The sequence below is a fragment of the Oryza glaberrima genome, chromosome 10 (genome assembly GCF_000147395.1).
Source record: "Oryza glaberrima chromosome 10, OglaRS2, whole genome shotgun sequence".
NCBI classification, from domain to species: domain Eukaryota; kingdom Viridiplantae; phylum Streptophyta; class Magnoliopsida; order Poales; family Poaceae; genus Oryza; species Oryza glaberrima.
Window position 1 is genome coordinate 13,895,563 of NC_068335.1, and position 71,939 is coordinate 13,967,501.

At 40.8% G+C, this 71,939-nt stretch overlaps 4 protein-coding genes and 1 pseudogene across 5 annotated transcripts; 3 read left to right on the forward strand and 2 right to left on the reverse strand.

Moving 5' to 3' along the window:
• Positions 1-21,952: 21,952 nt before the first annotated feature.
• On the reverse strand, positions 21,953-25,635 carry LOC127753026 (F-box/kelch-repeat protein At1g55270-like). Its single transcript, XM_052278479.1, has 2 exons — positions 25,470-25,635; positions 21,953-23,822 (listed from the first exon to the last, which is right to left on the reverse strand). Exons 1-2 carry the CDS (start codon positions 25,545-25,547, stop codon positions 22,572-22,574), a joined length of 1,329 nt encoding a protein of 442 aa, XP_052134439.1. The 5' UTR covers positions 25,548-25,635; the 3' UTR covers positions 21,953-22,571.
• Positions 25,636-32,039: 6,404 nt separating this feature from the next.
• Positions 32,040-47,103, forward strand: LOC127753312 (uncharacterized). The gene is made up of 5 exons (XM_052278797.1): positions 32,040-32,228; positions 33,670-33,680; positions 33,929-33,994; positions 46,712-46,828; positions 46,894-47,103. Exons 1-5 carry the CDS (start codon positions 32,040-32,042, stop codon positions 46,973-46,975), a joined length of 465 nt encoding a protein of 154 aa, XP_052134757.1. The 3' UTR covers positions 46,976-47,103.
• Positions 47,104-49,867: 2,764 nt separating this feature from the next.
• Positions 49,868-54,972, forward strand: LOC127753308 (serine/threonine-protein phosphatase PP2A-4 catalytic subunit). Of its 2 annotated transcripts, XM_052278793.1 has the most exons (11): positions 49,868-50,134; positions 50,587-50,643; positions 51,689-51,772; positions 51,870-51,941; positions 52,184-52,255; positions 52,459-52,499; positions 52,670-52,736; positions 53,462-53,653; positions 53,743-53,832; positions 54,171-54,278; positions 54,518-54,972. In XM_052278793.1, the coding sequence occupies exons 1-11, from the start codon at positions 50,039-50,041 to the stop codon at positions 54,581-54,583; spliced, it is 945 nt and encodes a 314-aa protein (XP_052134753.1). In that variant the 5' UTR covers positions 49,868-50,038; the 3' UTR covers positions 54,584-54,972. The 2 variants fall into 2 exon arrangements, with proteins under 2 accessions (XP_052134753.1, XP_052134754.1); XM_052278794.1 differs by lacking the exons at positions 49,868-50,134; positions 50,587-50,643 and adding an exon at positions 50,658-50,693.
• A 366-nt stretch (positions 54,973-55,338) lies between these two features.
• On the reverse strand, positions 55,339-58,001 carry LOC127753310 (histone-lysine N-methyltransferase ATXR4). The gene is made up of 8 exons (XM_052278795.1): positions 57,772-58,001; positions 57,569-57,664; positions 57,162-57,217; positions 56,860-56,986; positions 56,678-56,747; positions 56,350-56,529; positions 55,886-55,957; positions 55,339-55,751 (listed from the first exon to the last, which is right to left on the reverse strand). The coding sequence occupies exons 1-8, from the start codon at positions 57,946-57,948 to the stop codon at positions 55,633-55,635; spliced, it is 897 nt and encodes a 298-aa protein (XP_052134755.1). The 5' UTR covers positions 57,949-58,001; the 3' UTR covers positions 55,339-55,632.
• Positions 58,002-66,207: 8,206 nt separating this feature from the next.
• Positions 66,208-71,939, forward strand: part of LOC127785860 (cysteine-rich receptor-like protein kinase 10) — a 6,865-nt pseudogene continuing 1,133 nt past the window's right edge.

Below are 71,939 nucleotides of genomic sequence, written 5' to 3' on the forward strand. Positions count from 1 at the left end.
GAAATTTTAGCTAATCCTTTATTTGTCCCTAAATTTTACTTACTTCCTTGTATACCCTAAAATTTGATTTTCATCCCTTCCATACCCTTCCTGTCAGTTGACTGTCTAATTTCTATAAAAATAACTATTTTACCCTTTGGATGAACATAGAAATTTATAAATCACATTATTAAAAATATAAAAGTTTGTCGCATGAGGCTATTATAGTTATGAGTTTTTTGTGTGATGCATTATTTATCACAAAAATTATTTTTAGATAATAAAAAATGTATTTATTTTTTAAAAAAGTCATAAAAATGAGGAGCATTCATACAAAGATAGGACCACCAATGCTCACAATAATTTTCTTTATGAATATTCCCGATCAAAAAAATCCATTGTCCTATTAAAATTTCAAATAAATATTTAATTTATTACATTTTTTATTTTCAAAATTTATGTCAAAATTTTATGCACTAATTATTTAGTCTCATTAGTTTCATAAAATGCGCATACTGTGTACTCAAACGAAATTTTCAATCGTTTTTCAAGTTTATATTTAAACCTAAAGCATCGAGGGCAAAAAAAGACATTTGCAACTGTCGGTGATATGGGCCCGGGGGTACCGACGCTGAGGGGAAGAAAAGTTCTTTCCCCCAGCCACGTGACCGAGCGGCCCGGAAGACCCCTAATATCAAATAATTAGAAGGGGTGAGGCTTCGAACCCAGGTCATCTAGCCTACCACCTTGTGGAGCTAGCCGGAAAACCCCTGGGCGTTTCTCACGAGCAAACCTATTAGCACATGATTAATAAACTATTAACTTAAAAAACATGAAAAATATATTAATGTGATTTTAAGAGCAATTTTCCTATAAATTTTTTTGGCAAAAAATGCACCGTTTAGTGATTCAGGAAAAGCGTGCATGTGAAAAACGAGAGAGTAGAAACATAGACCACTTACAAAACTAATTGCATAAATGAGAGCTCATTCACGAGACAAATTTTTTAAACCTAATTAATCAATAATTAGCACATGTTTATTGTAGCATCACATAGGCTAATCATGGATTACTTAGGCTCAATAGATTCGCCTCACGAATTAGTCCAGGGTTATGGAATGGCTTTTATCATTAGCCTACGCTTAATACTTCTAATTAGTGTCTAAATATCTAATGTGATAGGGACTAAAGTTTTAGCACCTGATCCAAACAGGGACTAAAACTTGATTCATTTGAAGCCTGCACATGTAAGGCTCAAAGGCCAGGCTTTTTTTAAGATTGGCTATTTTTAGAATAATAGTCAAACGTATCAATAAAAAGTTAACGTTATCATATATTAAAAAGCAGAGAGAGTAGTAATGAATTAATCTCAGTATTATTTGTAAGCTAGGATTTAGAGAAAACGATGTCTCAAGTGATACGTTATGATTTAATTTACAGAATTGAATGGATAAGATGACAACGCTTTTCTATTAAACGCTAGCGGTGCCGTGTGTTCTATGTGGTGGCGCTGCCGCGCCAGTGTCATTTTTTTAACGCAAAACTCTTCCCACATAATAAACTTCAGCCAACTTTCGTTGGTCCGACAGTATAGAGTGGGTAACATATGTACATTTTCAAATACCGTAAAAAAAACTATAATCAGACACAATAATAAATTGTAACTATCTCTTTATTCCTTATTGATCGCTCTTTCTAGATCTTGGATACATATGTTAAGAACCTTTTTACAGTATTTGGCGAGGCATCATTTTTTTTTGTGTCGCTAGTGTTGTTCTATGCTACATCTACACTAGATTCTGGTACCTCCTCAATGACCGTAAAATACACAATTGAAGGGTTTTTTTCCCCTCCATTTAGTCAAAAGCTTCATGTTTTTTCCCCAGTTTTGTGTGAACATATAACTTCCAAGCTTGGTGGTTGTGTTACTTTCTGGCACTCTTTGATATGTTCAATTTCTGATATTTGAGCAACTTCTTATGTCCTTGGAGAATATTATAACAAAGGGCTCTACTGCCATTTTCTCCCTTTCCCCCAATGAGGCTTGTCTGGTAGGTGAGGTATCTACGTTCCCTCTAGATTGAAACGAAACCAATGCAAAATTTGCTACAAGACACTAAAAGAAAATATGGTTTTTGTTGATAGCCATAGGCACCACAAAAATATGAATTTGTCTAGATACTCAAAAGTGTAGTATTTTGCTGCAGTACACTGGACGGATTAAAATACAATATCCACCCAATTGATTAGAAACAAACCATGTAAGATATCAATTCTGCCACCATCTTCTTCTTCCTTCTCCTAGTCATCTTCCTGCAACACAGGCACCGGGGTGGAGCTGCCACGGGCCTCTGCCTCACTCCGCAGACCGGACAGGACACCACGGTCTACCTCCTTGTGCCTCGACGTCCTCATCCCAGATGGGAAGGAGGCTGCCATCACTGCCATTCCCCTAGCTAGCCCCGTGCGGCGGCAATCCAGACCATGCTCTGGCGCTGTGCTCGCCTGCGGATCATGGGACGACGAGAGGCTGTGCTCGCCAGTGGACCATGGGGACGAGAGGATGTAGCAAGTTTCGGTTCTAATTTGCCTAACCATTGTCAGATAAGCGGCAGGCTTCTATTCCTGATACCTTCCAATCGCAGTACAATATGCATGCATGTCAGCAAAGGAGAAGTAGCATAGCACCCAACAACAAACCCATGGTTGCGAGCGTATGTATTTATAAGAGAAAATTAATTATGGCCCTATGGATGATCTTGCATGATTGGGGGAGAGGTAGTATTCTACACAACATATATATAGGCATGATTAGGGAAGCTTAAAATTCTGGGAAACAGCTGGTTGGTATAGGGATCTTTTGAGAATGTAAAAAAGCTGGATTTTTCAGTGTCTACCTAAATTCTATAACTACAGCTTCTTAGAATCTAAACAAAAAGCTTAACTGTTTGAGGAGCTTCTAATTTTGGGAGAAACTGCTGTTGTCAGAAGCTCTCCCAAACAGGTGCTACGTATTTCTATCAGTCGGTGAACTCTATGCCATCTTTTTCCTAAAATCAATTTAAACGTAGCTGTAACCTTCAGCCTTACCATGTCAATGAAGGTTCTTGATTCATTCCAAGCCTGCAATAAGGCTCAAAGGCCAAGCTTCTTTTTTTTTTACAAATAATGGTCAAACGTATCTAATATTAAAAAACAGAGAGAGTAGTAATAGAATATTCTCAGTATTATTTGTAAGCCAGGATTTAGAGAAAACGATGTCTCAAGTGATACGTTATGATTAAGCACAAAATTGAATGGGTAAAATTGAATGGGTAAGAGGGTAAGGTCGAGAGAGAATCACGAGACTTGAAAAATTGTTCTCTTCTTCCTCATGCTCCTCCTTGTCCAGCTGGCCCTCGATTCAGCTCGGGTCCCTAAAGTGTTGTTTTTTTAGAAAAAAATAATACAAATATTATTGGTGCTGGTCTTTTAAAAAAGGCGCTTACAGTGGGTTGTAGATGCCAGTTTTAAATTATAAATCCATATGAGAAGTCAAAAGGACGAGGGAGGCCTTATATATGCCGGTTTTAGGTGAACCGGCATATATGAGGGTGTCCCCTATTAATGTTTCTGTAGTTGTGTAATTAGCTAGCCTTATCTTGGTTAAGAAGTGGTATGCCACCTTTTTTAGACGAGCTAACCAGAGAGGATTGTCGCAGGTCATGATTGAGGGAATCGAAAGACACATGATCTATGAGATCTGGATTGTTATTATTGTGCATACCAAGAATCAGGGAAAATGATGAAAATTTGATAGTTTAACAGGAATCATATTTAGTATTGCATTTCCTTGTGGCGAAGTCACCAAATTTGCCGGTAAGGATAGTAACCTACATTTGCTCTTTTTTCACTTTTATTTCTTCTGTTGTATGTAATCTCTATTTGTTGACACTCTACTAGCAAGTCTTTGTCAGTTATATGTTTTTAATATACAAATAACCTATATGCTTGTTCTGTCTTCATGCTTGAAGTTGGCATGATAAATTAAAGGGCCCATCTGGAAATCATGGACATATTTCTCTATTAAATACTACTCCATCCGTTTCACAATGTAAGACTTTCTAGGATTACCCACATACATATAGATATTAATGAATCTAAACACATATAAATGTCTAGATTCATTAGCATCTAAATGAATATGGACAATGCTAGAAAGTCTTACATTGTGAAACGGAGGGAGTACATAATACCAAAGCACATTAGAGACTTGGTATTTCCATTAGAGCAAATAATCGCTGCTAATATGCCACCTTGTCGCCTTTTTTATTAGAGCAAACAATTCATTGTTCAAGCTATATATGGAATCCAGTGGAACTCTCAGTTGATGTTCTGGAGTGACAGATGTTTTTATGATTCTATGACTGATACATTTGGCTGCGTACATCCGTGTTGGATGTAGAAGCCGAATTTTAATCCATTGACAAAAAAAAAGTGAGTGTGATACATTATGATACACTGATCCCTGTGATGAATATGCAAGCACTGCACGAATTAAATAAAACTAGGAAGGTAGCCCGCGCGGTAAAATAGGATACGCTTGACTAACTTGTAAGGTGGAATATCTACCAGATGACACCTGTCACGCTTGAAAAGTTTAATTTCTTCATAAATTTTCTCCATCTACATTGCTTAGATAATTTTTACAATATTTTTGTAAGATTTGAACTATATAATATTTAATTCATTACTACAAGCAATTGTCAATAATTCTTCATTTTCTGGAAAGAACGTGTCAATAAATACATAGGAGATATACATATTGTACACCTCGCTTCCCTATTATATATGTGATCTATAGCGTTTTCTAAAAAAAAATATCTAGCCAATATGAGTCCTAAATTTAAAGTTAATAGTAGCATTGCATAACTTTTTAACCACAACTACGTACTTCTACGCACTGCTACCTTAATGTGTCTTGTATATGCAATAATACATTGAGAAACTCGTAATGCTATGGTGTAGGATGGATGGAAGGCCATTAACATCTAAGCACTTAAAGATGGTTATGGCAATCGAACATTGTACAATGGTTGTCCAGTTTTTGAAAAGTAATAACTATTTGTTTTACAAATTTATTATATTTTGTCCAATTGATTTAATTCAATCCCTATTGACATTTTTCTACTTATGAATACAGACATTTTAGGTTAAAAATACAGACATTATGGATCATGTATTTTTGGTTTGATTATTTAAAAGAGCAACAATTAAATTAAAAATTAGATTTATAGCTTAAGAATACGATCTTTGCAATTATTATTAATAGTTTGTGTTTTAGTTTGATAGCTTAAAATTAGAAGGGGGCGAGTAGTGGAGAGTGGAGAGTGTGAGCCAAGGGGGAAGGGGGCGTTCAGTGTTGTGTGAATGCATGTTCTGGGAAGGGCGATGCATTGGGGACTTTATTTTTCTAAATAATTTAACTAAAACCAATGATCATATGTTTTGCTTTTTTCTTATAGTTTCTAAGATTTTTCTAATTTTGAAGACGTGACACATAGCGGCTTAAGATTTTTTCTAAAGGAAGACCTAATGGTTGAAAATAATGAATCCACTGACTTAAGTGAAAACCCATTGTCAAATGTTTTTTTCCCTTGGAATTTTTTTTGTTCTAATTTTTAGTACTTGACACATGGCGAGTTAAGAGCGCTGCAAAGGATTTAGAGTGATTTGTGTAAATAGATATAATAGTTGCGGAAACTATCCAAACCAAAAAGTAAGTTACAATAATAATAATCCTAAGTATACGAAAGATAAAGAATCTATGTTTTCTAGTTCCTATGATGCACGGGATGCATGCTGTCATTTTATTTATGTTGTTTCATTAATGTTGTTATTATTTGGTTGGCATACAAAGGACAGGGGTCTATGTTCAAATGATATATTTTAATTTTTTATAAAGTAAAAAATATGATTAATATGGATCTTAAATTATTTATTTGATTATAAATAAAGCAATAGTTCAAACAAACTAAAGGATTAATAATTATGATTTTTTAGCTTTCTCGTTATTGATTGTTTTTATGTTTACAAGTTGTTAGTTAGAGAAAGGAAGAGGAAGAAGTTGAATCGGAGAGAGTACATGCACATATAATAGCAGTGGAGAGGATCCATATGGTTGGGTTGGGTGAAGGGAGTTTGTTTTTTAACATAGATAAATGGTTTTGAGTTCTTAAGATGGTATAAAATAATAGGTCCATCGCATTAAGTAAATTTGGTGAAACAATATTACCATTATCTTTTGTTTGTGCTTTATAAGTTTAATATGTCTCAGTTAAGAGCTTTATTGATTTATTAAGATCTATCGGCTTCTACTTAAAAAAAGATCTATCCGCTTCTACTTGTTTTTTTTTTCAATATATTCGTAGTATTTGTTAAAAAATATGAGCATATAAAAGTATAGAAATGGGTTTATTTTGCATAGCATGCTTGGTGACCTTCAAGGAATAAAAAGAGAGAAGGTACGTGATGAAAGTATTTTTCCAATGAAAAATTGTTTCTTTTAATCTTGTGTAGACACAATCGTTTATGGTGTTAATCAGTACTGCTTAATTTTTTATGATATAGATACAATGTTCTCTTTTGAAATGAGCGAGGCTGATCACTAAAAAGTTATAGCTAAACAGATATATGACTGCGACAGACATCTTTGCTAATCCAAAGAATATATTTATTTTTTCCAAAATTATTTGAAGTAATTAATTCGTTAGAGTGCACTTATAGTCACTTTGGTAGGGTGTATGGCATAGATCATCTACTATAAGAAAATATATGATAAAAGTTGAATGAATAGGATTGTTGATTTGTTACCATATCTATTTGGCAAAGAAAATATATATATGACCATAATTCCCGTGATGGATTAATGGGTTGTATTATGGCAAGATCGTAGTTTGGAAATTCCAATCAAATTATTCTAAAAAGTTATAAAAAAAATGAGAATCTTAATCTCACATTGACTAAAATTAAATCAAATCTAATTGAAAAAACACAATGTTGTTCCACTCTCCCTGCATGTGGATTTGAATTAGTGTTATTTGTCAAGCTATATTTGAGACCATGTTGATCCTTTCTATCATGTGAAACTATTTAAAAAAAGATTATAATGACATTAATTATTATATATTGGCTAAGTTATTTAAAAATAATTATGACGTGAAATATTATATGTCGGCCCCATGTATTTAGCACTATAATATAACTATTATATGTGATCAATAGTTTATTTAATTAAAGGAATACAACAGATTATAAGTTAGATATATATTTCAAAAATAATTTTAAAAATGGATATTTAAAGACGATTGATTTGATATATTATATTAATCTAGTTTAACCGCATATATTTGTGAAGTAATAAATTTTATTTTATAGTATAAAAAATATTTTTATAGAGACCATCTATTATTTAATGGTTGTATCCATGCAGGGTGTATTTTTTTTTTGGGCTCTATAGCTGTACGTACGAATTTTGATTTATTTTTCTTTAAGCGAACAGGGTTTATATCCAATCGAAATATGTCAATTTTTCTCTAAAAAAATATCTGGTATATACTTGACAATGAGGTGAAGCAGAACCTTTTAAATAGATCTAATCTAATGTTTAAAATAACGGAGCTACCAAATTAAGTTAAAATCGACGGTTAGATTAGAAAGTGCCATGTATAGAAAATCTTATTTTTAGAGACTGTCTATTATAGGTTCTGTCAACATACGGTGTAGTATTTTTGTTTTCGCTCTACAGCTGTACGTACATATGTTGATTTGTTTTCCTTAAGCGAACAGGGTTTATATTCGATCGAAATACATGCCAATTTTTCTCGTAAAAATATCTTGTATATATCTGATAATAATCTGAAGCGGGACCTTTTAAATAGATCTAATCTAATGGTTTAAAATAACGGACCCATCAATTTAAGTGAAAACCGACGGTTAGATTGAAAGTGCCACGTGTCGGTTTAGGAGCGTTTGTAGGAGCGCCACGTGGCAGTTTAGGAGCATTTGTAGGAAGTTTAATGGACTTTTAGTATATAATAGATAGATAGATGTTGAATTTACACAGGAGGAGAAAATCTGAGGCAAGTTTTCAATCTCATATCTATTCTGCATGGGTAGGCAGGGTAGCAGAAGAGTAAGAGAACGAAATAGTGATGTATGCTACAAATTAAGGTTTATGCAGATGATAGTCTACAAACTGCCGTGCATATGCTTACCCCTTCCTTAGCATTTTCAGCAAGGCTTCGAATTTGACCATGAGATACAGATATGAATCGGTAGAATCATTATAAGCATGATTACTGATTCTTAAAAAGATGTTGACAAATCCAGATTCCCAATTCCTCGCAGGCCTAATTTAATTTTCCCCCATGGCACAGGGCCAGCAAGGTCGATCAATCACTTTGGAAGCCATACTATTGTAGAAGTTCTCAATGAGATATTTGCAAGCAATGTGGCAGAACTCTCTGTGCAGATAGTGAAGGTAGCTCTGCCATGTACACAGGAGTGAGGTGATGAACCAGCACCCTGTGTTTTTAACAACTAGATAAGGTGTTTGGCTTCTATTGTAGAGCTGCATGGAATATATATATTTAGTAGAAGTAAACATGCAGTACATTTTCAGTACATAAGCATTTTTTTCTTCACATGGCTTTCTATCAGGAACTATAGCTCCTTGCCCAAAAAAAAAGTAGTAAAAGAAAGGGAACCACATGACCATACCTGCCAATGCATATGGCCTTTCAGTGTGCAAGCAGGTAAATTATATATACAAAAGTTTACATGTTCGGTTCAGATTCAAATTCGGATTTTTGATTTGAATTAAAAGTATACATGTATAAAGTCCGTATATATAAACTTTTACTTGAAGAGTGTCTCACGATCGACCAAACATATTAGGGCTGGGCTTTATGTATCCGCGCGCAAACAGTCGCTTATTAGACCCGAACGGAGGAGCATCGGTGCGGTGTGGTGGAAGCTACGTGCTACCTTTTGTCTGTGTGGTGTTTCTGAGTTGTGGACGGCGATCTGCAGTCAAGGTTATAGGGTCCCAGGAGAAAGCCTAGTCCGATGATTCACCGGACCAACAGCGGCTACACCTTCGGGCGTAGTAACCTCCTTGGGGCATTGTTAAGGGTTACCCTCTCCCCTTCTTGATGAGCTTCTCTAGGTGAAAACCACATCTTTTTAGATGGGCGATGGCGGCATCCTAGATGTCATGACCATCTTGGTCTGTGGTGGTGCCGTAGGCGTGGCATCGTTTTCATCTCGTCTCTGTGGTGGTGCCGTAGGCGTGGCATCGTTTTCATCTCGTCTCTGTGGTGGTGCCGTAGGCCTAGCGGCGTTCGGCCACGCTTAGCTGGGGTCGTTTGGTGCTAGGCTTCACCCTCAGTGGTTTGTTCTTGGGTGTAGTGCGTGGTGTGTGGTCATGCACCTTGGTGCATTGTGGTGTTTTTTTCTTGTAACTTTTACTTTTTCTTAATGCATTCGGATGGTCTCCTTTGACCTTCCCGGTGAAAAAAAGACCCAACCTTCAGCAATTACCCTTAGAAGTAAATTTGGGACTCTGCCAGATTGAATTTACACCAAGTACCCTTGTTTGATATATACATCACTCTACATCTTGTTGATGTTCTAGGGTAGCAATTATTGTACTAGTTCGATAATGATATCTTGAGCAGATAACCTCATAATTTGCTCGTAAACAAAGCTTCTCCAGCATACCGTTTTTAAGCTGAATTGTACACTAACCTTTCAGGGACATGATTTTGCATGGTGTTATATGGCATTGTATAGCTTATCCCATTCATCGAGTAAAGCATAGTTTGTGCACTGTAGAGAATTATGGGACACCACACAATCCAACCAGGGGCCGATTGTATTTATATAGCCAATACAATAGAGATTACAACAAACTTTTAAATAAGAGATATATACAGATACAATAGATATCTAGGCTATACAGATCTAAACTAATTCTAATACCTGCCCGTAGTCGAAGCGGGAGTGTCACGAACGCAAAGACTGGACCTAAACTTAGTGAATAACTGAACTAGGCAAGCCTTTGATCATGATATCAGCAAACTGATGGGACGACGGAATGTGTAAAACCCGAACTTGTTCCAAAGCAACCTTCTCTCAAACAAAATTAATGTCAATCTCAATATGCTTCGTTCGACGATGATTAACTGGATTAGCGGTCATATAGATAGTGTTAACATTGTCGCACTAAACGACGGTAGCCGAAGCAAGAGGAATATGTAGTTCGAGAAGAAGTTGTCGAAGCCATCAACACTTGGCAACAGCATGTGCTACTGCACGATATTCTGCATCGGCACTAGATCGAGAGACAGAGCATGGGACGCCACACAACCCAATATGGGGGGAGGGGGGGCGATTTTATTTATATAGCTAATACAATAGCACGCGGTGCCCTAAATTCCAGTTCCTTCGGTTGTTCATCAAAGCTAGCAGTAACCAAGAATGGAATGATGGGCAAATTTTGTGACCCAAAAGTAGCGAAAACCCAACAGCCAGTAACAGCACGCGGAGTGTCTCCACTTGAGATTAAACTCGGCGAAAAATGTGATGGTTAATTAATCATATAGTGCTCATGTTCTTCAACAAAGACATGTAAATGATCCCAAGGTCGAAATAGGACAAAACCGGTCCTTGTGCAAGCGCCACATAAAATGGCTAGCGTATTCTCAACAACTAAGAAACATACATGTCGATCAGAAGTGACATCCAAATGACTCCCAACCCTACTCTACACTACTTGAATTAGTTAGCTCGCCAAACTTATTGTGCTAACTTAATTAGCAACGTTGGTGTGGGGTGGTTTGTGAAAAAAAAATGTGTCTCTTTCGTCACATTCTTTGGAGATTGAGATCGGAGAGCCTACAACGAATGAGTGCATGAGTACAACAAGGTTCTTGAGTGCATAGGATATGTTACATGTTTTATTAATGGATATGAAGCCAATGTTGTGACTGTTACTTGCTGAGATTATTATTTTTTAGATAATACATGCTGAGATTATTATCTCACTCTTGCACCACACTCTTCTCGCAGGATCTTGTATTTGGATTTGGGGCTTGCTCATCTCAAACATGGCAGATTCAAGCACACAAGGAGCACTTCTAGGGAACCCATCTTTAGTTCCGGTTCGCAGCCCCCTTTAATCCTGGGTATGCAACCGGAACGCTAATCCGGGACTAAAGATGTCTAACTTTTTTCTTATTTTTTTCTTTTTTTAGCCAAACTTACCAATATCACAAATTCACGAATCGAATGAACATACTCAAATTGGCATAACAAATTCACAGATCGAATAAACATCACAAATCAAATTGACATCACAGATTGTCAACACAAATTCACATAAACCTCTAAACAATCATAGATCAGATTGCCACCACCCACCACCGAATTGCGTCCACTCCTCGCTGCCGACTGAGGGCACCGCCCACCGCCTGCTGCCTCCCGCTACATGCTACATGCCTCTGCTTGCCGCTGCCCACCAACGCTGCTCCGCCCGCCACCGCCTGCCGCCCACCGTGGCGGCTCCACTCACTACTCCGCCCGTTGCCTGCCTCCACCCGCTGCAGCCTGCCGCCGCCCGCCGCCCACTGACGACTCCACCAACGCTGCTTCGCCCGTCGTCCCCTCACCGATGGAGAGGGTCGGGAAGGGAGGAGGGGATCAAGGAGAGGGGAGGGGAGGAGGAGGGCGAAGCGGAGAGGCGTGCGGCTGCCCTTTTTTTTCAATCTTTGGTCTCGGTTGGTATAAACAACCGGGACTAGCTAAAGTGTTAGATCTTACCAACCGGGACTAAAGATAGTTGGGGCCTGATACGGCCTGACGACATTTTGAACCGAGACTAAAAGTGATCATTAGTCCCGGTTGGTAACAGAAAGTGTTATGGTACTTTTGAACCGGGGCTAAAGATCTTCTTTAGTCCCAGTTCCTATTCGCACCGGGACTAATGTGATTTTTTTGCAATCCCAGCAAAGATCACTTCTCCAGTAGCGGAGTCACATCTGGATTTTCTTTTGTTTCTGACATTCAGGAGAACTTCCCCTGTTCTGTTAGCTTAATTAGCAAGTAAGAAATGTTAGGAGCTTCATCACTTAGTGAAATGATATCCACCGATGCATATTCTCCCTGCCTAGGAAGGTTTCTCCTCAGTTTCCAGTTTGTGCATAAACATGATGACTAGCTTCAAGTTTCAAGAGTACTGAATTGGTGCTTTCTAGTAATCGAATGAACACACGTGTTTAGGCAACGAACGTCTTCTACTGCAAATTTCGTTATGAAATCTAATGACCTTTCAATGGAGAAATTGTTTCACTGGTCTGATTGTGTCCAGAATTTAGTATGTAATCTATTAATATGTATTCTTTTTCATGAGACCCTAACGCCCTAGATGGAATTAGTAATTTTTTTACTGATATGATAATTTTTATTTAATCCATTGCAAAGTGAAAAACATCATATGGTAATGTTTTTTACTCACGGTGAAACGAGGGGAGGATAACGGCTAGAGTGCGGAGAAAAAGATAAAACGAGGAACAAAGGAAGTTATGGAGTGCGGGTGAAAAGATAAAAGAAAAACAACGGGGGTAGGGTGGATGGGATGGAGGCCGGTGGGGGTGGGTATGTGAATGGTGTGTTTTACTTAGCAAGCACTCCAAATGTGCTATAACGCAGATGTTGACTTACCCAAAAGGAGAAAATAAATTTGAGGCAAGTTTTTAATATCACATCTATTTTGCATGCAGTAAGCATGGGTAGCAAAGTGAGAGAACAAAATAGTGTAGTAACTAATGAAATACTACAAAAGGTTTATTCACATGATAGTATTGACTGCATTCTGTAGTCTATACTTACCTTTTTTGTATTTTTTGCAAGGATATGAATACGATCATGGAACATAGGCATGAATCGTTAGAATCATAATAAGCATAATTACTTATGCTCTTTATAATGTTAACAAATCCAAATTCCCAATTCCTCGCAAGCCTAATTTGCTCACATGGCACGGAACAGCAAGGTCGATCGATCAATCACTATGGCAGCCATACTGTTGCACAAGTTCTCAATGAGATATTTACAAGCAATGTAGCAGAACTTTGTGCAGATAGTGAAGGATATGCAATGCATGGCAGTGCATATATATTTAACAGAATAAGCATGCAGTAAATATTCAGTACACAAGCATTTTTATCTTCACATGGCTTCTAACAGGAATAATAACTCCTCACCCAAATAAAGTAGTAAGAAAAAGAACCACAAGTCCATAAACTGCCGATGCAGCAATGTAATCGACCCAAGACCACAGCACAATTGGCCATATGGAGGTTCAGTCTTCAAGCAGTCAATTGAAGCAATTACATTGTGATCCTTGTTTTTTGTTGCATGTTATGGAAGAGAAAAAATATCTACCCATGTGTTTGCATCAGTGGCTCAGTCATAACTCAGAAAATGCTCAAGTATTTTTTGTTTATTGTTTTGTGCTATACGATTTAAAATCTGCAATACCTAAATACCACTTCCTCCATATTTTAATGTATGACACCGTTGACTTTTTATCAACGTCTGACCATTCGTCTTATTTATTTTTTATGCAAATATAAAAATATCTATGTCATGCTTAAAGAATATTTGATGATAAATTAAGTCACAATAAAATAAATGATAACTACATTTTTTTAATAAGATAAATGGTCAAACGTATCTTAAAAAGTCAACAGCGTCATACATTAAAATACGGAGGGAGTATAATATAATAGTGGTGGTAATAGCCCGTCATGGATACTCCTCCCGCGTTCGTTTCATCAAGAGTAATGTGTGTTTAGGGATAGTGATAGATAAAGTATATGCTTTAACAGATCAATATTTTGGTTTCAAACGCAAGTAACATGAGAAAAAAACATACTCTCATGCATTAAGTTTAGCACATACATTTGCGAGGCCTAAATTTCTGTTTTTTTTTTTTTTTGAGCTGTTCGTCGAAGCTAGCTATTTGCACTCCAGGAGAAACTGAGAAGGGAGTAGCAACCAAATTCTGTAACTCGAAAACAGGGATCTAGTCCTTGCATTAACTAGCTAATTAATTCGAGCATGTAGAAATGTCTCTCCTCAAAAGCACAGACGGTGAAAAAGGGTGGTTAATCACAGTTCAAGGAGGAATAAAACTGGTCATTGTGCAAGTGCCACAGAAACTGCCATACCAAATCTCAGTAGCTTACACCAAGGAATACATCAGAAGTGATATCCAGATGTCTCCCAACCCTACACTTGACTACTTGAAGTTAATTAGCTCGAAGAAACAACTGATATTGTAATTTCTTAAGTGATATCCCTGTTCTGAGGCTGTATATATGGATGCCTGAAACTGACATATATAAACTCCTCCAGCAATGAATAGCTAGGCTCCTTGTGAAGATCTTTCTACACCAACATCAAGTCCCCAACCACAGGAAGACTCCTGACATTGTACTCCTGACATTTTTCTTAATACTAGTCAAATGGAGTAATACTCAAATTAAAATGGCAAATTAAACATAATGAGAGAGACCAGGATATAGTGAAGGACTGAGGGCCCCTTTGAATCGTAGGATTGAAAAAATGGAGGAATAGGAAAAACACAGGATTCTGATAGGAATGCAAGTGTAAAACAGAGGATTACAAAACACAGGAAAAACATAGGAATGGCTGTTTGATTGGACCGCAAGAAAAATACAGGAATCAGATGAGAGAGATAGATTCAAGGGAAGTTTTCCAAGAGGTTAAAGTGGATGTTAAATTTCCTACGTTTTTCCTCTAGAATCGTAGGAATAGGAAAGTTTCCTACGTTTTTCATTTTCTCATTCCTACGAATCAAAGGCATGAATAGTGTAGGAATTCAATTCCTTTGTTTTTCCTCCATTTATCCTCCAATTCAAAGGGGCCTGAATTCTTTTGTTGTAGCTATTTTTGTTTTTTTTATGGTTTATTAATAAAAGCTCGTAACAGCGGGGACTCCCCTGCTATGTTTTGGTAAAAAATTGAAGATATTATGTTAATTATTTTGTGACTGTTCATTTTTCACCCTTTTTCTTTAAGAGAAGGGTATTTTTTTTACCCGACCTCTGCATCCAACCGAATATATGCGGCCATTTAAATTAGGAACTTAGCCCCGCAAACAACCCAATCTGAAATTCGCTCCTATGAATATTTGAACTCAGGACCTTGAGGTACTACTCAGATCACTATTCATTTTTCACCCTATATGTATTAGAATTCCTAAAAGGAATTCAGAAGGGTGATAATTGTAGGCGTACACATCACCAACATATATACACACACGCATACTGAGAGTTCCCTCTCAGGTTGTATAGTCTTGTACTCATCCAAGCAGCAAGCAAACAAGCTTTACTTCTGGTGACTGGCTACTACTATGACTAGCCATGACACCATTAATTGCGGTTGATTATGAGCTTATATTAATCCATTAGCTTGGTTTGGGAGGTATCAGCACGTCCTACGGTGACATTAGATGGACGATCATTAGGATATCGACTTCGTGCTGCAAGATAATGACAAGCAATACTAGCTTAGGATAATCACTTGGCATTAATGTATGTGCAGGTTAGCTTATTGACTTTTCTTGTTTTTGAAAGGAACAGAAGTGTTGGAGTAATCAGGAGAAAGTTAGCATTACCTCTGGTGTGAAAACCTACGCTCAAGAGAATTCAAGCTCTGGCCGTTGCACTACCTCTGGTAGGACTAGGCCCATAGGGGTGAAAACGGGCAGTTACTGTTGGATCATGGCATTCTCATATTCTAACATATATTTTTATTTAAATTCGGAGTTGGTAACGGGTAGTGTTGGATAATATATCTCTTGTCCCATATTTTATTCCGTATTATTTCCTCCTAATCGGATTGGGAAATATATATATATATATATATATATATATATATATATATATATATATATATATATATGTGTGTGTGTGTGTGTGTGTGTGTATCTATTTGTATCTCTAATTTATAGATATTAAATTATAAGGAGGCAGCTAAAATGCTAAAAGAAAAAATGACATGGAATGCCTTACAAAATTATACTTGCATTTATTATTTAGGAATTATATAATTCAAACTACAAAACCGAGTACAACTCGAAACTTATTATTTTCATATTTATAAATTAAATTATATAACATACTAAATTGAGACTACAACAAGAGTCCAAAGTGGTAGTATTCATTAATTTTGATTTTGAAAAATTAATTTAATATAATTGAAAGAAATATTAGGACATTTTATATAAATTAATTACTAATTTTGATTTTTAGAAAGTATAAATAAAATAGAAATTTTCACCTATTAAACCTTTAACAAAGTTACGTATTTAACAAATGTTTAAAATTTTAATATTTATAATATCAGTAATAATAACCGCTTCTAAAAAAGATCCCTTCAGACATACATGTACGTACCTCCTCTCTGTTTCTTTTTTCTCCTTTTCTCTCTTTATGGAAATTTGCAACAATAAATATTAAATAACCATATATAACAATGTTACATGTGACTCGTAAAATAGTGTTTAGCCAATCGTTTATCATGTTTGTAGGTAGGGTTTTAATGGATTTTCATATATGTTTTATAATGTGGGATGTATGGACAGATATAGGTCTTCCCGGCTGTATCCTAACTCTTATTTTTTTTACGGATTCGGATTCAAACTCAAGTAGTATTGGATATTTCACTTTTTTTTCTGATATTCTTTCCATTAGTCTCGGATCGGGCGGACAGTCGGGAAATACTCACCACATTTTCGCCCCTAACTGGTAGCTGCCTAACAGCTGAGCTAGGCATCGATCTCGGTTATAGATTCTTGATTGGACCTGTTGCTGGGATGCAAGGCATTAATTACACTCCTACCTCAACGCAGCCAGCTAGCTACTGTTTGTTGCTTGCAAACAACATAGGGAAGTTTACATCTAGGGGTGTAAAGTTTTGGCGTGCCACATCAGATATTATATAGGATGTCGTATGAGGTGTTCGGGTACTAATAAAAAAACTAATAAAAGAATCCGTCAGTATACCGCGAGATGACTACTTAATCCGAGCAAATGTTTACTTAGCACCACTTTGTAAAATCATGGGGCTTAAAAGATTCGTCTCGTAGATTAGTCGCAATATATATAATTAGTTGTTTTATCAGCCTATATTTACCTGCGTCCCATATTACTTGTCGTTTTGAGTTTTTGTCTATAATATTTGATCATTCGTCTTATTAAAAAAAAATTGAAATTATTATTTATTTTATTTGTAACTTGTTTTATTATCAAAAATCCTTTAAGTATGACTTATCATTTCTTATATTTGCACTAATTTTTCAAATAAAACGAATAGTCAAACGTTACAAGAAAAAAGTCAAAGCGACAAGTAATATGGGACGGAGGTAGTACTTTATGTAGGTATTCAAACGTTCAATGTGACAGGGTGTAAAATTTTGATGTGAGATCCAAACATGACCATAAGTACACTGTGATATATAGGTCTTTTGGTTGTTAGGGTACTTGATTATACTTCCTCCGTTTCACAATGTAAGTCATTCTAGCATTTCTCACATTTATATTGATGTTAATGAATCTAGACATATATTTCTATTTAGATTCATTAATATCAATATGAATGTGAAAAATACTAGAATGACTTACATTATGAAACGGAGGAAGTAGATTATAAAGGCCTCGCAAGGAGCCAGTTTATCACCAAGGGAGTTTATGTGTTCATAGACTCATCCCCAAACACAGGGAAAATGATCCATTTGGAGCCATAAGTCATGCCATTTCTTGTGAAGCTACGATGTCAAATGTTGCTTCCAGAAAACTTCAACTTGTCAAGTATAGAGTTGGGAGGCATCTGAATGTTACTTGTGACTTTGTTTTCTCCTTATGCTACCGAGATTGTGCTGGCCAGTTTATGTGGTATTTCCTCAAGGACCGATTGCACTCCTGCTTGAACTTGACTTGTTCTTGTGTGTTTTTTCTTGAAGAGCATCTGCACTATGTGATTAGCTATGTTTGGGGCTGCATATACAGAGGAAGCCTAAAACCAACACATAAACTTGATTAGTGATAAATAGAGTCCTTGTGAAGGCCTTCCTATTACCAAAAGTCAAGTCCCCATGACACCAGAAGACTTGCTCACAATGTACTTCCACGCATGGACGTTTCAAAAACAAACAATGGCTGTGTTTAGTTCCCTTTAAACTTTCAAAAATTCTGTCACATCAAATATTTGAACATATGCATGGAGCTTTAAATATGGAGAGAAAAACAATTGCTCAGTTTACATGTAAATTACGAGATGAATCTTTTGAGCCTAATTACGTCATGATTTGATAATGTGATGCTACTGTAAACATTTGCTAATGATGGATTAATTAGGCTTAATAAATTTGTTTCGTAGTTTACAGGCGGAATCTATAATTTGTTTTGTTATTAGTCTGTGTTTAATACTTTTAAATGTATGTCCGTATACTTAAAAAGAATTGGCTGTGGAACTAAACACGGCCAATGATATGAAGATTTTCAGCACATCGTACAAAGCCATACGAACTTCGAAAGTACATTAAGCAATAGCCTTATTACTTCTTTAAACTCCTGTCTAAGGCTGTGTTCGGGAGGGGCTCCTCCTCCCCAGCACGCAAAACAAAACACCTATTATTATATAATTAATTAAGTATTTATTTTTTTAAAAAATAAATTAATATGATTTTTTTAAGTAATTTTCGTATAGAAATTTTCTGAAAAAAAAAAACGCAGGCCATCTGCCTATGCTCCACGTTGAGAGTTAAAGCGCATTGCTGCCTCGCAACCGCGTTGGCTTCCTGGCTAGTTGTAGCGGTGTCCAGAGCTTCTTTGTTTTCTGCTTGCATGAGTGCTACTGTACAACATGAAGAGCAGTTGGTTGCCTGTTATAAATAATTGATGTGTATGCCTACGATTATTATCCATTTGAAATCCTTTCATTCACAAATTCGAATACACAAACGGTGCAAAATGAACAGCCACACCACATGTCCACATAGTTAAAGTTTCAAAAGTTTAACCAAATCCTATCCGAAATGTAAAATATTTATGTCCAGAGGAAGAACTTTACTATCTTTATCTAATTAAATAAAAGAACATGATTTAACTCAATGAATACTTGGAGGATTGGAGGATGCTTTAATTACATGGACACCAGTTTTCCTTAATCCTTATGCTAAATATTATGAAGATATCCAGCACACGATAATGCCAAGCCATATAATATTTTTAAGTAGAGTAACAATGGCCTTTTTACTTTTCTACTACTCTCAAGCCTAATATGTCAAGAGCATCTCCAACAGCCTCTCCATCTCACTCTTCAAGCCAAATTTTAGCCATTCGAACCAAAAAAAAAACGTGCTCCAACAGCCTCTCCAACCGGATGGCTAAGCCATATGACTAGCTAAAACCCTCCCTCCACTAGCCAAATTTAGCCACTCTATTTGACTGGCCAATAGTGGGCCCCACACAGCCCATCTCCTCCATCCCCACACAGCAATCAGGGAGGAGCACGAGGAGGAGGCATGGGGAGGAGCTCAAGCACGGCAGCCGCCGGCCTCCACTCGCCACGACCGCCACCCTCCGCTCGCCGCAGCCGCCGTCCTCCGCAGACGGCGCCCACTGCCTCCGCTAGCCGCAGCCGCTATCCTCCACGTGGCACGACCCGCTGCCTCCGCTCACGCAGCCTCCGTCCTCCACGCTCTTGGCACCGTCGCCCGCCGCCGTCCTCGGCGCCATTACCCACCGCGACCTCTGCCATCCTCCACGTCGTAGCCAGCCATGACCGCCGCCGTCCTCCACGCCGTCGTCGGCACGACCGCTAACGATCCAAGCACCACACGACCGCCGCCGCCACTGCTCCCGCGGCCGTGGCCGTGGCGGCGCCGTCTGCCGTTCGGGCCTCGCTCCTCGCCATGCCCACCGCCGCCGTCCCCTTCCTGCTTGCCGCCGCCGCCTGCTTCCTGCCAAAGCGAGAGAAGAGGAAGAGGGGAAGGAAGAGGAGAAAGAAGAAGGGAGAGGCTGACATATGGGTCCCGGTGTCATAGAGTCAAAGTAGAGAGGGTAGATGGAGAGGCTGTTGGAGTGAACAACTAGTTTGACTAGCCAAATCAGATGGAGAGTTGGCTATATTGGTGTTTGGAGAGTTCGATTTGGAGAGGCTGTTGGATATGCTCTAAACTGTTGGGGCTTAACCAAATCAATTTCAATGTGCAGATTACAATTCATCGACTGGCAAACATATTTCACACAATCAGCCCCCATTTTAGCATGAACTTTAAGTATAGTTTCAACTAACAAATCAACAACGGAACAACAATAAACACGTGAACAACGGTGCACTCCAAGCTTCCACTATAATCAATAATTGGTACAAATGAGTTTTCTTTAGAACATCTAGAGGCACATCACAACAGCAGCTATCATCAAATTACAAACTTAGCATCATCAATATTAACCACAACCACTACCAAGAGGTATAACGAAAATAAGCAAAGAAATAGCAGATTCTGTCCCCTTTGGTTCTCAACTAATATATCCCAAACTACGGAAGAAAATTACACGAAACATGGCAAAAATGTTTTTCTATGAGTCCCTTCGAAGCTATCCAAAAATCAGCCCAATCAAGCACCGTTTGACCCCTCAAACTAACATTTTACTAAATGTTGCACAAGCTGAAACTACAGTCACTCGAGCTGACAAACCACTACTCAAATTCGGTGCTCTACTCGACCAATCCTTACACAAACTGACCAGATTGAAGTACATGTGTTCTTTCGAAGGGTTTGGGAACCCCTCCCTTCTGCAAGTAAAACGGAACGATAGATTAACGCATGATTAATTAATATTAGTTAAAAGCCCTTAAAAAATGGATTAATGTGATTTTTTAAAACAACTGTTAAATAAAAACTTTTTGCAAAACACGTACCATTTAGTAGTTTGAAAAGCGTACGAGCAGAAAACGAGGTAGGTGAGTTGGGAACTCATGTTTTTTTGAAAATAAAATTTGTTTTTTCCTTTATGTGTAGTTTGAATTTAGACTTGCATTCATGTTTGCATAGTTACTTATATCATCACAATCTATCATGCCAAATTTTATGAAATTTTTATGTAACTATTTAAATCACATACATACAACGAGATGTGATTTCACCTTGGTGTAAAAAAGACTGAATACGGCAGCGTGGAGCGAGCTAGTCACTACAGCTAGACTCTCTTTTGTCTTCAGACAAGCTGCTTGCACACTTGTAGACCAACAAACTCCTCATCAAAATCTCGATAGTGTGGTTCGACAAAAATGTCACAAGTGATTTCCAAATGCCTCCCAACCCTACACTTGACTACTTGAAGTTGGCTCGAAGCAACGGTAGGCATCGTAGTTTCTCAAGTAGTGTCATGAATTATGTTTCCATACGGATTCCCTGTGTCTTGGGGCTATATATGTAAGCCTAATACCAACACAAAGTCCTTCAGAGATAAATAGGCTCCTGGTGAGAGCCTTTCTACACCAACATCAAGTCCCCAATGTTACAATTTTCCCTACTTTATATGATTGGTTTGTATTTAAGTGCAGAATGTTGAATCTGTTTTTTTTTTCCAATAGTTTGAATGCAGAGTTTATTTTATGAAATTTACAGACATAGGAATTGGCCTAAAGAGTAGAACATTGGAGACACATTTGAAACTCAATATGGAGTAAAGCTTCAAGCCAATGCCAAATTGGTGGAGTGACATACATAGTTTCTTCGCTTGCTGCTTGTATATATAGAAGTGTATGCCTACAATTGTTGTCCATTTGAAATCCTTGCATTTACAAATTCTAGTACACATCAGATCCAATCACATAGAAATCAATCAATCATAGTATCTTCATTTCAGCTCAAATCATCTAAACATTAAATTAAATAGAGAAACAGGATTGGTGCAATGAAATGCTTGGAGAGTTGGAGGGGTAATTACGAAGATTTACAGCACATGATACCAGGACATACGGATTTTTCAAGTACAGTAACCAATAGGCTTATTACTTCTCTACTCTCAAGTCTAATCTGCCGCTACAACATAGAGCCAACATTAAGCACACTAAGCAGTATGCCAAGAGGGCATGATACAACATAGATAAGTACAGTGATCAGTGACAGTGAGAGGCTGAAGATGGACATTCCAACTTAGTGAAATGTTATCCACCGATGCATATTCTCCCCCCTATCACCGCAACTATTAAGGAAGTTCTCTTCTCAGTTTCCAGTTTGCACAAAAGTTTTCGGCATCCATCTCCTACCTTATGAGTAGCTTCAAATTTCCAGAATACTGAATTGGTGTTTTCTGGTAATCTAATGAACAAAGATCTGTTTGGGCAATGAGCTTCTTCTGCCACAATTTCGGTATGGAATCTAATTGACCTTTCAATGGAGGGATTGTTTCTACTAGTCTGCTTATGTTCAGATTCACAACAGGCTGACCTCAAACCTGCAAAACCTGACAATGGATAATGTGACTCTTCAGGTTCCTTCCTGCGATGGTCGACCACAGGTTTGCCACGAATGACCTGTGCTGGCCCTTCCGAGCAACAGTCTCCCACATGCGTGCACTGTCAGTCTCAATGCTCATCGTTGGGTCGGAGATGTCAACCAGGGTGATGCTCATGTTGTTGCGGATGATGCAAAGCTTCCCATTTAATGTAACCAACGCTGCAGCTTCAAAGGCGCGCGAGCTGCCCAGGTGGTGCTTGCTGTCCATGAATTTTGCCCATGTTCCTGTGTTTGGATCATACACCCTAAGCTTGCAGCCATCTCGACAATCAGATGAATAGAGCTTTCCGTTGAAGGTAATGCTTGGGTTCCGCCAGCCGGTAACCATTTCATCATCAATGGTTGACCATAAATTGGATGATGGTAGGTAGACTTCACTCGTCACTTGGCGATGGGAATCAAGCCCTTTCAGGAACCACTTGCCATCATATACAACTCCAATGAAAGGTACCATCCCATTGTTCATTTCAGCAACGCAGGCCCATCTGTTCCTATTTGGATCATAAACTTCAGCAGATGGGAGTGTCCTTTGTATTCCTTCACACTCCCCACCAGCAACATACAAGCAATTGTTTATGACACAAGAACCAAAAAAGTGTCGTTTCCGTAACATATCTGGAGCTCGGTGCCATTTGTTTGTCCGAGCATTGTAAAATACAACACGCCTCATAGAGCCCCTCAGAGGATCCTTACCGCCAAATAAGTACAGATAGCAACCACTCAGAACAGCACAGCCAAAGCCTAATGCTTCTGAATATTCTGCTGGAACTGGTGGAAGTGACTTCCATAGCTGGTGCAGTGGGTCAAAGGCATGCCAGGATATCTTTCCTTCACGGTCCCTTTTAAAGACATAAACCCATTCTTCCGCCATCCCGTTTCTCTTGCGCAAGGAATAATAGTAATTCCCAGATAAGAGACGGTTCCATCTTTTGCAAACTATCCGAAGATTGGGATGTTCCACTCGAGGAACCCGTATGAGACAAGCAATAGCAAGGTCATCAGGAAGACCAGGCAAAAGTGGTGCTTGAGTTCGGCTCCTCTCCTTACGAGAGCCCCTTGATTTGCGCTTGTTGGGTTTGACATCAGGTTGCATGCACATCTTTGCTCCAGGAACAAACTTTCTAGCATCAACAACAGTTTTCAGACCAGTATCTAATCTGCAGTAGCATGAGACAGACTCTACCTGAAAAATGCAACCATACAACATATAAATTAGCAATCAATGTACTAGAAGGGGAAAAACTGCAACGCATGAAAACCACAGCTCATATTCACTCAGAATGTGCCTACTTGTCCACCAACACATGCAACATATAATTTTATCCACCACAAAAATATCATGCAGATCAAATTTGCTCTGAAACAGCAACAATTTTCAAATCCACCACAACCCTATTTTATTATGCGAGATATGACATGGAGAAAAATAGACACTACCACTCTAATAGTCCAGGTTACACTAGGTTATCAGATAGATCAAAATATATGGATACATGGCCCTGAGTAAAATTAATCACTAAAAAACTCTGGAGAGATTGTCGAACTTGTTTTACAAAGATCAACACTGCAACATGATGTTGTTGATTTATAACCATTTTTTTTATTTTCAAAAGCTAATTTCTGTTTAAATACCCAAACAGAAGCTAATGTGGATTAGCGACATCATAAGATTTAACTGTTAGCACATATGGGTAAAAAAAGGTTGCAGGATAGCCTCCATAATTTACATCAAAAGCTGAGATTTTTCTTAACTGCGAAGTTTAAGATTAAAACCATGGTACAGACTAAGCTTAAGAAAATCACAAGTCAGGACAAACCAGCTCATGACAAACAAAGCATTACACAAAAGAAAAAATTAAGCACAATAAGCATGTTAAGTTTGTCAAGAAATGGTAATGGAAATGCGAAGCTGGGTTCATGATGTCAGTGCCCAGAAACCAGTTGAAAGCTAAAGATACTAACTAATCTACCTACCTAAGTTAGCAGATATCTGTGTGAACACTTGAAATGGTATGGACGAGCTTAGTGTAACAGTTAAAGACCTGACCAGAACAATTGCAACTTTCCAACCCAAATTATCAATTGGCCAAATTCAAGGCCAAAATGGACGCCCAAGCTATACAACTACATTATGGTTAGAAACAACAAAATTCTCCAGACTCACAGATACTCGCCGATCATTTGTTCATCTCATTACTTGAGCAGAATACATTCCCAAAAAAAAATGAAGAAACTTAACTAATCGATTGCACACATACAGGGAGCTTTTAGAGCATAGCAGAAGCCCATCTGCTCATGCAAACTTTCCATATGCATAACCAGGGATACCGAAATGCGGTTGCGAGGAACATATATGATGTCCGGCAGAATCTTATCCTAACATGTTGTACCAGCCACAGATTAGTGCTCTAAGATCACTACCACCACCACCACAAGTACCTAACCCCGAGTAGCACCTGATACCGCGATGAAATTCCACACCAGCAAATCTACTGCTTGCCTATGATTTCCGACTCATTTCCACCGATTCCCCCCACATCCCAACAACACGGTAACCCTCCCAAGAAGCCACCCCCGCCCCCCCCCCCCCCCCCAAAAAAAAAAAACCAGATCCACACCGCCCAACCACGGCGGAATCCACCGAACCCTCCCACCTCCCATCACCAAATCCCAAACCAGCATCTCGCGCGCGCTCGGGAATCCCAAGCCTCTCTCCACCCCTCGCCGCGCAACCACGCCCAAATCCAACCCCCCACAAAACCGCGCCTATGAGCGAGAAAAAATAACTAGTATAGAAACAAAAGAACAGGAGAGACAGTCAGGCTCTCACCAGCGGGGCGCGGACGCGGACCCCGGCGCCGGGCGGCGGCGGCGCCGCCGACTGCGAGGCTCTCGCCGCCGAATCCATCGCCGGATCAGCGGGGAGGGGAATCCACGCGGCGCAGGCGAGCCGCTCGTTTGTGGACAAAAACCCCGAGGAGAGGAAGGAAGGCGAAATGGGGGAGAAAAAAATGGAGAGGTTTTTATTTTGTTTTGATTTTGATTTTTTTTTTTTTTGTGTGTAGTAGACTTGTTGGAGTCTTTGGTCTCACTCACCAGACACCAGTCACCATTCCCCCTCACTGGCCGGTGGGGCCCACCCCTCTCGCTGGCTGGTGGGGCCACGTTGAATTCGGGTGTCTGACCTGGCATGATAGCTTTGAAACTTTTTTTGGTAGGAGTATTTGGTTAAGACTTGGTTGATGGTTTTTCCTTGACTTGGTTGTGGTGTTTTTTCACATTGCTTTTGTTTTCCATTGTTTTTTTTGTGTAAAGCGTATTTAGGCGCATCTGTAACACGAGATTATTTTTGAGAATTGCAGGTGGAAATTATGGAAATTCCCTCGTAACTTTGCATAGGAAAGTTGGGACACCTTAAATTCAAAAGGTCAAGTTTGAATTTGACAACAAAAGGAGATGAACAATTGATTAAAGTGGTCAGTTTATTGCATGCATTGGCACAACTTTAGTGGGACACCTTAGAAGAACGGTCCATTCAAGTAATGATGCACCTTGCATGCATGTTCCATTTGATTTGTCTGATGTTCTAAACCATAGGTTTAGCTTTCCTAGTAGCTTGTAAGCATTATGTATTGATCAATGGCACCAAATAAGAAATATAAAGTAAGATGTCATGTATGACACATCTTTAAAAAAATGATTGAGGGGCCATGTGAATTGTGAAACATGGAAAATCTGGAAAAGCAAGAATGGAGAGGGGAAAAAAGAAATTGTGTGAAATGCCTAACTGGTCCTTAAAAGTTTTCTAACTCATAAGTTATTGTTTTGATTGAAATGTTGTGGTGCTTCACAAGTGGAAGTGCAAGAATTTGGAGACAAAAATACACAAACGAAAATTTTCATTAGGTTAGCCATTTGTTACTTTCCTTGAAATTCTTCTGGTTAAGCCACCCTATAGGAATTCTTTTTCTCGGTTCAAAACATCCATGCATATAGCAAAATGTTTTCCGAGTGATTCAAGCTATAACAAAGTTCTTTTAAAAGAAAACCTTTGCTCCAAAGGGCCCTATTTTGTTGAAAGAAGTATACTATGGCTAAATTTTGTGTGTATATTTTGGTCGATGCATCTTCACCAGCCACATTTAACCTGTTCAAATTTCACAAGTGCTATGTCCGTGCGTTGTAACGGGATCTAGAGGAATACAGAATAATGGTTTTATAGGGTTTATTTTTCTCTATCTGGCTTTTTTGGTAGGTTAAGTTTTACGTGTGAATAATTATTGTAGTAGAGTGGGAAGGTTCATTTTTTACGGGAGTTTCTCGTGTTGTGCGTAGTAGGAGGTGGAAGGAAGACGACTGTGCCTTTAAAATAATAGAGAAAACTAATTGTCCCCCATTGTCTTTCTTGATCATACCTCTTTTGGTTGACTAACATAAGGCACATAAGTCCATTGTGGATGGTGGGAGAAAAAAAAAACCTGTGAACAATTACTTAATGTGGAGTGAGTGCTAATTACCCTATACTTTTTTACAGAGAACAATGACTCTGTATATAGGATTTGAGGTTCTAGTTGCAAGTGGTATTCAATCCTTGAGTTGATTTGACCTTTTCAAAGATAATAAGAAGAATCTTCTGTTCATACTAGTAGATCAAACTGGGATCTCCATAGGGGAAAAAGGCACAACTTTTCTAAAAAGAAAGAAAATAGTTTTAAACTACTGAATCAGGACTTCACTGATCATAGCAGACATCAAGTGCTAAAAAGAGAGTAGATTAATTCTCTCCAGGAAAGAAAGATAATGCAGTTGTCAAAGTTGGGCAACTTCGTCAGTGATGCTTCATGATTTTTTGTCCAATGTATAGAAAAACTTGGCTATAGACCTATAGTACCTCTAGTGGATCAGTGGATGAGACGAAGTTGTGAAATAAACTTCATTTTGCATAGCCTTTGGTCATCGATCACTGATTGATTACTATGCGAAGATTAACAAAGAGTAGTGGACTTTGGTGATCTGAAATAGCTTAGGGCAACTTGTCAAATCATGGTTTCACAGAAGTTCTTTTCTTTGTGCCTGTTTATTGGTTGTTTGTGCACTCTTCGAGTCCACATCTGTTGCCTTCTTTGCAAGAGATGGTTTTCGTTTGTTTTTTTTTTCTACTTGCTTTTAAATTAATTTACTTTATATGTCTAAAGATTTTGCCTTTATTTTACATTCTCCACAAACCATATCTTTTCCGTCAACTTGATTTAATATTTTCATAACACAGTTATATCCCAGAAACATCTTTTGTTGGATGCATAATTGTAGACATTATTTTGGTTTGGATATGCATGTTGTACTTTCATTAATCTTCTCTTTTTTTAAGGACTCATTAATCTTCTCTTAGGGTGCGTTTGAAATGGCTGAATGGGTGAACAGATGGATAGATGATGATTATACGATATTACAATGTTGTGATAGTATTTGAGGGTATAAACAAATGAATTAACTATAACAAAGTTGAAATTTTGTTTTAAGAAAGTATTCTTTTTTCTCTCGAAAACGCAGGAGAGCTGCATTTCATTTCATTAAGGGGAAGAAAAAACAAATACAAAAAACACAACACAAAGAAAAAAAATAAAGTAGGAGTGCTCGAGCCCTCCTACCAAGACCCACACACACTAAGCTACCCAGGGAGCTTAGTTTCCTAGGTTAGCCGTCCCACTAAGGAGCTTTTGAAGGCGAGAAGCTCCAACAATACCCCAAATATGGCCCAAAGAGAAAGTATTCTGAGCAATTTAAAATTTGTATAACAATCCCAAGTATAATTCCTAAGAGGAAAGAAGTGGGGGTACAACGCATGAGCACCACACTCAGCTCCACATGGATACATATATGTGTTGAAAGATGCAGTCTCTGGTGCATAGAAATGAGCAGCCTCAGTGAGGATGTGCATATGTGTATACCTACTATTGTCCTAGAGAGCAAACCCATATCTTAAGATTTTGTCGTTGATGGCAAGCAAAGAGTGCACACAAATACCTCGAAATCGGGTCGATTGTACGTCTCACACGATCACATCAAATAAAATATTGTCAAAGCTCCTGATGATAGAGAAAATCGTACCGGTCATCGAACTAAGTAAATAGCAGTTAAATAGTTTTATTCAATATGTTTGTTCATGAGAAAGCGTGGGTGTAATCATGAAGTTGTAGGTATATGATTGCGTGCATCATTCAAATTTTAATGCTCCAGCGATAATAGGAATCTGTCGCTGGTCGCCAGCATACGCATTTTTGGTACAGGTAATACAAGGTTATTTTTATAATAATTTGCTTGCAATTTGGTTGCATGTGTAGCTGTATTTTGGTTTCATCAGATACGTAACACTAACATTTTGGTTGGTTGCAAACTCGCAATTTTTACCATCAGTGTTTTGATGGTGAATACAAAATCTTAGTTATGCACCTATCTCTTAAATTTGCCTAGCATACTTCCACATCATTCTCCTCCAAGAGAATCTACTCTATGACACTGAGTTTATCGCATTTCAACGATTTTCCACTAGCATTATCTCTTTCTATAATATACCGGTGAATTTATCAATTGTTCTACAATACATTATTGGGCTAGAACTTTTTTTTTTCAAGAAACCCAAAATACCCTTAGAGACATATAAAATTAGCTATCGATTTATCTTATTAGAAGTTTAAAAAAAAATACAATTTTTTATGTGGCCTCCTTGCACAACATGAAAGTTTGAATATAAGTTTCAAGTCTTTTATGTTTACTTTGTACAAAAATATTTTTGTATGGTACAACAGAGAGAATTTGCTTACACAAAATACAATAGAACAAAAATATCTTATATAGTATATGAAAGATGATTTACCTTAAAAATAACAATAAAAAAATATTTATATAGCATATAACAAATAAATTATATATAAAAAAGTAGAAATGCAAATAACTTGAAACTTAATACAAACTTTCATGTTGTGTGAGGAGGCCACATAAAAAAATCACATTTTTTAGACTTCTAATAAGATAATTCGATTGTTAATATTGCATGTCTCAAGGGTATTTTTGATATTTTTGAAAAAAAAGACCCAACCCAATGGTGTATTGTAGAGCAAATGACAAAGTCAACCAGTATATTGTAGAAAGAGACAATGTTTGGCAAATCGTTGAACTGGGACAAACTCAATGGCAAGAATAGATTTTTTTTCTTCTCCTAAGATTGGCTTGTTATATATCTCCATAACAACAAGCAACCTAAAATGATGCCATTAATAAAAGAAATTCTATGAATTATGCTTGGGTTAGACTTCTAACAATTGGATCGCTACCTCATATAATCTGCACTGCCAATGATGGTAATATAGCCAATAGTTTTAGAACATGTGTGACGACCATCTAGGATCTTCATACGGTACTTATTAGTATTTGGCCAAACGATGGGGGCCAATTACCTTTAGGTAGCAACTTTATTATAGTGCTACTTGCTAGTACTATCTCATGTAGTGATGTGTGCAGCTAAAGTTGATCAATGCTACCATCACAATTATCTTTGATCTACAAACCACAAGAAAGTTACACTCTTCAGAAAAACAAATCACCTTTTCCTTATGATAGTTTTTTTTAAAAAAACTTTCGGTGTTACAAAATGATTATGCAGCATTTCCCCTTGTGCTTATTATGTTAAACGTCTTTTCTAGGTGGGATGTGGCTGATAGCTGAACCAATTGTGGCAATGTTTCACATTTTGTTGAAGAACTATATGTAGGATAGCTTGCATTGGATAGAGAAATCTTTTTTTCGACGTAATGGATGGAGAAATCTACTGGAAGGATTGTCATATTTTGTACATGCAAAGCCAACAGTGACGTCTATTTTGTGTTTGTAGGTGGTACTAGATTAGATTGGGTGGTTGTGGTGTGGGCATGTGACATGTATTTCTTCAATTGAAAAAAAAACAGAAGTATTTTGTGATACATGATAGGATTAAGTCATCAAAAGTAAATTAATTGTGCTCTTCTTTGATAAATAGATGTGTTCGTTTCATGATAATTAGTCTAATTGGTGCATTTGACAATGGTACACTAGATGCAATATACTCCCTACTTCCCTAAATGTTTGACACCGTTGACTTTTTTAAACATGTTTGACCGTTCGTTTTATTCAAAAACTTTTGTGATATGTGTAAAACTATATGTATACATAAAAGTATATTTAACAATAAATCAAATGTAGAAAAAGAATTAACAATTAGTTAAATTTTTTTGAATAAGATGAACGGTCAAACATTTTTAAAAAAGTCAACGGCGTCAAACATTTTGGGATGGAGGTAGTATTATATTGTGTTTTTTTTTAAAAAAAAGTTGATTTGGTTCTCACTGTCTAATAGTCTGCTGATAATGTTCTAATGTATTTGGCAAACTAGTCCATAGATGTGGGACCCACATATGGGAGTCCATATTTATAGAAACCACCACAATGTAAGTAATTTAAGGTGGTTCCCACTGAAGATAAAAAAAATCAGCCGCGACTTATTCTCGTTTCCTTCGCGCAGGTTCGAGAGTCCGACTCCTCATCTATCGCTGCCCCCAAATCTCGCCCCATCCTGCGCCGCTGCACGACCTCTCCGCCACCGCCGCACCAGCCCTCACCACCGCCCCCGATTCCTGAAAAGTCCCCACGCCGCCGCATGCCCTGTCCGCCGTTGTCGCCGCCCCCCAATTCCTGACCTAAAGTCCCCACGCCGCCACTGCACACGCTATTTTCTGCCGCCGGCAGCGCACCAGCCATTTCTATCGCCCTCCATATCCTGAGGTGCACGCAGCATCGCTCCTCCCATTGGTCTTCCCCTCCGTCACCCCAGATTGCTCACTCCTCGTTCATGTATTTTTTTTCAGTGCGGCTACCTTCACGATGGGCTCAGATCTAGGCACCACGGCCTCGCGAATTTGCTCTGGAGGCTGCGGCGGTGCACAGATGGAGATGAAGGCGAACGACCGTCGACGGGTAGCCGGAGCAGAAGCTGCAGCACGCATGCACCTGGACCATTGGGTACATCTGGTATTGTTCCTTCCTATTCATAGTCAATTGTTCTTTTTTTTATTATTTTTTTGTTATCATGATGCTTCCTGTAGTACTCAATAATACTCATATGTGCATCTCTCCTTTGCGTGAATATTCACGTAAGACTTAGTTCATTTTCTATAATGAGGACAATTAAACGCATGCCTTTTACAGGAACCTTGATAATTAACTAGTCAAGTACAAGATTCATGACAAAGTAAAAGTATTGACGATAATCCTACTTACGAATACAAGTTATGGAAAACAAACTGACAGTCCTAAATTACATGGCTAAGGCAAACTAGCAAAGTAAAAGGCTGATAGGCATTTTTTTCTCATGGTTGCTGTCGATGACCACCGAACTTTTGCCATATATGCTCTATCAAATCTTCCTTCAGACGATGATGAGCTTGTTAATCACGAATTTCCGTATCTTTTTCTAGGACCTCTAAGAATCCATGGACTGGTCCATGATCAAGTCCTGTTAAATGCGGGGAATGTCCTTGTTCATATGTGTTGTCATCGGGTATGTCGTAGATGCCTCTCTCATCCTCTACTATCATGTTGTGCAAAATAACACATGCATACATGATATCTGCAAGTTGTTCCCATTCCCATAGCCATGCTGGGTGACGTATGATGGCCCAACATTTTTGCAAAACCCCGAAAGCTCGTTCCACATCTTTTCTTGCTCCTTCTTGATGAGCTGCAAACAATTTATGCTTAGCACTTAGAGGTCTGTTGATTGTTTTAACAAATGTGGCCCAGTCTGGATATAAACCGTCAGCTAGATAGTATCCCATATTGTATTGTGTCCCATTAATACTGAACTGAACGGCAGGTGCTCTGCCTTGTAGCTGTTCGGTGAACAATGGTGATTGGTCCAAAACATTAATATCATTGTTTGAACCAGCTGCTCCAAAAAAAGCATGCCAAATCCATATGTCATAAGATGCTACCGCTTCTAGCATTATAGTAGGTACCTTATAATCACCACGTGTAAATTGCCCCTTCCATGCTACTGGGCAATTCTGCCACTCCCAATGCATGCAGTCAAGACAACCCAACATCCCAGGGAATCCACGCCCATGTGCTACTTGAAGTAAACATTGAATATCTTCATTAGTAGGCTTTCATAGATATTGTTAGCCAAATATAACTCTTACACCCTTAGCAAAATAAATCAAACACTCTAGTGTTGTGCTTTCAGTGACCCCAAATGTTTCATCCATAAGATCAGCTGGTGAACCATATGCTAACATTCTGATGGCAGCTGTACATTTTTGCAGTGGTGATAGACCCACCTTTCCAAATGCATCTCGCCGTAGACGAAAATATGGAGACCAAACACCTAGAGCTTCAACTATGTGCAAAAATAGATGCTATCTCATGCGAAATCTCCTACGGAATTGATTATCGGTGTACAAGGGATTGGCAGAATAGTATTTAGCAAACAATCTGTTGTGATCATCTTGATGATCTCTATTGATGTACCTCCGTGTGTAACCCCCACGCCGAATAGAGGTACTAGCTGATTCTGCTTCCAATTCAGCCCCCAGCTCACCTTCAAGCTCTGCCTCAAGCTCAGCTTCAAGCTGAGCCTCTATAGACTCATCTGAATGACTAGATTTATCTTGAGAGTCACTGGACATCTTCTTTTCTGGAATGAGGGAGTGTGTGTTGTATGAATGAGGGAGTGGTGTCCTAGACTGCATCTCATATTTATAGCTGCTAAATACCAATAGCTATCTATTGCTTTATCTCAACAGCTATATTTTGTTTGCCACCTTTCTCAACAACTATATTTTGTTTGTCTTTTTCTCAACAACTGTACTTTGTTTGTCTTTTTCTCAACAGCAATATTTTGCTTTATGCCCTGTTCCACAACAGTTATAATGTACTGATATTATTTTGCTTTATGCCCTGTTCCACAACTGTCATGGACCTTGACATGGATCAAAACTAAGGATAAACAAAGGTGATTTCTCTACTGTTCAATAGGATTAATTTGGCTTACACATACACTAACAACATGGCCATACAATATAGAGCACCGACCTATTACAATAGCTAACTTAAGGGTTACAAATAGATTTACAACACTTCTAAATATGAAAATTACACTTTCAACACCTCTAAATATGACAAGCACAATAGGTAATGGTAGCACAAGCATCACTTGCTGATTATTTACTCCCCAGCAAGTTCTTTTGCTAATTGGTCCAGGACTCCTTCATGCCTCTTGTGCTGTGTTTCACTGAAGTTTGAAGTATCTTTCTCCAACAGTTTTAAGTAAGTCTGGTACTTCTTCTCTTTTGCTGATTTTATCATTGTTGTTGCTTTAAGTGACATAGCTTCATGATATAGAATCATATTCTGACTTGGTTGGTTGCCCAAAGGAGATGGTGCAGCATCTATTCCTTTTCCTTTTAGCCTGGCCTTTGCTAATGGTTTCCTCCTCTGTGTCTTGGTTAGATGAAGAAGTGTATGCTTCTGATGATGAAACCTTGGTCCTCTTATTTCCAGGACTATTCTACACCATTTAGGCAAATCCTTGACCTCTCTCCACATGTACTTCAAGGTGAAAGGTTTGTCCTTGTTTTCTTTTTTGAATATCGCATGGGCTGAGTTCATGACCATGTCATCAGATTGCCCACTCTTCCAGGTAGCTTTAAGTCTACCATATACTCCACATAACTTTGTTATATCTCTCTTCACATCACCCCAATGTGTCTTCAGTTGCTTGACTGACCTCTTGTGTCCATTTGTTGGCGTGTTGGTGTTGAACTCATCAGCTACAGCTTTCCAGTAATATTCTGATTTCCTGTCGATGCCTTTTACAGGATCAGTTGAGTGATGTATCCAATAGCTAAGAAGGCGTAGATTCTCTTCTTCAGTCCAATTTATGCGTGTACGCCTCTGTTGTCGAAACGACAACCGCATACGTCGAAAGACGTGGTTACTCAACAGTGCTTGGAAAAGAAGTAAAGTGTATTAATTAGAGAATTTTTCTTGGGATCCCCCTATTACATGGCCCTATGAGACTATTTATAGCCCCTATTACAGGTTCTTACTACTAGGGTTTTGGTTATACAGGGAAATTTACATGGTTACCCCTATAAAAGGGACATTTACATGGGTACATAGTGTAATTGAGGTTCATGGGCCCCTGATGGGTCGTCGGGCGATTGTCGGCCCAACAGCCCCTAGGCTTGATGGGCCGGAAAGGCTTCTTCGGCCCTCACGGGGGCGAGCTTTGCTTTGGCGAAGTCGTCCCCCTTTGGCATATACTCTTCGCCCTGCATCCTTCGCCCAAGAGGCCTCTGGCTTGGCAGAGTACCCGCGTGATCCCTTGCCTCTCGCCGTCCTTGTTCCGTAGTCTTCGCCATGGGGGGAATTCGCCCCAACTAACTTTGACGTCTCGGCTTGAATATATATATATATATATATATATACATATATATATATATATGTACATACATACATACATATATATATATATATGTACATACGGCAGATTTTGGTCGAACGGCCTCATGCCATACCGCCAACAAGCCCCTCACAGGCAAGGGTGAGATTGGAGCTTCGGCCGAGACCGTGCAAACCATGTGGTATGGTATGTGGCGCCCCCTTTCGATCGATGCTCGTTCCAAAACCTTCATTGTTCCTGCAAATAAAGTTTATTGTCTTTGCGGCTGGTATTGTTTTGCCGCTCTTCGCCTCCTGTGGGTGGTTGTATATTATTTTTATCTTTCCCGGGCCAAAAGGAACAGTAATGGGCCTTCTCTTTGTGGGCTTTTTATTATGTAGCCGGTCGATAGGAATTTACCGTTTCGCCTACCCTCGCGACACGTGGTGCTTTATTACTGGTGGGTAGGCGAACCGTTGCCTGGGTGGGCTATATATTCTCCCCCCATCCTCTTTTCACCGCCAGACTTGTCACTTTCACCGCTCGCGCTCTCTTCCTCCGTTCTTGCTCTCATGGCACCCTTTGGCCCTTTAGAACTTTCGTTCGTTTCCTTTGTTCGCCACTGCACACACCCTTCGCCACTGCATACATCCTTCGTCATGGCTCCCCGCAAGCCTAACCCCTCTTCGGCGAAAGGGCCCGACCCCGGCCGGATTGACGACGACACCACCGCCTACTTAGGGATTTCTCTCATAGACGACAATAAGCTAGGGAAGTTGGTCAGCTCTGAGGCGTTAGTCGAGGGACAGGCTTTCACCTCGGGGAAAGCCGTTGTACCGAAGCCCGTCGACAACCGGACGGTGGTGTTCACCATGTTTTTCGAGGCGGGGCTCCGGTTTCCTTGCAACACGTTGTTGCCGGAGATCCTTCGCCTTTTCCAGGTAGAGCTCCCACAGTTAAGCCCATCGGCGCTGGTCCGGATCGCTATCTTCGACTCGGTGTGCCGGACTTCCGGTTTTGAGCCTAGCGCCGAACTTTTCGGCCCCATATTTTTCGCCACCATGAATTCGAAGACGGTGATTACCCCGGCTGGGACGAAGAAAACAGTGTTCGGGAGCGTAAACTTTAATGTTCGCCCCGAGCGGTCCGATCTCTGGCCGGTGAATGCCGCCATGTCGAAGTAGGACCGCCATTGGATGGCGAGGTGGTTTTACCACACCATCCCCTTCGAGGCTGGTTCTGACTCAGCGAAGGCCCTCCGGTGCCAGCGTAGGGCGATTGCGCCGAACCGAAAACCCAAGATCGCCGTGGACGGCGCTATGGAGGCACGGTTCGCTCTGCTGCGTAAGGTTTGCTCCCGCCTTAGTTCGCATCTTTCCCCTCTCTCAATCATGGCAAGTCGCAGTAGATCAAGGCGAAGAGGTTGATGGTTTGCCGAAGTTGGTTCTCCCCGAGGGAACGAACGGTAAGAGTGCTCTTTCGCTACACACTCCTGCTTTTGTTATTTTGCTTTGTTCGATGCTTGATGTGGCTACACCTGTTATTTTTGCAGTGTTGACCCTCGACCAGGCTGACGCCGAAGCCCGTAGGATGATCGGCGACGTGTCAGTCGTCGAGTATAGCCAGCTGCTGACGCAACAAGCAGCTGGCCAGGCGAACCGGGTTTACAATGGCGAATTGCCTCCACGGGTGAACCCCCACAAGGCGGACGACGATGTAGGACCTTCGCGAAAGCGAACGCGTGGGCAAGTGAAGCTTGCCCCTAGGAAGCGAAGGGTTCCTGCTTCGTCCGATTCCGACGCCGACGATGAGGAGGACGTCGAAGAGCGTGACGGCGAGGAGGAACGAGAGGAAGATGAGGAGGCGGAGGTCGTGGCCGAAAAGGCCGCGGACGGGGCGGTCGAAAACCGCGTCGACACCCCTGGCTACACTCCTACTCCAAGTCCAGGTCACAACGAGACCGGGGTGGAGTCGAACAGCTCCCCCCTTCGCCGAAAGGATTTGGATGGGGCGAAGGCGCTAATTGCGTTTTCGGCAGGCAGGGCGGCGAAGGGAGGTCCGGTCAAAAAGATCTCAAAAAAGAAAGGACTTGTCGATGTCGCTCACGTCTTCAGTGACGACGAGTCTTCTGACGAGACTCCGACTTCGCCCACTGGCCATAGCCTGGACCTTTCGACCGCCCCCATTCTTTCCCTCGGCGCTGGTGGGGCAGGCGGTAGCGCGGCCGTCGGGGCTTCAACCTCCGCAGAACGAATCGTGACAACTGCGGCGAGGATCTTCGGTAGCCCTCTACGTCAACCGGTTGTTTCACCACTAGTCAAAGCGAAGGGGAAGGGTTCGGCCGTCGAAACATCTGCCTCGGAGTATTCCCTTGCGGCGCCCCATTTCGCCCCTGGCGATTTCGAGACCCGGGCAGACCTTATTCCCTTTGTGGAGGGAGTAAGCAATCTTGTCTTACCTGCCAGCACCCCGAGCTTATTCACCGAATTGAATGAGTTTGATGAGGGGTGTTCTGCTATTAAAAACTTGGTGGTTCGGGTATGCTTTTTCTCTCTTCCTGATTTTCCTCTTCTTTTTTACATGCCACATAATTAACATTTGTTCTCTTCGCCCGTTCCTACCTTGCATCCAGATTCTTGCAGCTCACTGTTCGACAGAGCGAACCGTGCGGGCCCGTCTTGACGGATTCAAGAACCGTCTTCGGGCCAAGGATGACGAAATAGGCCGCAAGAACTTGCAGCTGAAGGCCCTCGCCAACACCCTGAAAGAGGCGAAAGCCGAAAACAAGCGGCTCCAATCCGAGTTGGAGAAAGGAAAGGAAGCTAGGGCCGAGGTCGATCGCCTCAAGGCCGAACTGGAGAAAGAAAGAGAGGCCATAGCTGAGGTTGATCGCCTCCAGGCCGATTTGAAGAAAGAAAAAGCCCATTCCACCGTGCTGACGAATTATTATAATCTTAACGAGCCAAAGATGGAGGCTCTTCGCCTGGAGGTTAGCAAGGCCGAAGCGAACGCTGCGGCAGAGTCACAGCGGTTTTCACGGGAGATGGCGAAAACTACCGAATCCGCGAGAACGGCGTGCCAAACGCTTTGCCTCGCCCTTACTGACATGGGTGCAAAGGTGCGAGGGGTCCCTGCCGAAGATGCCTCAGACTTCGACTTCTCCGAGTGGACTCAGCAGGCCAGTGGTTCGGTTTCGGACTGCTCCAATGCATACGGCGATTGCTGTGCGCGTGTATCGGCGGCTTTTACTATGGGCCTTCTGCAACAGTTCGGCTGTGAGCACGTCGCCGAATTCCCTAACTATGCGAAGGAGGACTGGGAGATCAGTGCGCAGAACATTTCGCCCGAGCTTCGTGTGTGGCGAAAACAGTTCTGGTAGAAAGACGGCCGGTCCACCGCCAAGGCGCGCCTTTTGGAGCAACTGGCGAAGGCAGAGGCGGCAGACTGGTGCGAAGAAGAGGACGCGGCAGCTGAAGGGGGTGGAGGCGATGCCTAGGATCACCCAGAGGTGTGAGGCCCTCCGCCCCTTCCTTAGATTTTTGTAGTTTCCCTTCTTCTTTTTGTGTTTGCCAGGAATGGCGAACGATGTATATTCGGCAGGATGCCGCTAACCCTCCTTATTGTAGCCAAAATATAGCCCCTTGGATATTTTGAATATATGATTCTCTTAGCCACTTTTTTTGTGGTCGAAGTCTTTGGCGTATTTATGATTATACCCATTTCGCATTATGCAATACTTTCTCTTTTTTCGCCTATTCTCACTATGCAATTCGTCTTTTGCCCTATTTGCAATGTCTACCAGGGTGTTCGCCGAAAGTTGTGCATTTGACCCCCTTCTGGGAGTTGGCAAAATCAAAACGAGAATTTGTGGCATTTAAGGATTTGCCGAAGGTGCGATGCCCATTTCGGCCTGTTTATCATGAAATGGTGATAAACGGCCGCAGCTATAAGGTTTTTAAGGTTGTCGGGTGGCTTCGGGCGCACCCCAGGCGAACTTAGAAGACTACGATCTTGTCCATTCAAGACGTTTGGAGGATATGGCTCGCTTTTGGCGAAACTATCAGAAGACTGATCGGCAGGAGGCGATCTCCCAGCGTCGTTACAGTCTAGTCTGTGTTTTGCCCCCTTCTCCTCTTAGGGTTGTGTATGATATTAGTAGTGATGACGAACCTAGTTCGCCTAATTATTCCTTAGAGAGAGAGAGTGATCGCGGGGGCGAAGAAGTAATTTATCTGTAAGCTGGGCTGTAACGCCATTGCTCTTTTCCTTTCACTTGTATCGTTGTGATGGGTTTGTATTCTTCGATACATTTTTATTTAAAATCAATAAAGGTGTGTTTTATTTCCTTTTCGCTATCTTTGCATTGTCACTTCGCGTGCTTTTCGTTGGGTCGGAACGTGTCGGCCCCTTTGCATATATTAGCGAAATAGGTTTTGACTTTTCAGCTTTCGGCTTCCGTTTTCGATTCGCTTTGTTCTACGTTGTAGGAAGCACTCGTGCTTTCCTTTTGATCGAGTGTAACGGTGTTCGGCTAGTTGTTCTCTGAAACAAGCTTTTGCGGTTTCAATCGTTCGGCGAGCGATGCTTCGGCCGATTCGTTTTGCCCCCCTGGCCTTTTTCGCTGATCAGGCGTTTGGCTTGGGGTTTTTCCGCAAATTATCAATCGCACAAACAAATAAAAAGAGGGCAGAGGACACAGAGATTTTATACTGGTTCGGGCCTCCATGGTGGATAATAGCCCTACATCCAGTTTTTTTGTCTTTTTTTCATTTTCCTCTTTTTTTTCTTGCCGAAAGGCTTACATAGTGCCGAAGGGCTTACATAACGATATATACATTTTTACAAGTTGGCAATTTGGGTGCCACCCGTTCTAGACATAAAAACATTTGAGAGAGGCAGCGTTCCAGGAATGGTCGAACTCTTCGCCTTCCAGTGTCGCCAGTTGAAAGGACCCTGTCCTGGACTTGTGCTTGATGAGGTATGGTCCTTCCCACTTCGATTCAAGCTTGCCAACGGCTATCGGGTTCGCCTTTTTCCTTAAGACAAGATGACCAGGCAACAGCTCCGTCGGTCGAACTTTTTTGTTGTAAGTTGCCGAAGTGCCTGTGGCATACTTGCGCATGTGCTCGAGTGCTTCGACTCTTACCCTCTCCAAGAGTTCGAGCGACACCTCGCGCCCCTCTTCGCCCCTAGAGAACGTCACCCTTGGTGAGTTAGCCCCTAGCTCTATTGGGTCATTGCCTCGTCGCCATAAAGAAGCATGAACGGGCTGAACTTGGTTGGTCTTGTGGGGGTCGTCCGAAGGGCCCAAAGTACAGATAGCATTTCCTCTAGCCATTTGCCCTTTGCTGCCCCCTCAAGTCTTTTCTTTAGTGCTTCTAGGATCTTACCATTTGTACGTTCGGCCGTCCCATTTGACTGTGGGTGTGCGACCGACGCGAACCTGATTTCCAGGTTAAGCCCTTCGCACATTTCTCTGAACTTGTCAGAGTCAAACTGCTTGCCATTGTCAGTGATAAACTCTTTTGGTACTCCGAAACGGCAAACAATGTTTTTCCATACAAACTTCTGTACTGCTGCCGAAGTGATCGCTCCGAGGGGTTCGGCCTCAATCCATCGAGAGAAGTATTCAACAGCCACAATTGCGAACTTGTACCCGTTTCGCGCCACCGGGAATGGCTCGAAGATGTCCAGTCCCCATCTGGCGAAGGGCCAGATTGGTGCGATGGGCTGCAACTCATACTGGGGCGCGGCTTTGCTTCGGCCATGACGCTGGCAACTTTCGCACTTCTTGATTTGCTCAACACAGACTTTTAACACAATGGGCCAATAAACTCCTTGTCTAAACACTTTGGAGGCAACTGTTCTTGCGGCTTGGTGCACACCACAAAGCCCCTGGTGTAACTCCTTCGCCATTTCCTCGCCTTCGGCGAAAGAGATGCATCGGAGCAAGGGTTGAAGTACCCCGGAGCGATATAGCTGGCCTGAGACCATCTTATACCTTGTGGCTCTGAGTTGCAAGCGCTTTGCTTCTGCTTCATCTTCCGGAAGCCAGCCAGTTTCAAGGTATTTCACGAACGGTATTCGCCAGTCGCATGGATCTTTGCCTAGTTTCGCCTGGTCGATTGTCATGACCTCCAGGCTTTCCACAGGCACACTTGGTGCGTATAGGACTTCAAAAAAGATGCCTGGCGAATGTGGGCCTCCACAGGCAGCAGATTTCGCCAGGGCGTCTGCTTCCTCGTTCTGGCCTCTAGGTAAATGTTCGACCGTTATGCCGGTGAAGCACTTTTCCATGGACCAAACGGCCTCCAAATACCACTTCATTCCTTCTTCTTTTGCCTCGAAGGATTTGTCAACATGCCCTGCAACCAGCTTGGAGTCGGTTCGGATTAGCAAGTGCCGAACCCCTAATGCTTTCGCCTTTCTTAGGCCCAGAAGAATGGCTTCATATTCTGCTGCATTGTTGGTTGTGTCGAACTGCAGCCTTGCAGCATACCGAATCGGCACACCATTCGGCGAAGTGAGCACTGCTGCAATGCCTGCCTACCTGTGCGACCACGAACCATCAGAGTACATCACCCAGGGCTGTTCGACAGGCTCGGGCTCGGGGGCGAATGCTGGTGTCCATTCGGCTACGAAGTCAGCTAGCACTTGAGACTTGACAGTAGTCCGGGCAACAAAATACAAGTCGAAAGGGGATAGCTCTGCCGCCCACTTGCTAAGCCGGCCAGTAACTTCCTTGCCTCGGAGTATTTCGGCCAAAGAGTACTGCAATGGCACCATGACTTTATGTGCCTGGAAGTAATGCTTGAGCTTGCGCGAAGCCATCACCAGGGCGTAAGCAAGCTTTTCCATTTCAATATATCTTGTCTTCGCTCTTTGCAATGCTTCGGAGACGAAATAGACCGGTTTTCGGCCTGAATCTGTTTCTTGGACGAGGGCAGCACTGACTGCCACTAGCGAAGCTGCTAGGTATAGTAGCAGTTCGCTTCCTGGTGCTGGGCTGATCAAAGCTGGCGGGCTTTGCAGGTATTGCTTTAGCTCGTCGAACGCTGCTTGGCATTCGGGTGTCCAGTTGAATTTTCCCGCACCCCGGAGGGTCTTGAAGAAGGGCAAACCTCTTTCGGCTGCCTTTGAGAGGAATCGAGTGAGTGCCGCAATTCGACCTGCGAGCTTTTGTACTTCACGTACGCTCGACGGAGGCTTCATTTGCTGAATGGCATCGATTTTCTCCGGATTCGCCTCGATGCCTCTTTCAGAAACAAGGAAGCCCAACAACTTGCCTGCGCGAACGCCGAAAACGCACTTCTCAAGATTAAGTTTCATACCCGCTGCGCGCAAGTTGTCGAAGGTCTCCTGCAGGTCGGACGCGTGGTCGAAAGCCTTGCGGCTTTTTACGACGATGTCATCGACATAAGCCTCCACGTTTCGCCCCAACTGCTTGTACAGGACCTTGTACACCAGTCTGGCGAAGGTTGCTCCAGCATTCCTCAGGCCGAAAGGCATCCTGAGGTGGCAAAAGGTGCCAAATGGTGTGATGAAGGCTGTCTTGGGGATGTCGGCCGGGTTCATGTGGATCTGGTGATAGCCGGAATATGCATCCAGGAAGCTCATGAGCTCGCAGCCAGCTGTTGAATCCACGAGCTGGTCGATCCGTGGTAAGGGGAAATCGTCCTTCAAACATGCTTTGTTTAGGTCTGTGAAATCGACACACATGCGCCATTTGCCGTTTGACTTCCGGACCAGCACTGGATTCGCCAGCCACTGAGGATGGTCGATCTTTTGGATGACCCCAGCCTTGAGCAATTTTTGGACTTCGGCTTTTGCTGCTTCTTGGCGATCAGCGGACATCTTGCGCAGCTTCTATTTCCTTGGCTTGGCATCCGGCTTAACTGCCAAGTGATGCATGATGAGATTTGTCGAAACACCTCCTACCTAATCGGGGCCCCAAGCGAAGATATCACTGTTTTTCTTGAGTACTTCTAGGATGCTTGCCGCCACTTCTTCGCCCATGTCGCCCCCCAGCGATACGAGCTTTGCAGGGTCGGCGTCATCAATCTGCATCTTGATTATCTTGCCGTGAGGGGCAGGCTTTGGCGCGTGTTTCACCCGGTCATGCAGTTCAGCCTCAACATTATGTACTGTTCTGTTGATTATGGCAAGATCACCTTTAGAAGCGGCCGAAGGCTGAAGCCCCTTGACCACTATCACTCCTGTTAGGCCGGGCATCTTGAGTTTGAGATAATTGTGGTGGGAAATAGCTTCGAACTTGTTCAAGGTTGCACGGCCTAAGATGGCGTTGTAGTTGTAAGGGATGTCAACAACGTCGAACAATACTTGTTCTTCGCGCCTGTTTTCACCTGTGCCGAAAGCTACCAACAACTGTGCTTGGCCAAGAACTTGAACTGCTTCTTCGCCGAAACCACGGAGCGAGGCTGGCGCTGGGGTAAGGGCTAGGGTGGGCAACCCCATCTTGGCATATGCTTATGCGAAAATGACATCGGCCGAACTCCCTCCATCGACTAGGATTCCCCGAACCTCGAAACCAGCTATCTCGGCTGAGATCACCAAAGGATCTTGATGCGGGAACATTACTCCTTCGGCATCTTCTGGCCCAAAAGAGATTTGCTGGTTCAGATACTGCGGAGCCCCTTCGCCTGCCGAAGTGATATTGTGGATCGTTCGTAACTGCATCTTCTTTTGTCGCTTTGACAGTTGGATTGGCGGGTCGGCCCTTGTAATCACTTGGATTAATCTGCGCTGTGCATCTTGGCGCTGTTCGGCCGGGGGTGCCTGTTCTTGAGCTACTTCACGAGGTGCTTCGACTGTTGCTCCCTGCTGCGGCCTTGGATCTTGCGCGTTGCCACGTTGCCGAATGTTTCGGCATTGCTCCGTGGTGTGCTAAGAGCGCAGTAGAGGTATTTTCGGACCTTCTTGCGGACAGGCTACTGATGGTTGCTTGCTTGCTAGGCGTCGAATTCCTTGCGGAGGGCTTGCACTTCTTCGACAACCATCACAGCCTTGCCCGCACGGTCGGTTCTGAACTTCCTCCAGGTCATGGGGGCTTGACCTTGCCTTGGCGGTTGTCCTTGGATCGCCGGCTGGGGCTAGCGAACAATGAGAGGAGGTGGTTCGGCAACTTGAACTTGTGCTTGGGCTTGAGCAGCGGCTACGGAAGCCTTATCATACTCAGCTTGTATAGCTTGCCGTCGCTTGGAATCCTCCTCGCCCCTTGCGAACCCGTCAATGATGCGAAGTAGGTGCTCAAGTGTCTGTGGCTCCTTGTTGGCGATTTTTCTTGTGAGTTCGCCCTTGAGTAGACCAACCGAAGCGGCGTTTATGACAGACGCCTCGGTTATGTCTTGAACTTGGCACCGGACTTGCGAGAAGCGACGCATGTACTCCCTTATCGACTCCCCCGGCCTCTGGCAAATGCCGAGTAGATGCTGTTGCATCTTCGGCTCCTCATAGGTACCTTGAAAGTTAAGGACAAAGACATCGCGCAATTGCTCCCATGAGTAAATGCTATTGGCTGGCAGATTGAAATACCAAGAACGGGCGATGCCGCCTAGAGCGAGATGTATTACCTTTGCCTTGGTATTTTCGTCGCCATGAGCCGCTTCGATCGCAGACTCATAAATGGAGAGGAATTCCTTTGGGTCAGTTTCGCCTAAGTAGCGTGGAACGGGTGGGAACTTGAACTGGAGTGGGATTGGACGGTTCTTGATTCCCCCACTCAACGGTAGCCCCTTTTCGCCCCCCCCCCCCCCCCCCCCCCGCTTTGTTCACGGCACCTTGCTGTGGGTACGGCATGGCAAAGGGCGAAATCACGGCTTGCGCGTGAGGTTGGGCCATGGCATTCGGCTGCCCCGCTCCGATTGGTGATGCTTGCTGAGCCGCCATGGAGGGGTCGAAAGTTGGCTGTGACCATGTCATGGCGACCTGGTTTGCTCCGAAGCCTGACGTTGGTGCTTGCGGCCGAATGGTTGGTGCCTGAGCAGCATTGATGAAGTCGAACTGCGGTCCTTGACTCCACGGCGAAGCCCCTTGACCTGGCCGATTCGACTGCAACCAACTAGGCGCACCTTGACTTGTATTCCCCTCCGGGTGAGCCGAAGGGGCTGTACCTGAAATGTTGTGGGTTTGGCTAAGCTGCTGAAGGAAAGCGTGGAGCTGCGCCTGCAGAGCCGAAGCCCCTTCTGCCATTGTTTGTGGTGCTTGGCCAGGCGGTTGAGGGTGTACTTGGGCAGCGACCGGTTGAGCTTGCAGTTGCATGTGAGAGGCCGGATGCGCTGCTGCGGTCGATGGCTACCCGGCGAAGTACATTGGCGCTTGCGCGACTTGTGGCGGAAGGGGCTGGGTTGGCACTTGTGGATAGACTTGGGGTGGGATATAGCCTGCTGAATACTGGAGGATTGGAGCCGAAGCGACCTTGGACCGTCTTGCCGCCTCGTATGCTTGCTGTTGTTCTTGCATTTGGCGAAGCATGTCTTGGAGTCACGTCATGTTCTGTCGCATGGCTTCCATGTCGGCTTCGGTTTGTGTTTCAGGGTTAGGGTTGACTTGGGCTTGCACAGCAGTGAGCGCAGTTGGGGCCGCTGCCGGCTGCGACGGAGCAGCTTGGGGCACCAGCAGTTGGCTTGTCGAAAGGATCTCCGCCCTGGTCTGGAGTGCCCTTGCCGCCGCAGCCGCCTTCGCCATGTCAGCCACGTTCGGCACCTGCACAGAGGTGGCAGGGGCCGAAGGCGGTAGAGATGGCGCAGGTGCAGAACCAGATGGCGCTCCTCCATCTTCGGCAACGAACGCCGAAGGCTCTGCTCCCTCTTTAGCGGCCATATCCGCCCCGGCTCGCTTTCCTTTCGCCTTGTAACCTTCTCCTTCACGACCTTCTTCGGTGGCATTCGCTCTCAGTGGTTTCGCTCGGAGGTCCCCACGGTCGGCGCCAGCTGTTGTCAAAACGACAACCGCATACGTCGAAAGACGTGGTTACTCAATAGTGGTTGGAAAAGAAGTAAAATGTATTAATTAGAGAATTTTTCTTGGGATCCCCCTATTACATGGCCCTATGAGACTATTTATAGCCCCTATTACAGGTTCTTACTACTAGGGTTTTGGTTATACAGGGGAATTTACATGATTACCCCTATGAAAGGGACATTTACATGGGTACATAGTGTAATTGAGGTTCATGGGCCCCTGATGGGTCGTCGGGCGATCGTCGGCCCAACAGCCCCTAGGCTTGATGGGCCGGAAAGGCTTCTTCGGCCCTCGCGGGGGCGAGCTTGCTTAGGCAAAGTCGTCCCCCTTCGGCATATACTATTCGCCCTACATCCTTCGCCCAAGAGGCCTCTGGCTTGGCAAAGTACCCGCGTGATCCCTTGCCTCTTGCCGTCCTTGTTTCGTAGTCTTTACCATGGGGGGACTTCGCCCCGACTAACTTTGACGTCTCGGACTTGAATCCCCACTCTTCGCATAGCTTTCGGCAGATTTTGGTCGAAGGGCCTCATGCCATATCGCCAACAGCCTCTTTGGTTCTTCTTCACTACTGCTGCTTGACTCTTCAATTGTGACATGTTGTTTCTCTTTTTGTCTTGCAGGGCATGGAGAACTAAACTCAGATCCATGGGAAGAAGTATTGGCTGCAGCACCAACTGCAGAGCTAAATTGCAGCACAGATGGTGGCCTGTTGGCTGCAGCTCCAAACTGCATAGTTGGTAAGGAACCAAAACTCTATTGTAAATGAAATCCTTGATAGCTTGATGGAGTATATGGCAGCCAGCTCCCTTGGTGTTGAACGCCTTGAAATCTTGGAGGAGAGTGACCAAAGGGTGGCTGATTTATTGGAGGACCAAAAGGGTTGAAGTTTTGCAGATAATTTGGTGATGCAAAGAGAAACTGAGATTGGGGTGTAGGAGGTGAGATATGGTCACTACTCTCAGAGTATTGGCTTGGGGAGTCTTGATTCGTGAAACTTGAGATGCTTCTATGGGAGGGATCCATTGGAACTAGTTGTGTTCTAGCAAATTGATGAATGGAGATGGTGTATGTTGCTTCAATTTTTGTAGGCACAATGTTCAGGGGTGTATGTATGCTGTTTCAGTTTTTGTAGGCACAATTCAGGAAGCCAACGGCCAGATGCCAACGGTTACAACTTGTTTTGTTTAATATTTATGAACAGTACCACTGTACAACTATGTTTTTTTATGGTCTTCTTGCCTAGCCATAGTGCTATGGGCAGCTTTTGCTATTTCCCTCCTATTGACTACTTTCATAATGTGGTTAGGTAGCTGAATGGATTATTTTATTGACTATGGACTGGTTTTGAACAACATTGTTGATGCCCTAAGCTGGTAGACAATCTACTAGGAATAGTTTGTTTGCAATTAATACATGGTCTGTCGGCAAAAAAACAAAAGAATTGTTGGCACTCTTCTACCGGTGAAAAATATATGTAAAAACTTTTGTCAACTGCTAAACCCCTGGTAGACACTCGTGGCAGAATTAGTGTCGGTAAAGGTCTTTCCCAACAGACTAATAGTTGTTTATCCCGCTAGACCGAGTGCTTCTATATCTATGTTATAGTGGAGTGCGTGTTCAATAATTCGCGGGTTCACTTCTTTAGAAATTAAGTTAGAGGACTTTGGAACTCACAATTTTTAAAACATGTGAATAGAAAAGATGTATGATTAAAATGTCATGTCACCTTGAATCCAAGAAATGAAAAACACAGGAAAAACTACATAAGGAACTGTTTAGATGCAGCACATGCAACCCATATGATTTGGAAAAGAGTGATAAACACAAAAGGAAAATTTCAAGAGGTCGATGCTTATGCTAAGAATTCTACAAAATTCGCATAAAACATTGCCATTCCATAGGAATTTCATAGCAATTTTACAGATCCAATCCTTTATTCTTAAAGGGTCTTATAGGAATTTTTCCTAAATTGAAATTACTCGTTTATTCCCTTTGTTAATTCGAAACAAGCCCTAAATAGAATTACCGAGTATCCACTGAGGCCTTGACCCCGTTGACCGAGTGTCCATTAGAGCACCCCACATATATTTTGATCCAACATTTTGCACTCAACACCCTAAAATCTAGAAATAATATAAAATCTCACCCCATCCCCACTCATGCGTCATGCCCTCCTCGCTACTTAGCCAATTCCCACCCGATCCCTCTCCCCTCGCCTCCTCACCAGTGGCGGTGCCAGCATCGTCTCTCCCTTCCACCTTTCGCCGGCGCCACCTCACCCCTCCTTCCTCTCGTCAACGCCTCTCCCTCCCCCAACTCGCCTCCAACTCCGGCTGCCACCGCCTATTGCCTCTTCGGGCTCTCCGAAGCAAGGAAGCCTCCCCACTCTCCAGTACGGCCGTCGTCCCCCTCCTCGTTGCTTGGACAGGGCAGATTGAGCCACCCTTTTCGGAGCAGGTGCATATCAAGGTGGCGGTAGTAGACATGGAGCTCGGTGGCGACAGACTTGGAGCTCAGCAGTGATGGATATGGAGCTCAGTGGCAACAATCTCGTTGTCCGTGGCACTTCACTGGCTCCTTCTTCCTCTCTCTCGTAGGGAGATGAGGTTCTTCTTGGGAGCTTACACCAGTTGCCTACGTGGAGTGAAATCTCCTAGATGAGACTAAATGTCACCTAGGTGCATTCTGAATGAGCTTATGAAAAGTAGTGCGAAGGTAACGATTTGGCCGTTGGATAATCGTATAGGGTAGAATTAAGTTTGTCTGTCAAGGTTAAAATCACCACCACCAATCTTCATTTTTTTAAGTACTAAATTTTCATATTATAAGTTATTTGATTTTTTTTTCTTAGTTAAAGTTCTTTAGGTTTAACAAAGTTTATATAAAAAAAATTAGCAACATATATAACACTAAATTAGCTTTATTAAATTTAACATTGAATATATTTTAATAATATGTTTGTTTCGTATTGAAATTATTAGTATATCTCTCAATAAACTGATTAATAAAAAATCCAAACAACTTGTAATATAAAATGGAGTGAGCACTGGGGGAGACCACCTATACATTTGTCGACAAATTTTCTCCTAAAAATTTGATAGATGTAATTATAGTACAATCGTAGTGTAATTACATATAAGTTAAAATTAGTAACTTGCATGTAACTACAGTGTAACTTGTATATAAGTTTCACGTAATTTTGAATCGTTAAATCTATTACAAGATTTGTTTTAGTGACGAAGAAAAAAATCATGGCACACGCATATGTGTAAAGATTTGTTCCCACAACCTCCATTTTACTGAAATAACATATTACAGAGAGAGTTTTGAGAGTTACATACAAGTTACACTATAGTTACAGTGTAATTATATACAAGTTACAGTGTAATTACACTACGATTATACTGTAATTATATTTATCAAATTTTTGGAAGAAAATTTGTCGATAAATATATAGCAAAATCGCACTGGGGAAGTATTCATCGCCGGCCACACACCAGGCCCACGCCTGAACGCCCTCATCTCCTCCTCTCTCTCCCCGACTGAAAAGTAGGGCCCCATACAAAATTCCCTCCCTCCGACTGACAAGTGGGTCCCACATAAAGTTCCTCCCTCCGACTGACACGTGGGCCCCACATAAAAAATTTTCCGCTCTCTCTTCCACTTCTCCAGTTCCAATCCAACCGCATTCCTCTGCCCCCCCCCCGCGCCACTGACACGCGGGCCCCACCCCCCGACCCCCCCGGCTCGATCGCTTCCCCCCGCATTTGGCTGCCTGCCCTGCCCTTGCACCATCTCCCTCCCCCTCGCGCCCCCCAACCGCATCTCAATATCTCTCTTCTCTCTCTCTCTCCAGCTCGCCTCCCCCTCGCCGGCGACGAGCTCTCCCCCGGCTAGGGTTAGACCAGGTGCCCCTCTTGTCTGCGGCGGAGGAGGTGGGAGGAAGGATGGAGGAGTCCGTGGGCTCGCGCGGCGGCGGCGGCGGCGGCCTGGACGCCCAGATCGAGCAGCTCATGGAGTGCCGCCCGCTCTCCGAGCCCGAGGTGAGCGCCGCCACGCCACGGCTTCCTCTCTGGTGCCGGATCCGCCCTATGGGTTTCAGCTTCTCCGCGGAGGCGGCTGCTAGGGTTATCTCGGTTTTGCGGTTCGGGTTCGGTAGATCTCAGGCGGAATCTAGGAATTATTGCGGGGGGAGGAGGAGAAGGAATAAATGGAGGAGTAATGGCCGGATCGGGGGGATTTGGGATACGTCGATGTGAGCTTTTGCATCAGATGCCGAATCGAATCTCTCTCGGGCGGGAGACATATGCGCCTGTGTCGCTTAAATCCGCTTGCTTTTTTCCTTTGTTTTTGGATATATGCGATGCTTCTGTTTTCTTTCTTTTTTAAAAAAAAATTCGGTGACATGCGTCATGCCTTGGGTTGACCAATGGAAATGTACTGGAATCCGTGAGTCTTTTGCCTCTGGTACTAACTAACCAAGGCCCGCTTTCAGGTCAAGACGTTGTGCGAGAAGGCGAAGGAGATATTGATGGAAGAAAGCAACGTTCAGGTACGGTGGAGCTCTCCTGCGATTATGCCATGCCCTGCAGTATGATGATGGTATGTGTGCTGGGCTGAAAGTATTGATTGCCGGTTGCTTCTGATAAAAATGGTGACTGTGTGTGTGGCTCTAATCAGCCCGAGTAACACCAGCGATATGGTGACTGTGCTGTTTGTAGTTAGCATGCTCATTTCAGTTTTTATTGTGAGAGGATCTAGCTCGATATGGACATGAAAAATAATGGTTTTTTGCGGTATCATGCTTTTCCCATGCAAGAAGTTGATATTTTTTTATTTATTACTACCTCCGTTTCAGGTTATAAGATTTTCTAGCATTGCCCACATTCATATAGATGTTAATAAATCTAGGCATGTCTTATAATATGAAACGGAGGAAGTATCTGAGTGGGATTGGTATGAAGGTATCTTCCATCTGCGGATTATATTGTTACCGTCAGCACATTCTGTATGCTGGTGGGTATTGGGAAGATATATAGTGAAAAATGTGGGGGAAGATCTGAAATTAGGGTGAGTGACTTTCAAGCCCATCACAACTCTAGGGTGTTTACAACAAGGATATGTTTCACCCCTCCAGCCAGCACGCTCATATACCCAAAACTGCGATGTTTTCCTTCTGTACTTGCTCACCTTTTTTATTTCTTCGAGCTTCAATGGAAACCTACATAATAAGATAATTTTCTTATTAAAATTACAGAGAACCTTATAGCTTCAGTCCGGACATAGCATAGCCACTCACATTTTGTTTTCATCTCTAGCAATTTAAATGTGTATAGCTACAACCAAAAGGGTGACTTATGTCTGGTATTCCTTATTTTTTGTCAGCACAACTAATTAATCATTGATTGCACCACAAAGAACAATCTTTTATGTATATGCGACTAAGACAAGCATGGTGATGTTCTGTACTTGTAACTATGCATGTTGAGGAGGCACAAATATTTTACCCAATGTCAACATATTAGGTATGCCTTTATGTTATAAGGTCTAGGAAAATATAAGATATGACTATAACCATTTGTTTACTTTACATACAGCCAGTTAAGAGCCCAGTCACAATTTGTGGTGATATCCATGGGCAATTCCATGATCTAGTAGAGCTCTTTCGGATTGGTGGGAAGGTACTCAATCCATTGGCATTAGTTTTGTTTCTTTCTGCTCTCTTTGGTCTTTGTTTCATGCTTTAAAAGCTGACATTTGTTTTGTACTGTTTACCAGTGTCCAGATACAAATTATTTGTTTATGGGAGATTATGTAGATCGTGGCTACTATTCTGTTGAGACTGTGACAGTAAGTCTCCTGAGTTTTGATTTTGTTTGCTGAAATTTTAATTGAAGTTCAACAATGTCATGCTTATGTTTTGTTTGTTTACGACGTTTGGCCCTACCATGTTTTACCATGTGCATCATGGTTTGGCAGCTCTTTGTTTCAAACCTAGCAGATGTATCGGCAATATTTGTGTTTAAGTTAATGGTATTGAAGCCTAATTTCTTTTGTATTACTTGTTGACATGATGTGGTACCATTGCCCAGCTTTTGGTTGCACTGAAGGTGCGCTACCCACAGCGGATTACAATCCTTCGTGGAAACCATGAGAGTCGGCAGGTATGTAGATTTCATCATGCCCATGAGATGATTCTATTGTTTGTTTTCTTTTCCCGCCCTCAAATAAATTTAAAACAGAAACCTTCTCATTCTAAAATGCAACCTTTCTTCTTAAACCATTTCTTCATTTGGACTCATCTAGATGATGTTTGCTCTTCATTCCATCTTTGTTTAAACTGTCTTGAAATCTTCAATAATTGCAGATCACACAGGTGTATGGATTCTACGACGAATGCCTACGAAAGTGAGTCAGTTTAGGTGCTTGAAAGTCTACTTATTCTGTATCTATGCCAAAGTTAATAGTTTGGAAAACTCTAGTCTATCTAAGTTGATTTTTGTAGTATTGACTTGTGAATACAAAGTGGACAAGCTTGATTTTTTTTATTGATTGATCTTGTTCTGCTTTTTGATTAGGTATGGAAGTGCAAATGTCTGGAAGATCTTCACCGATCTTTTTGACTATTTTCCATTGACAGCATTGGTGCGTGCTCAACTTGTAGTCCTCTTCCTTCTATGATTTTTTTTCTATTGTTCTTTTAAAATTGACATTCTGTATGAACATTGCTCAATGTTCTGTATGAAAATCTGAAGCCAATACCAGATTAAGTTAGTCTCAGATGGAACCCACTTATTATCATCTATGCATGTGCTACTTTATCAACTTTTGGCAACCACTACTCTCTAAAATAAAATCTGGCCTCAGTAGTCTAAACGTGTGTCCTCTTTGGACTGATTAGTTTCTGGTGCTTGTAGATAATTTTTGGATTGTTTCTTGAATGAGTTTTGTCTCCAAGGGGGTCAATAATGCTGGCATCCCTTGTGTCACTGCCTTAATTACTGATTAAGCTTTTCCTCTTCCTGAAAACCAAAATTGCTGTAACAACTGTAGGCAACCAAGTGTTTATGCAGCCATAATTGTTGGTTCTTTCCTGTTCCTTTTGTTTCCTGGAGTTGATAATATATGTGCAAGACCAGTTGAAATTCTTTATTTGATCTATCATTTTTTACCTGTTAATTGGCCTGTAGAATTTTAACTTGGTGTTTGGTGTTAATATATCTGACACAATTCCTGTCATCTACCTATTATAGCTCCATAGCTTCCTCTTAATAACCAGTTGATGTTTCTGTTCTCGCTCAGAAGTTTAGAAATCATTTTTTATTTGTTCAGAAAATTTTATTGATGTTAAATTATTGTCTTGGTTGAAGGTTGAATCAGAGATTTTCTGCCTCCATGGTGGTTTATCGCCATCAATCGACAATCTTGATAGTGTTCGCAGCTTAGATCGTGTTCAAGAGGTCCCTCATGAGGGACCAATGTGTGATCTTCTATGGTCTGACCCGGATGATCGATGCGGTTGGGGCATATCTCCTCGTGGTGCTGGCTACACTTTTGGCCAGGTACTAAATACTCTCTTTTCCATTAATTTTCTTTCATCTATTAATAGACTATCTGTTCTGTTCTCAACCGTACACATTCAATTTTTCAGGACATATCGGAGCAGTTTAACCATACCAATAATCTCAAACTTGTAGCCCGGGCTCATCAATTAGTTATGGAAGGATATAACTGGGCGCACGTAAGTTGCTTAGCATAGATTTAAGAGAGAATTTCTTGTGTACCCCTGAAATTTCACCTAATCCCTTCTACGCCCTTGAATTTTGCTTATTCCCTTGCATACCCATGAATTTTAGTTTTGATCTCTTCCATGCCCTTTCCACTAGTTGACCGGGCGTAGAAGGGATCCAAACTAAAATTCAAGGGTACATAAGGGAATGAGCAAAATTCAGGGGCATATAAGGGATTAGGTGAACTTTCGTGGGTACATAGGGGATTTTCTCATTTTTCTAGATTTAATTTTGTTGTTGATTTTGCTACCGAACTAGCATTGTCTTATTTATTCTTCACCACTCACAGGAACAAAAGGTCGTGACCATATTCAGTGCACCTAATTATTGTTATCGCTGTGGCAACATGGCATCCATCCTGGAGGTTGATGACTGCAGGAATCACACATTTATTCAGGTGCATACCAATTTATTCTTTCTGATCCCCTTTTCCTATTATGCCAAGTTTTGTTTTACTTATGATATTGTTAGCCAACTACATGTAGCTTACACATTATACAGGTATAGTAAATTGTAAATACCAACTGATTTAAAAACAGATTAGTAATGTTGTTGGATCAATTCTCTTTTGCTGTGCTGTAACTGTAAAAGTTGTAAAAATAATTCCCTGGGATTCAACTTGGATTATTCTTGCAGTTTGAACCAGCTCCTAGGAGAGGTGAACCAGATGTGACACGGAGAACACCTGATTATTTCCTTTAAATTATCTGTTGTAATTTGTATTGTTTTGTTTCTTTTGTTTCTCTAAGACCACAATAGTGAGTGCTGGTCAGTAAAATTTTGTTGGATCCCTTTGGTAACTAAACTGGCCAGCGATAGCATGAGAATGCCGATGCCCAAAAAAAATGTGAAACTTATGCCCCTCATTGATCATTGTGAGAATGGTGCTGTCATCCAGGATGCAACGCATTGCATGCGATTCAGTCTCTTACCCACCCTTCCCAAGCCATGTTTAGGTGGCATTGTGTTGACAGATATCAAAATTCCATTTTGGTATAAGCTGCTTGAGTTATGTATTGGCTGGTTTTGTAACTGATGTGCTTGGACCTTCTATCATTAATGACAGACAAGCTGATCTCTCGGTTGCAATACTATAAGGTTAGAGTGTCTTTGATATAAGCTATTTCTTCCGCTTATGCAAAACATGACAAAACAGATTGTGGACAGTATTTTGGGTTCTAATTTGACAGATAGTGCTAAGTGGTAATAACATGAACAATCATATGGACACAATATCATGCTTTCTTGTGGATGCGCTAGAGTGCCAGATCTGCTATTTATTTTGGCATGAAATGCTGCACATCAGTAATCTTCAATGTTATAGATAGGACTGGATGTTTATGCATGACGTGTTGTACAGTGGTACAGATGAACTGCAACACTTAGGAGAATGCATCAAGAAAATAGAACAAATACCCTCTTATCCATAAATTAAAGTTGCAGCATACAACAAGACATTCTGTAAACACCAATGTTATTGGCATGGCAGTAACATGTCAAACAAATGTCTAATAATGTCCAAAAGTCTAATGCTTAAACATCGGGGTAATAATCAACAACATTCAGTATTCGTACTCTTGACACACACACACCAACACGTTACAAATCTTCCAAACAGGAGCACCTGGCAGTTACATTGGTGACTCCTGGCTTCAACTGATCTTTGAAAAGTTTACAATGGTAATTAACCTCGGTTGGCTTCAATGTGCATGCCAAAAGGATGGAAAACACAACGAAAAAGGGATGGTGTTTTAATCTCCAGACAAGCACCGTTGGCAGCGGCATTCGAAGCCAAATCCGTCGGCGAGAATCCTCTGACGGGCATCGACGTCCATGCTCGCGTCAATGTAGCAGATGCGCAGCTCTTCACCTGTAGTATATAGCAGATGCAACATCCACAGTATCAACAATTTTGGCAGCCATCGGTGTGTTTGTCTTTCTGTTCAACTGCGCTCAATGGCTGGTGATAGAATAACTGGGCCAGCGCACCGCAGATTTACGTACCTTCTTCGATGTTGCGGAGGGCCTTTAATCTCGCGTCTGCGCTGGCCAACCAAACTATGTGAGTATTTGGATCTGAAAGTTAATAATGGGAGATGGTGAGTGATTGGGTCTCAAATTTCAAAGAAAAATGAGCGCGATAATATTGATCCAAGTAAAAAAAAATTACTCGGAATGAAACGACTTTTGTTTTCTAATTATCTAAAGTGATTAATAACCAAAAGGTTCCACAAAACTCGATGATATTAAGTCGACGAGAATAATTTCGGTAAACCAATCAGTCAATACTAGATATAAACATATGCTAATGAAGAATTTAGAAATAACAGTCACCATTTACTGCATCACAACAAAAAGGCAATAACAAATTCTTGTATCTCATGGCAAGACACACTGTTTAAATATTCCGTAGGCAAAAGGAAGTTAAATATTGCTTTAGTTCAACAGCGCAAGGTCAAAAGACATACCACAGTCATGGTTATAGAAAGAGGGAAGCATATAGACAGCATTGCCAACTGCCGCATCACAAGATACTGAGGCTACTGCTGAGGATAGAAGGTCCTCATATGAACTTGCAACCAGTTCAATGCGGAATGCATTTATGCGTATCCTTGCCAGCACATTGATGTACCACTCTTTGGTCAAAACTAATTTGTCAAAGAAAAATAGATAAGAAAAGATAAGTTGGGCGAGATTGAAATATGCATTCGATCCATTCTATTACGTATCTTTATCAGTATTAGTGTTCAACACTGCTTGGCCATAAATAACACAAGTGAGAAAAATGAAGGATACAAGTTGTGATTTCTTCCTGAAACCCAGCCTTCCTAAAAGTGGAATCCAACAACGCAAACTCTTCCTCCATCTATATTATTACATTGTTCAAGTAAGCACCCGACAAATAACATTACAGGACATGAATTAGTTGAAAAGATTATGTTCTGAAATTAACAATAGTTCTGAAATAAAGCAGCTACCTCTGTAAGTGTCCCCTGGTGCAAACGGGCTGGCTGGAGTATGTCAAGACAGTCTGCACTAACAGCTCCTGAGATAACCATGCAAGCTAGTCGCTTTGCCATGTACGGGTACTTTAGACCGCGTGAACTTCAGGAAGAAAAGCAAAGTATAAATTCAAGTCAAAAGCCACCAAGACAATTGCGTGCTTAACAAAATAGCATCGCCATGGCATTAACAAGTAAAAATAAAACCCAAGAGCATGAGCATAGATGCAATGTGGAGGTCAGGATGCACACATCTACACAAGGGGACAGAGACATGCCTGCAGTGGTCATCAAACAAAGACCAATCCGCTTTCTTTTCAACGCCATGGAATCCCTAAATTGGCCAAAAAATCACACACCTTGTTAGACAACACCATCCTCGGTTGCCCTCTGCAGATATATCTTCTTGTCGAAGGGAGGACAAATAAACATGTAGTAATTTCCTCAAGGAACATTATTGTGAAAGATTGCAAGCCTTTGGCCATTCATGTGCTCTGACCATGGAAGGCTACCATTCACATTTCGTTGCAAAACACCTACTGGATCTTGATACAGCATCGTAATAACTTGGAAATGAGCAAATGACAAAAGAACAGTACACTAACATCCACTGAATCTTGAAAATTTTGTAGCATCACAAGTCATTATACTACTAGTACATAAATCAATGGTGTTAAGGCCTCACCTTGGCGTGCTCCCTGCACGCGTCGCTGCAGAAGTAGCAGCTCCCGCTCGAGCCGCCGCCGCTCCCGGACTTCCTCCTGAGGCAGCTGTAGCACACCTGAGGAGCCCAATCCGAACCATTTCGCTCCGTCCGTAAAAGGAGAAGGTAGAGTTTCCAGCCGCGGTGGCCGGCGGCAAAGAGGCGAGTAAAGCGGAGCAACTCACCTCGTGGATGAGGGGAGGGGAAGGGTGGGAGACGAGGGGCTGCGCGGAGTGGAGGACCTCGCCGGCGGAGATGGGGCGGGTGGCGAAGACCCCTCGGCCGGAGGACTCCGTCAGCGCCACGCGAATCGGCGGCGCCGCCGCGGTGCAGAGGAGGCGGCGGCGGAGGTGGTGGAACATGGAGTGGACGGCTGGCAGAGATCTCAGCCGTTGATTCTGATTGAGGGAACTCACGTTCGTCCGTTGAAGGCTCTTTTGAATGCAGAGGTATGAATTTCAGAAGAATTTAGCATAAAAAATAGTAAATCTTTTTCTTTTTGCAGGAATTAGATTAACCATTGTGATCCGATGCGACGAGAAATAACACTCGTTCTGCTCTCTCTTCACTCTCCACCCCTGATCCTGTGAGGAACAATGGAGAACAAGGGATATGGAGCGGACCACAATGGTTATAGCCATACACATCGGAGCCTCGGACTACGAAGAACTTGATATATTACGTGCCACCTCCATATGAGCTAATGTCGTGAGGCCCTTTCTCTCTAGTGCAAGCTCGATTCCTATAAACTTGGGCTCTCACACTGCCTCGCTGTGAGCCTATATTATGGGGAACCCATATTTGGCAACTGGAATATAGGAGGAAGGCGAATTCAGCCAATGTAGTAGAGGAAGAAGGTGAAGGGTAGTCTCCTGTTGAAGTTTGATGATTATTTTTATAATCAATATCTTATTGCATTTGTTGTATTAGAGTGTTTTCTCTTTTTGTCAGAAGTTGCACATGAAGCGTATTGGATCTGCTTTCAAGGCCTCCCTCCAAGGCTTGGCTTGATAAGTTTCCTTTTCCTTCTTATCCTCCCACTCTTAACTCTACTTTATTCCGCACCTCATCGGAGAAGGGGTTGTCGATTGATGAGTAGCCAGAGTGATCAATTTAACCAATACACCAGACATGTTAAAGAAATATGTCTGGTGTATTGGTTAAATTGATGAATGGGTATATTTAGGGCCTGTTTGGTAGAGCCCCAACTCCTAAATTTAGCTCCAGGAGTTGGGTCTGGAATGGAGTTGTGGAGTTGTCTAAACCCAGCTCTACCTCTCTAGTTCATTTTGTGAGAGAGCTCTACCCAGCTCTGCTCCCATTTTAGGTGAAGCTAAAACTGTTAGGCTGAGCTCCAGCTCCAGAAGAGGTGGATCTGGAGCTGTGCCAAACAAGCCCTAATTATCCAACTCATGGATCATGACCCTAAGCATCCCAAACATATACTCACTCTGTTCCAAAATATAAGAACATAGGACCGGATGTGACATTTCCTAATTCTATGAATCTGGACAGCCATTCCAAAATATAAGAACCTACGACCGGATGTGATATTTCCTAGTACTATGAATCCGTACAGCACTAGGAAATGTCACACTCGGTCCTAGGTTTTTATATTTTGGGACGAAGTGAGTAGTTCTAATTGCTAACCCATAACAAAGATAAACACATATGGCAGGAACAAACATCATGGTACTCGATCCGCGTTGCTCCCTTGACACGCTCACACGAACATCTCTCTGTCGATAGGTATACTGCATATCACTGAAAGAATAATTAACTATAAATGTGAACACCCGTATCAAATCTAGAACTTAAACCTAGGTGGATTTGTTCCACCATATAAAATCTAACCAGTTGAACTACGCTTATTTCGCTTTAGCTTTAACATTCTAGTTCTAGAAAGAAACATAATCAGTTCTTTCTTATTAACTTCGGTATTCAGTACTAAGTTTACGAGGAACTGAGAAACTCCTAAGGATTTTCCAGCTAGCTTCACAATGTGGTGGACTAGATGACCTGGGTTTAAAGCCTCACTCTTTCTAATTATTTAATATTACGTCATTCCCTAATATTCGTGTTGAAGTTTACGAGGAAGCACCATCAATGTGCGGTGTGGAGCAGTAGATACACGGCTTCATCACTAGTTTTCAAATTATGATATCCACGAGTATAATCCGTGCATCTTTAATTAGCTTAAAATTATTTATACTATCATAAATACTAAGTTACTCCTTGTATTTCTTTTTTGGTATCCCATATTTTCTTTTTTACTCCTTCCGTTCTAAAATAAATTCATTTTTTTCCTCCCATTTATCTCAAATTAAATTCAATTTTCAATAATTATATATCTGAGTTTATGAAAATAGGAGTAAATGTATTAGCAATATATAAACTGAGGAATAACTATATTGGTATTGGATAAAGTGGATGTATTCTATTTTTTTATTTTTTATTAATATGTGTGGAATAGGTAAAAAAGTAAACTTATTTAAGACAGAGAAAGTAGTTGCTATAGTTGTTGTAGGGTATGTTTCGCACGGTTGCAGCTCGAGCCCAGTCAAACAATTTTAGCTCCACCTAAAATTGGAGCAATGGAGTGCTATCCATTTGTTTTTCGTTAATAAAATCAGCCGGCGATCTTCCTTCGGAAAAAATGGGTTCACCCAGCAACAATCGAGAAAATGTTCACAACACAAATTAGAGACTAATTACAACGATATTATGAATGCAGATTGTGATCCAAATACAATACAAGTTACAGATTATATACTCTCTTTTGGCAAAAGAATCGGTTGAATCCTGCCGGACCGCCGGAACAGGACCGAGCTGGACGGATGCTTGTGCGTTAAACGGTGTTTTTCTAAAATTCCGTATAACCATATGAGACGATTTGACATCTCAAATGGTTCATTCCATACTGACACTATAGTATGTATAAATATGTACCAGGTTTTCTATTTCTTACTAGCCGTACATTAAACATACATACACTGAGTCTCAGCGATTGGCTTAATTTTTAATTTTTAGCTAGGCTGGACCTAAGGTCCAGTGTATATACAGCTTTTTATTTTTACAGTTTACTCCTTCTATATTAAATAAAATTAATGGCTCGCTGATTCATTAAAAAAAACATACATACACCACTATATATATATAATACCATACACATACACCTGCTCCTTACACACGCTAAAAAAAATTGGAAACCAACACATTCTTAATTTCATTAAATTTAGTATCATGTTAGTTTGTATAACTACCGGATAACCTAAACTACCATATGATATATAACTTTGTACTATTACTCAGCTCGTACCAGATTATTAGGTAGCCATGACTTCCGTGTGTATTTATTCTAAGGAATCATATACCAAACCAAATACGACCTCCAATCATTAACATATATATATAGGCAACATATCCTATGCACACAGGCCCTCACGTGTACACACGTGCACACCAATTAAAAAATATCACCAAAAAATCTAGAAAAAATCATACACATACTTTCAATTGTATTACACCTAGGATTAAAATCTTAACGTCAAATTCATTATATTTTAGCCGTAACAAAAAAAAAACAAAAAATCTGACAGTTTTAAGGTTGCAATTTTGTTAGAATTTTATCTTTTTTGTTATTCTCTATGTAGAATGAATTTGAAGATGCGACTTTGCACGTAGATGTAATACTATTGAAAGTACATGTATGAATTTTCCTAGAATTTTTTATGATAACTTTTAGTTGGTGTACACGGTGTGTACACGCGAGGGCCTGTGTGCATAGGATACGCTCCCATATATATAACCATCCGTTTTTAATAGATGATGCCGTTAACTTTTAAACACATGTTTGACAATTTGTTTTATTCTTAAAATACTTTAAATTATAAAATAACTCATAAGAAAATAAATTATAATTATAAAAAAGTTTTTAAATATGATGAATTGTCAAACATGTGAAAAGAGATCAACCACATAATCAAACAGAAGTAATAATACTACTGGTAATACTCAGTACGTCCTAAATTATAGGGCGCCCTATTTTTAAGAAAAATCAAACTCGATATTTTTTTTGACTAATAATCATACTAACTATATATATACTATACTAAGTATTATGCATGTTATATCACTATATTTATATTTTAAAGTATTTTCATGTGATGCTAATTTCATATTTGTTAGGATTATAGAATAAAACAAAATAATGGTCAAAGTATGTTATTGAAGACCTGTAAAAAAAATACAGGTCTTATAATTATAATTAGAGTTAGGGGAGTAACATTTAACATATTTAAGATAAGCTAAGTAAATACTAGTGCTATCTTCCTCAGTTATTTTTCTCCAAACAACATTGTAGTGACGAGACAGATTATTGTGGGCCCCACTTCTGACTTTCTGTACTCCTACGTGGCAACTTCAGCCTCGTTCTACCACTACAACTTCAAGTAGTTTTTGTTCTTTGTTGGACTGCGCGTACGTTGAGCCTTCGCTGCCGCAGCAATTAAAACCCCGTCACCCAGAGACACCGTACTTCACGCCGAGAAGCTAGCGACGGTATTTTCTTAATTTGCTATGCTCTCTCCATCTTCAAATAATATAATAACGCTACTACTCTCTCCATATTTGTATTTTAATGTATGACGCCGTTGATTTTTCAACCAATATTTGACCATTCGTTTTATTCAAAATTTTTGTGCAAATATAAAAGTATTTATGTCATGCTTAAAGAACATTTGATAACAAATCAAGTCATAATAAAATAAATAATAATTACATAACTTTTAAATAAGACGAATGGTCAAACGTTAGACAAAAAGTCAACGGCGTCATACATTGAATATGGAGGTAGTAGTTTTTAAACATATCTATTGCATTTTTATAATTATCTTGTTTCAAAATTTGACGTAAATATTATTTACTTTTGTCACGACTTGATTGTTTTATCACTTGAAAAATGACTTATTATCTACACTAAATTTTTAATAGGACACAAGTTATCAAACATATATGCATAAATATAATGTCTGTAATAAGTTAAGTAAATCGCGCTAGGCTATGTATGTTTTGCTCAATGTATCCTAAAACTACTAATTTTCGATATATTTACATCTTTTATCAAAAACTACAGCTTTCTAACATTGAAAAAAATATGATTCACTGTCTCCCTTTCGTTAAAATGGGATGAATATTTTCTTGAAGCTTTTAATGTAGTTGTTTGATAACCGCATGACTAATTTTGTGGTATATACTTTTATGATAAATTTGATATTAATTGTGTAGTTTCATGACACAATCTTAAATTCGTAGCTAGATTAGTGTATGGGTACTTTTGTCACAATATACTCTAAGGCATGATCCTAGAGTATGATTAATTAAGCTTTAGCTAAAATAAACTTAAAAAATAGATTAATATGATATTTATAAACAACTTTCTTTTTTTTTGAAAAAACACATCATTTAGCATTTTGGAAAGTGTACCATGAAAAATAGAGAGTAGAAGTTGGGAAGAGGTGACAAAGAACACACCCTAATAAGTTTATAGAAAATGTAAAATCAAATAAGTGCATTTTAAAATATACCGAGTATTCTATGATAAATTTAATAAAATTAATTTCATGCTATAGATGCTGTATGTCTTTATATAAATTAATTATGGACAGGCTTCTGTTCGGCATGAGTGGACAATTATGGACCGAGTATTCTAAAATAATTTCATGCTATAGATGCTTGTTCTCCGCTCATATGTATGTTATGTATGTTTTTCGAAGTGCTAAACAATAAAAAAACTCTAAAAGAAAGTTGCTTAAAAATTCATATTAATCTATTTTCTAAAATTTAAAAAAATAGTACTTAATTAATCATGTTGTAATGACTCACCTTGTTTTAGTATCTTTTCATATCTTTTAAGATCTTTTTATTTTCCCCTTCTCTCGAACATACCATAATATTATACGATTCCTAATCTACTAATCTAAAGCCGACGGTTATGCTGGCTTTTGATTGGGCCACGTGGTGCCCCTGGCTTATCAAATCTACTAATCTAAAACCGACGGTTATGCTGGCTTTTGATTGGGCCCATGGCGTCCCTGGTTTATCAAATAAATCATGGATTTCGTCTAAGGAAAAAAAATGCAGAAGATCAAGAAAAATAGAGAACAAAAGTGTTATGTGATAATTCTAGAAGCATGTAGTACCTTAACAGTTTTTTAAAGAAAAAGTAGTAACTTAACGATACAACATCTAGAACAGTTCGATTAGATGTGATCAAAAGGATGTACTCCCACATATGCTGATCCACTTAAAATTTGCATATAGAGGTATTTACTTATAGACCCTAAGCTGTTTTTATTTGGAAGAGTGATCCAACTGTAGAAACCACTTAGGATTTGTTGCCACTTTATAACATATATATTGTTGAGAATTATACATTTCCATATTATTTTTTCAAATAGGAATATCACAAATATTCCATTTCATATATCTTTTAGAATTAATCAATAAAAATAAAACTATTTTTTAGATAACCCCGTACATTTGATCTCCCTAGCTCTTAAGTATATGAATTTCACGTACATTGGTCTATCCATGTGACCAATTGACTTATCTTACACTACTCCCTCTAACTTGACTTTCTAACTTGACTTTGTGGAATATGTCTAACTATCCATGTGGGTACTATCAATATGTGTTCTCGAGGTGAATTTTTTTCATTCTAATATTTTCTTTTTTATTGGTCTCTTTGCTTCCGTTTGTACAGAGTCTTCGAATCTCCAAAAATAAAAAATAAAAATGATCATATGTATCTCGACCAGGACCAACAATACCACCACAGGCTTTATTAATCGGCGCGTCAACTGGCACGCCTATTTTCTAGTTGAACTTATTATCGGATGGAACATTTCATAGTATTACGAATCTAGCTATGCCGATCATATGTTCTTATAATTTAGGACAGGTAGTATATCATATAGCGTGTGAGTAATTGCGTGTTGGGGCACAGCACCCGTACCCGCAATTACTTAACAAACCATCTTAGGTTAATTAGTAGAGTAAATTGCACCCACGGTGCATCAAATTAGTAGGTGGATGTAATTTGGTGTAGGAACTTGAGAAATGAGCGTTATAGGACAACAACTTGGTAGGTAGGTGCAATTTAGTATAAGAACTTTATAAATGATCTTGTAAATGAAACAACTTGCTAGGTAGGTACGATTTTGATACAATAAACTAAAAGTTATGTGACAATTTAATTATTTGGAACATTTTTTGTATAGATTAAATTTTTAAGTAATTATTTTGACAATATACTAGCGTGGAAGCATATTTATATTTATATCCTAAAAACTAATAATTGAAAGTAAATTAAACTAGGTGTAAAAATTATTATTATATTTCAGTTGATATTTGTGAGGGTGAAGAAAAAAATCTTTAAAGGTAATTGGATGTAAACTGTATGTGCAGTATAATTCTTAAGGAATAAATTTAATATTTAAGGTAATATCCGTAGGATTACTATGTAATAGCATATTGACGTCGTGAAAAAACTCACCTAGATATGCTTAGCCAAGTTGATGCACCAAAATATTAAATTGTCAAGTTCGTGCAGTATATTGCACCCACCTACGAAGTTATTGTACCGTGGATACAATTTACTCTATCTTCATTCTAAATTATGAGAACGTAGTCCTGGATAGGACATATCCTAATACTTCAAATATCTCCGTCCAAATTAACAGTAATACATCACACATAACATAGGTTCTTATATTTTGATACGCGAGAGAGTAGATAATTGACAGTAGGTTCCTGAGCTAGCCGATCGATGGCTTTATATATACCAAGCGCCGGCCGTCAGCGAACTCGCGCCGGTTAGTTCGTCGATGTTTCTTTCTGCGTGCGAGCTACCATCTGACTACCTCCTCCTGCAGCTCTCTTGCCTTTCTTTTTTCATTTTCTTTTTTGTTGTTCGTCGGATCATCCTGTGAGTCCTCTCTCTCTCTCTTTCTTTGCATGCACGATTAGTTCTTAGGAGCAGGGAACACATTGCTACCTCCGGTCTAAATGACGTTTTAGACAATGGATGAATCAATTTTGGTTGCTTTATGTTTCCCCTCATAACTGTCCGCCGCCGCCGCCGTCGCATCTTGCTTCACCGCCGCCGCCGCCGCCGCCGGCGAGGTCTGTATTGCAGCGAGATGGCTGCAGCCTCTCTTGCTCTGCTCAGGAGGTACAGGACAAACGCGGATTGCCGGCGTCCTGCTCCTTGGGATTACGACGGTATCAAATGTGCATCGTGCATGCAAGGTGTTTGTGGAAAAGCCGACTTGATCTGCTTCTCTTGCAGGGCTCACTGTCAGTTCCCCGTTTGCATTGTGCAAGCAGTTCTTTATTATTATTATTATTATTTTCCGAAGCAAACCTCCGAAAGGGTAGTGGTAGTGAGTTCTTGTTTTTCATTGAGAAGAGAGAAACCGAGCATAAATACCTTACAGTTACACGGCTAATTGAAGGAAAACCGGCCGAACCCACCAGGATACCCAAGCAACTTGTGTTTAATTTGGTGTATGGGGTTTTGAGGATTTTTCTTGTTATCTCTAAGGGTTCCTTTTATGTAATCAGGAACGGAAGGATCTACTAGTAAACATGATTCCCTGGTGCAAAAACATGTGGATTTTGGTATACTGGAGAACAACATACAAGATCCAACTGCGACGCCAATGTATCTGCCAATGGAATTCTTGAAAACCATTACATGTGACTTCTCAAAGGAACAAGAACTTGGCAGGGGTGGGTATGGAGTGGTTTACAAGGTATGCTCCCCTTTTTTCCCCTCTGGTTATCAAGGGTGCGTTTGGATCCAAGGCTAGCAGGGGCCTAGCCTGGCCTGGCAAGGACAGTCGTTTGGAATCAGAAAAAAATCCTAGCCCATGGGGGCGAGCTAGCCCATAGGAGCGAGAAAAGGATAGCTCACAAGGGAGAGCCGAATCGGCTCGCCTCCGACGGCAAGCTCCTCGCGTGAAAAAAGTTGTTGATAAGGATGAAGCGATTTTTCTCAAAAGTTGTTACCTTCTTCAACAACCAGCCCCCCAATTTCGTCCTACTCCTCCACTCTTCGCCAAAGAATCGGGCTTGCAGATCTCGTCACTCTCTTCCCCCACTCTTGGCTGAACTATAGGGCTCACAGATCCGGTCAATTTGCAATCACCCTCCTCCCCTTGCCGAACTTTCAAGCATCCTCGATTCATCTGCAGTAATCCCGTGCCTATATATAAATGCAGTAGAGCCTCCGGCCTCCACGCAGTAAATCGGAGAGCAAGGCCAACTCGATTTGAGGAGAGCATGTTCTTGCAGAAGATTGCTACTGGACACAAGATTGCTCGTGGTGAGAACTGAGAAGCTCCCAGATTGATTTCTTCCGCCGATGGCGCCTCGTCTATCTAGATTTGCAGGTACGAGGACTTTTTTTCTTATATTAAAGCTCTCCATCTTCCTGCCATGGATGGATGTATACGAGCTGTCTATGTTGCTTCATGTACTATTTCCACATCCAGTAATCTTGCTTTGGGCCTTTGGTGCTGGATTCTGATTTTGCATTAATGGGGATTGTCGATGGTATGGGCAGTAGTAGCTAGGAACTTTCTGGCCGTCGGCACCAAGCATGATGGAAGACAACTTGTATTTAAAGAAGTCCATCATGAGGAATGTGCAAAGCAAATTAATGGCAAGTATCACACAAACTTCACAAGTCGACAAGTTTATCACAAGTTGAAGGCTCAGTGGAAGGTAATTATGGAGGCAAAGAATTTGAGCGGGGCCAACTTTGATGATGTTGAGAAAAAAAATCCTATATGATGAGACTGTAGTTGTTCGAATGACTAATGTGAGTGTTCTAACTATTCTTTCCTTGCAAATAACTATCGTGTTTACATATAATATGGATGTCTATGTTTCTGACATTTTTCTTGTCATGTGTAGGCCAAAGATAAAAGGGCTAAATTCATTAACATCCCCATACGTTGGTATGATGAAATGGAGTTTATTTTTCAAGACAAGCATGCAACAGGGGAATTTAATGTTCTGCAAACACCATATGACCATCCAATGACTGAAAATGATGATTTTATTGGTGATAAAAATGGCAGTCCTGGTGATGTTGACCCTTCATCAAATTATGACTCAGATTGTCTTCCAGATCAAGAGAACAATACTGGAAGTAGCTCATCTTCTAGGCGTGCAAAAGGTAGAAAATCTGATAAAGGTAAAAGAGTTAGAACTGATGATAATGTGGTTTATGAGATAACAGGGGCTACGGATAATATGTCTGAAACCATGTGTTTCACACATATGACACATCCAAATGAATCCCTATTCAAGATAATTGATGAGATGACGGAATACCCTGTCATGGTTCGACTTGAGCTGCAGACTTATCTCGCGACCCATGAGAATATAGCTGCCATGCTGAAGGGTAGGCCACTGGATTCTATTAAGGAATATGTGGCCCAATGGATAATACAAAACTATCCAGCTGCTATGTAATTTCTTTGCTGAGATGTTTGAATAATTACTATGCATTCAAGCTAAATAGTTTAAGAATGAAACGTGCACTTTAGATATTATTTAAATAATTGATATGCTTTGGTTCGAACTTGTAATAAAGTAGTTCAAAAAGATGTTTGATTGTTTCAAGGAATTCTTTTAGCATATAGCTTTGCCCTTTTTACTACTTCTATCCGTATTATTCTTGTGGCCAAGTTAACTGTGGAAGAATCTGTAGTGTTCTTGTGACAAAGCCATCAGTTAAAAAAATTTGATCTGTGTGCAATATTATTTTGCTCAATATGAAAAGAAGCGGCACAAAATACTCTAAAGAGAAAGATGATTCGTTGAAGCAACCAAACGGCTAGCCACTAATTCTTGCCATAGAAAGCACACCAACCAAACAAAGGGTATATGGCAAGCCTGGCAAGCTGGCAACGAGTTGGCTTGCCCTTACCCAGCTAGGCTAGCTGGGCAATAGAACCAAACAGACCCCAAGTATTACCAGGCATGTAGCCTAGTGGTTGCAGTGACCTGAGTAACACCCTAAGGTCCTGAGTTCAAATCTTCGTAGGAGCGAATTTCAGATTGGGTTAATTGAGGGCTAAGTTCCTAATTTAAAAAAGGCTGCATATATCCGGTTGGATGCAGAGGCCGGGTAAAAAAATACCCTTCTCTATAAAAAAAAAGATTTGAAAGACAATTTATATAAACAGGGTATTCTTAGCAATGGAAAAATGATCGCTGTGAAGAAGCTCCTCAAGATACACATTGAAAGATGATAAATTTCAGAAGGAGGTTACATTCCTTCTCTATAAAAAAAAGATTTGAAAGAATTTATATAAACAGGGAATTCTTAGCAATGGAAGAATGATCGCTGTGAAGAAGCTCCTCGAGATACACATATTGAAAGATGATAAATTTCAGAAGGAGGTTACATTCCTTATGGATCTCAAGCACCCGAACATAGTACGATTTATAGGCTACTGTGCTGAATCACGGTGGGAAGTGTTGCAAGTGAATGGCAAGAAATATGTCATGGTTGAAATGCCAAGACGGTTGCTTTGTTTCGAGTATCTACATAACAAGAGCCTTGATAAGTATATTTCTGGTACAACAATGATTTTTATCTCTCTTTTCATGCTTATCACTTTAGATTATAAATATTGTGGCATTGTTGAAAATACAAGTGTTGGGTGATCTTATTCTTACATGATTGTATGCTTGTGCGTGTGCTTTGATATACTTTTATAGCTGAATCCTATGGACTTGGGTGGCACATGAGATACAAAATAATCAGGGGAATTTCCTAGGGCTTGCAATACATTCATGAGGAATGCCATATTATTCATTTGGATCTTAAACCTGAAAATATATTGATGGATGACAATATGGGCCCAAAAATTGCGGATTTTGGTATGTCAAGGCTTTTCGGCCATGAACAATCACGGATTATCACTGGAAGTCGTGAGGGAACACTGTAAGCTACTGCTACATAAGTTTGTCAAGTACATACTGCAATCTTTAGTTCTTGTATCATTTCTAATTAACTTCCATGTTATGATGTAGTGGATATATGGCACCGGAATACTTGGCCAATGGATTAATCTCAACCAAATCTGATATATTCAGTTTGGGAGTGATAATCATCGAGGTTATAACAGGACACAGGAATTATCCTCGGATATGCACCAGAGAATCTTTCCAGCATTTCATAGAGGATGTAAGATGAATTTAATTTTAAGCTAGTGTTTTCATAATTTCTCACTATGAAAATTTGTTAGGTAGTTAAGAATTGGAGGGATTGGTTGGAACGAACAGTGGGATGCACATCAATGAAGACTTGTTGCCAACAAATATACACATGCATGGAGATAGGACTCGCTTGTGTTGATCCTGACCCAAAGAAAAGGCCTAGTGCTTGAAATGTAATCCAAAAGCTTAACGAAACAGAGTGTAAAAATTGGTCACATGTAGGCCAGGTAAGATTACTCATCCCATGCTCTATCATAATTCCTTGTGCTAAAACTAGGTATAGAATGGTTGTGTGATGCAGATCCTGGATGTTATCTTCCATTATCTACAAAAACATTTAGGTGTAGAACAAGCGTTCTTTTTGTTACATAGAGCTAGTTTTAGAGCCCATGGAAACATAAGAGACTATCCACAGGAACTCTGCACAGAACAGAGCTCATCATATTATGTTGGGAATGGATGATTATAATTTCAGTTTCTGTAAAGATAGAATGTCCACAGGAACTCCAAATCAAACTAATCATATGGTAGGATTGGATGTTCTTTTAGTTTATATGAAAATAGAAACAATATGGTTTTTGGCGCTCATATTTTGTATAATATGCCCTGTCCCAAAATAAATCAACTTTTGTAAACGAATCTGGACATAGCTATGTCCAGATTCATGTACAAAAGTTGATTACATAGCGTACAAAACTATAGCTATGCCTAGATTCGTGTACAAAAGTTGATTTATTTTGGGTAGGGAGTACTTGTTATCGCAGATTATTTGAACATAGGAGTTTGACCATTAGAATATGTTAGTTACTAGAGCACTATAAAAAGTAATGTGCAATTGTAAAATAAACTATAAAATTTTATAATGCGAGTGTCATGCATCGGTATCTATAGTTTACACTTAACACATAACGATTTCCATCGAATTTTTCAATAGAGGATATGTTAGAACACATGGTAAAATGTCTATAAATTTGTCATATATGATATTTCCTGTAAATTACAAAATAGACAGTGGCATCATAATATAAAATGTAGTCTGTCTCAGTATACTATTATATTTACACACATTATCATCTTCACACAAATTCGGAAGTGCAAATTGCTGGTATAATCTACATCAATAAATTATATAGGAAATTTGGAGTGAATATATCTGCAAATTTTTTGTGCTGGTGCATGCACCATTTGGTTCAATATAACTTTCTATCGGTCAAAAGATTCTAATGCATTAGCAATTATTTTAAAAGTAAAATTAAAATATTTATTTAATTTGTAATATTTTATGGATTGAAGTGCCTCTTTTACTTCCTTTTGAAATTTCCTATGTGCCTGTACAACTGTCATTCAATGACTCCAGCACCTTGATTTTGAACAATAACATACAAATAAAATCTGCATTCCCAACTGGAGTTCATGCATGTAATTTACTCTTCTCCAATCACATTATACTTCATATAGAAAAATCATGATCCCTAAGTATGACACATCTTTGTCATACAGGCACTACAAATGTTCACCATGAAATCTGCAAACTTATTAGATGATTTAACCATAGCAAGGACTGGACTATCGACCTCAAACACTGCAAAGCAGGTCATTGCTGCAACCTATGTTGACAGCATGCTGGGGGCTAGATCATCTACTTCGAACACTGAAAGCACCGCCGCCGTGTCCTGTGTTCCTGCAAGAAGAAGTATGATAGAGATCATGGCCTTTGGAGTAGCCAAAATACTTGTCAGGGGCTCAAATATGATGAAATCTGATGGTGCTGCTTCTGGAGAAAGAAAAATAGGTATCCTGGCTTTTGAGGTGGCCAACACAATTGTCAGTGGATCAAACCTTATGAAATCCCTCTCTGAAGAAAGTATGAGTCATCTGAATGAAGTTGTGCTTCAGTCTGAAGGTGTCCGCGCTCTGATTTCAGAACAGTACTATCAATTGCTCATTATTCATCAAGCTGACATAAGGCAAGCTATGCATTTTCATGTGGATGTTTTGTAGATGAACTTTCCAAGATTACTTATATATATATTTACTGCAAACTATGCAGAGA

Excerpts from the sequence above, each read along its gene's own strand:
- LOC127753310 (XM_052278795.1), bottom strand. The coding sequence starts at position 57,948 with ATGTTCCACCACCTCCGCCGCCGCCTCCTCTGCACCGCGGCGGCGCCG. Across the intron at positions 56,530-56,677 it reads TCAGGAAGAAATCACAACTT|TTTTGACCAAAGAGTGGTAC; the intron begins GTATCCTTCATT and ends TTGACAAATTAG. Across the intron at positions 55,958-56,349 it reads TTTCTATAACCATGACTGTG|ATCCAAATACTCACATAGTT; the intron begins GTATGTCTTTTG and ends ATTAACTTTCAG.
- LOC127753026 (XM_052278479.1), bottom strand. The coding sequence starts at position 25,547 with ATGGATTCGGCGGCGAGAGCCTCGCAGTCGGCGGCGCCGCCGCCGCCC. Across the intron at positions 23,823-25,469 it reads TCCGCGTCCGCGCCCCGCTG|GTAGAGTCTGTCTCATGCTA; the intron begins GTGAGAGCCTGA and ends TGCATTTTTCAG.
- LOC127753312 (XM_052278797.1), top strand. The coding sequence starts at position 32,040 with ATGGTTGCTGTCGATGACCACCGAACTTTTGCCATATATGCTCTATCA. Across the intron at positions 33,995-46,711 it reads TCTTTCTCCAACAGTTTTAA|GGCATGGAGAACTAAACTCA; the intron begins GTAAGTCTGGTA and ends TTTGTCTTGCAG. Across the intron at positions 46,829-46,893 it reads AGCTCCAAACTGCATAGTTG|CTCCCTTGGTGTTGAACGCC; the intron begins GTAAGGAACCAA and ends TATGGCAGCCAG.
- LOC127753308 (XM_052278793.1), top strand. The coding sequence starts at position 50,039 with ATGGAGGAGTCCGTGGGCTCGCGCGGCGGCGGCGGCGGCGGCCTGGAC. Across the intron at positions 51,942-52,183 it reads ATTCTGTTGAGACTGTGACA|CTTTTGGTTGCACTGAAGGT; the intron begins GTAAGTCTCCTG and ends ACCATTGCCCAG. Across the intron at positions 53,654-53,742 it reads CTGGCTACACTTTTGGCCAG|GACATATCGGAGCAGTTTAA; the intron begins GTACTAAATACT and ends TCAATTTTTCAG.